This window comes from Nelumbo nucifera, chromosome 6 (genome assembly GCF_055504915.1).
Source record: "Nelumbo nucifera cultivar China Antique chromosome 6, China Antique-T2T, whole genome shotgun sequence".
Classification (NCBI taxonomy): Eukaryota; Viridiplantae; Streptophyta; class Magnoliopsida; order Proteales; family Nelumbonaceae; genus Nelumbo; species Nelumbo nucifera.
Genome location: NC_142654.1, coordinates 16097628 through 16169716, shown reverse-complemented (window position 1 = coordinate 16169716; position 72089 = coordinate 16097628). Strand labels below are relative to the sequence as shown.

Below are 72089 nucleotides of genomic sequence, written 5' to 3'. Positions count from 1 at the left end.
CCAAATGTCAGAGAACCCGGGGTGGCTAACCCGGCGAGGTCGCTCCGATGCTTAAGCCAGTGCTCTCATAGTAGACTGTGAGCTAAAAATCACAAAGTCTGAGAGCTAGAACTTGCTTACTTGCTTGCTTGCTCTCTTGCTCCCCCTATGCCATTGGGGTTGGTGCCTTGCCTTGCTCACGTACCACCCCCGAGATCTCCGGGAGGTCATGTCTAACTGGTTCAAGATTCCTGGAGGTAACCACCATGCATGTTGACCACCCTCCAGATCGTTCGGCAGGTGGGCCAACTTCCAAGGATCGTGGGAGTGTTTGGATATGCATGTCGAATTCCCCGACGGGTACGTTTCATAGGTCGCTAGGTCGGCGCATGCGCTAGGTCACCAGGTCGGTGCCTGTGCCAGGCCATGCCAGGCCGCACTTGTGCCGCCAGGTGGGACACCATCAACTTGGCTAAGGCAATTTGTTGCCAAAGTGGTTCCGGGTGTCACCTATTTGTTCTAAGGTGCCATGTGTCACAATATCATTGGAGGGAAAAATCCACCATCATCACGTAGATCGAAGCTAGCATTGAAACTTGTCACCAAATTCTCACTGATCCTGAATTGTCTTTTTGTAGATGGGAAAAGACTCGGATAATGATAAACTAATTACAGCTCGATTAGATTAAAGTTCGTCTTTGAGTATTGTGAGGAGTCTTCTTTTGTTTGGCTATTTGCAACTCCATGACCAATTGTAGAAGAAATGGGTTGTTAGGGCTGCAAGTCGGGCCGGGTTAGGTCTGGTTGAGGTCAACCTTAGTTCAATCTTAAGTTCTAAACCTCAATCTTAACCTTAACTCAATTCGACCAATTCAATCCTAAATAAATTCTTTCAACTTTAACCCAATTCGAAGTTAATTTCGGGTTGGGCCCAATCCAACCTTCTTCCCATTCCTTAAAACCTCATAAAATTTCTTGATTTTAGATCTTAACTCAACTTTCACTGCATATATTAATCTTATATTTTATTAGTATTTGTTTGTTGATGTTTTTTTTTTATTATTCTTTTGGTATAAAATTCAAAATAACAAGTGTTAGAAATGACTATAGTTTATTATAAGTTATGAAGAATAAAATTTTCAAAAAAACATAAGATAATGTTATTAAGGTTTTAGTCTTTCTGATTATGATTAAATGAAGTGATTATTTAAAAAAAAAATACATGATACTATGTGGTGGGGGTTATACAAATATCATGCATCTAAACAAATCAATGTATATTATATATTTCATATAACATATATTTATATATTACATGTACTACAGAGTCGGATTCAGGTTGGGTCGGATTGACTGAGGGGTTAACCCTAATCTAACCCAAAATAAAATCAGGTTTATAAATTTCAACTCTAACCCTAACCCGACCCAACCAAACCCAACCCAATTTTTTCGGATTGGATTAGGATTGGGTTCGGGCCAACCCGGCCCAAGTTGCAGCTTTATGGGCTGTGGTGGTCTAACTAACACCAACACTTTAGAAGAAGAATTGTTACACACTTACACCTGTGTGTATGTTGATTTTAAGTGATCATTTTATTTAGGGGTAATTTGAGTTCAGTTCGTCTCAAAATTCTCAATGCAATGAAATAATTCGGGTCAGTGTTAAGGGGAAAAGATTTCCAATTCAGGGGATGGTATTTATTGAGGGGTGGGCATACCAATATTTGCTGGGAAATCAATGGACTGAATTCTGAAAAGGTCTTTTATTTATTTATTTTTGATACGATCCCTACTGACCATGATGGTCCATTTTAATCAAAGCTTCATGGTGGTATCCTCTTTATATGGATTATAACCCTCATAAGATATTATACATCTGTCGGAGTGGTGATAATTAAGATGGTATTAGCCTCCGGACGACAGCCTCAGTATTCTACCTAAGGACCCCATATTGAGATAAGTGCAGCAGCTTAAACTTTTAAAAATTCTTTTGTTTTTAATTTTTCCAATTTTTTATCTTCATTTTATTTGTTATTATTTTTTATTTTTACTTTCTCTCTTTTTTTTATTTTTATCACTGTTTTTTTTGTTATTTTCTCATGAAACCCTATTTGTTTTGTGAAATTATTTTTGTTGTTATTATTATTATTATTATTTTATATGATTTTATTTTCTTTATTTTTCTTAATTCTTTTCTTCCTTTTTGTTTTTCATTTTTATTTACTTGCTTTTTTATTCATATTATCACCTCTTACAATCACCCGTGCTCCCCTTTACTCAATTTATTTGTAATTTTATTTTTGCTTTTGCTTTTTTTTATTTAATGATTGGGTTAAACTATCCTCCCCGTCAACTACTCTCCTCACTATGAATCTACAAGTGGTGAATCTGGTGATCGGCACTCTCCCATCTCCCTTATGACCCCTTCTCTTTTGTTGGTTTTTTTTTAATTTAATTTTATTTAAGTCTTGTTTACAATGAGGTGAACTTTTTTGTCTGAGATCTCAGTCACTGTTACCGAACAGCGAGTAAATTCCAATAGTCTCTATCTCGGTAGCCTGAACAACAACTATTCAACCCAAACCGCAGAATTGGAAGATAACCGGCTGTCTAGGCTAAGCAGATCAATGTACAAGAAATATACAAGAGAATTTCCTACTAAATTCAGTTTCTAACATGACAGATAGCAAACAAGGATTCAAAACATTCTCTGTCTCCTCATCTAAACTAAACACATATCAGCATTATTAGCAGCACTATCAGAAAAGAAATAAGGACACAAAATGAGACAGGTAATGATCCGTCATCTTCACAAGGATTCGGAATACATGTATCCTCTCAAATATCACAGAGAAACGTAGAGGAAGAGAAGAAAATCAAGGAACGGGGATGAGAACACAACAATGACGGACCACTATTAATAATTTTGTAATTTTGTAGAGGCCGGTTCGGCAAGAGCGTCATCACGACATCACCGGCTTTGATGACCTCCCTAGATCTCGCTAGACCTGTTCATGGGCCAGGTAGCCCGATGGGCTGGCCCGGCCCGGCCCATTAGGGCTGTTCATAACAAGACTCAAATTGACCAACTCGGTCTGATCCAACCCGAGTTGGTCGATTTTTCTTCAGCACCGGTTGGTTTTGGGTTACAAAAAAACATAAACCGATCGTTCGGTTCAGTTTCAATTTTCATGTAATGAAAACCGAAACCAAACCGACCCAAACCAACTTAGATATATTATATATATATATATATAATATTTCAGATATTATATATATATATATATGATATATTTCAGTTTTAATATATATTTGTAGAATATATATATATATATATATAATTTCCAGGCATCCAACCTTTGCTTTCTTAGACTTGAATCCTTTACCGTTCACACCGAGAGAATCATTCACAAAAACGACCCAAACCGATTCAAACCGACCAGGTCGATTTTATTTAGTATTGGGTCAGTTTCGGTTTCATTTCTAGGTAAACCGACCAAGTCGGGTCGGTTGGAAAAATGGCAGTAAACTGACCTAACCCGACTCGTGAACAGCCCTACGGCCCATTATTAAGTCGGGCTTAGTCATAGTTTTAGGCCCATGGGCTCGGGCGCAGGTTTTCTCAAAAAAGCCCAGTCCGAGCCTGAGCCCCACTTGATATTATATATTAAATAATAAAAAATATTTTTTATTTAATAAAAATATATATAATATTTTTCTTTGTTCTTCTCTTTCTTTCTAAGTAATAGTGAGATGTTTATTATTTTTGAGTTTTGAAGATTTTTAATATAAATAAAACACTTTTTTATTGAATAAAAAAAAGAAAAAAAATGTTTTCAAAATTCTGGTCGAGTTTCGGGCTTTATATGAGGATCGGGCTTGGGCTCAAGACTTAGGCCCGATGATCGGGCTGGGCTCAAGCTCGGGCCTAAGTGTATTTTGTTTATACATATACAAAGCCTGGCCCGGCCCATGAACAGGTCTGAATCTTGCCTATGCCATGACAAAACAGGGGAAAAATAAACAAAGAAATGAAAATGAGAAGACTAAAGCAATGGAGAGTAAGGTGGTGACGAGGATTACTTGAACTGGATTTAGCCTAAGCTGATCGATGCCATGGAGAATGAGAGCTTTGTTTTGGTTCGAAACCGTATTCCTTTAACAGGATAAGGAAATTAGGAATACCATGGATTCATAGTGTTCAAAATTAAGTGAAGGATGGACTTAGGTGACAGTTGCTACCATTGATTCGCTGAGACGGTACTTTTGTTTCTATCACAAGGTAGGGTCTTTGAACATTCTGAGTTGATTGGTAGGGTTTGATTGGCCCAACCAGGCCCAGATCAATCTGATCTAGAGGGGTAGTGGTTCAATCAATCTAGAGCTTCGAAATGGAATCTTGGTGTGATGAAGGGGCAAACAAAGGCAGTTTTGGGTGAAACTTCACAGGATAGGGTCTATGGGCAGTTTGAGATGATTGGTAAGGTTAGATTGGGCCAACTAGGCCTGGATCGGGTAGATTTAAAATCCAGTCAATTTGGGGCTTTGGAATGGAATCTAGGCATGATGGAGGGGAAAGCATAGGTATTTTGGGTTGAAATTTCACATGTGGGTATTTTAAAGTACCAGGGATCTGGTGGCAATGTCTGATAGATTAGGGGGGTCACGATTGTGGGACTCTGAGTTAATGAGATGATTTAAAACGGAATCTTGATTTGATGAAAGGGTAAATGGGAGAGTCTTGGGTCGAAACTTCATGGGCAATTGTTTTGGTATGTCTAGTGCTCAATCATATGGTTTGATTGGTTCATATGTGTTTGAATCAAGAGGATCTAGGATGTAAGTGTTTCAGGCTAACGAGAATGGTTGAAATGAAATCTTCACTTGATGAAGAGGTAAACGGAGGAATTTTGAGTTGAAATTTGTTAGATAGGTATTTTAGGATAATCAGGGTCTAATGGTAGTGTCTGATATGAGGGTCAAAGTGCAAATGGGGATTGATCGATGTCATTTTATTAGTATCGGGTAGATTTAATGGTGGATTTGAGGGCTTTGAGGCTGAAAATTGGGGTTTTATTGGTATTTGAGTGTTTTAGAGAGGATGGATGGATCTAATTGGCTGTTTGGGGTAAAGTAGAGGCTCAGACGACGAATCGAATAAAAATCGGATGCTAACAATTCTCATGCTGATGAAACTTGGGAAATACACCCACACCTACACTCTAATAGAGCTTCTGGTCTTTCGGTTCCAAATTATTAATCATTTATTTGCTAATGAGCTTGTAGTTGGGTTGGTTGCTCCGCATCAATGCTCTCCCTCAAATGATACAATGGAAATATACTTAGTCTTTGTCTTTGCCTCATGTACCATGCGAAAAATCCAAACCATTTATTTTCCTCTCTCCATTTAAATTCTTAATTAGTCCTCTATCAATTATCCAATTCTGTTTCTGTTTTGCATGTTGGTCCTAAAAGAACATAAAGTAGTTCTGAGGTGGCCTGAGTATTTCAGAGAAAATCGTGTATTAGAAATTGAAGGAATGGAATTATTGTACTGTTATTGTTGTTGAAAGATTCAATTTCCGACAGAATATCACCTTCTGTATGTGCTTCTTTGAGAAGTTCTAATAAAATTACCTTTTAGCAAGCATGTATGATTTTATAAAACTTTGGATTTATTCTTTCAGTAGAAGTGATTGCATTCATTTATTATACTATTTATGGTTTGGTTTTGCAATCATCTTTTAGTGATTATAGAATTTGGATCTACATATACTACAAACACAGCTTATGTATGTTGTTACCAATGGGGAAATACCTTTGAGACTGCAATTTTTGGCCCCCATAAAGAAAAAAAAAAAAAAAAAAAATCCTAACTCCACCCTGCCAAGCTCATAATTGTATTGTTTGTTTAATTGAATAATGTGTGAATTTAATTTCTAAGGCTGCATTTGTTTAGACTGCAAATACAAAAATGAACACAATTTCCAAACCGTTTTTCCAGCTCCAATTCATCCCATTTGGTTTTGATCGATACAAACACAGAGGAATATTTGTGGTCATTTGGAACTGCCCATCCTTACAAATGCAAAGGGCCATATTGCCGTGACTAAGATATGATGACGTATCAACCTTCTGTCGCCATACTACAAAAAACAGTAAGAACAGAGGCTCTATTTTCTCAATCCGGAAATATCACTGGTTAAGGAAAAAACAATGATTGGAAACAAATCATCTCCCAACCGGCTATAGATCGAACCTAAGTATTCGCATTTCTTGTTGTCACATTTCAAATCTTTAACTTTTATACAGATATGAGATTTTCACAACCTTCCACCGGTCAGAGTAGGTTCTCGGATCTGCTACCCACAAGTTATTCCCACACAAGATTACAGTTGCCCATTAGGAATATCTCTCATTTTCATTCATAAGGAGATATTCCCAATACACGGTAGTGGTGTTCCATGGTGTATAGATGTGGAAACATTTTGTGGGTAGCAGATCTGGAGTGTCAGAGTAGCGGCTAGTCAAAGATCTTTACAACCTAGTCAGGGATTTTCACAACCTTTTACATTGACTGGAAATCTCCCAACCAGCTATAGATTTTCACAACTTATTTTTTCCTTCGCTGGTTCACATATCTGTGGTATATTGTCATAGATATGATGGATGAGATCAGATCATATTGATTCCTACTGCAAGCAAGACAAAGCTGATACCTTAGGGCTGTCTTCCGATCAGATCTGAGTTGCCGGTTGGGGATCCCCACTCGTGGGAAAATGGAAGTTCCATTGTGAATTTGCGATATTACTTGCTGTGGAGACTGGAGAATCACTCCCTTTGCAGAGGTTTTAGAAAAGACTAAGGTCCCACCAGAAAGATTGCCGTTGGCCGAGAAAGAGGGAGGGTGACGGTTGATGGTGTGGGAAGTGGTTGCAAGTCGGTGGTGGATGAGAGCATTGACGTCTTCGGTTTACTTAGTTAGATCTTCAATCACAGCGACGTCTGGTTTGATTCTTTTGAAACCAAATTTTGTACTCTTCTTTGGGGTAAACATCATCACGTGTGCATATTTCCATCGATTTGTGTGTTTGCACTCCCAAACAAACGTAGACTAGATAAAAAGTAATGATTTGCTTATTAATACATTCTTGGATCTCCATGTGGTACTTGTTTTTGTTTTGAGAAACATAATCATGCATGCAAGTGAACACCCCCTACCCTAAATCTTGAGATGGTGCCATTCTAACATTTTGACATTTTTAAAGTCAGGTGATGTCCAAATTTGTTCTACCCTTGTACCCTGGCAGGAACAGTCCTAACCCAATTTACCTCTTTTTATGCTTTGGGATGAGGAGTGATCCTTGGGGTGTCGATCAAAAAGATCCAAAATTGTTGATTGAAGTAAGATTTAGAAAGAGAGATTAGCTTCTCTGATGCAATAAAGAGGAAGAAAGAACAATTGCAAGGGCACCAAATCAAAATGCCCTGATGAAAGACAACCAACCTTGTGAGCAAGGTCAGATGCTTACAAGTAGTCAGTAAACCATTCGAGATCCTCCAATTCTGTCAAAGGTGCTCTCTTACTCTCTTCCTTCCACACCAGCATATGCACACATGCTCTCTCTCTCTCTCTCTCTCTCTCTCTCCATACACACACACACACAGAGTGCAAGTTTAAGTACTACATTGTGTTATACATAAAAAATTTGAAAAAACTTGATTGGCCATCCTTCTTTGGAAGACAGCACTCCATGTTTACTTTATTGTTGATAAAGCACTCTAATGAATATGGGCAAAAATAAAAACAAAATTTGGATCAAAGGCATGGATGGAGAGTTGGATAAAGAGAGACAATAATTATCATGGGGATCATAAAGAACCCCCCAACCCCCTCTTCCAACTAACTAGGATGAACAGTTACCTAAATATACAGCATTACTACTATACACAGAATACTAATGACTGGTTGATTTAGTTACCAGCCATAAATAGGATTCTCTACCTGTGGTGGCAAAAGATGAAGGTCCTTACAGTGTTGCTTGTTGTAGTTTCTTGTGCCAGGTATAGCTCCTGTACACAGCCTCAAGATCTCATTCCCTGTGAGACAGTAGTGTGCAAATGCTAGACCCCCATCTACCATCTCCATCAAGCTAGGCACTGAAACTGCTTTAATATGTTTCCCATTGGCTTTGCTCGATTCTGCAACTCCCTTACTGTAACTTAAGACTTTGTCCAGATCAGAAGACTCTATAAATCTCTGAGTTGCGGCTTCCCAGGAGAGATTATATATCTGCTCTGGGGTAAGAGGCTGAGGCTCATTAGCCAATGCTTCTTTCACCCTTGCAACAAAGTCTTCTGATGTCTTATAAGTCAAACAGTTGGGAAATGATCTAAAGAATTCATTTGATGGAAGATCTGCACAAATTACAAATTTTCCCATTGCAAGAGCCTCTGCTGTCGCTGTACAAAGGACATCACTGACACTAGGATTTATGAAGACCTTGTAACTGTAACCATTAACAAAAAAGAACAAGTGTATTAATCAAGCATACTCTTCATTAGAAAGAAACAGAAGGAAATTGAATACAAAATAACAAGCGGCTAAATAAAACAGGTTTGTTAAATTAGTTCATACCCATGAAGTGAGTCATCTGCATGATCCCTCCCTTTAAGGAAGTTCACATTCAGGTCAAACTGCTTAGCAGCAGACTGAACTTCATGTGCATCTTCTCCATTCCCAAAGACATCCAACTTAAAACCCTCAAGGTCATTCTTATGCTTTGCTAGCAAATCTATCAATTCCCGGTACCCTTTTGCCCAGACCATCTTTCCCAAGAAATATGCTCCCTTAGAGAATGCCTGATGCCCAAGTTGTCTTTCTGCTGCTACTTTCTCTCCAACTTCTAGAAACCTTGGATTTACACCATGAACATTGCATATGACAGACTTTGGCATATCCTGAGTTGCAGCAGATAGACGAAGAACCTGTATAAAAAATCCACACCAGTTTATTTTAAAATATACAGCTTCTAATTCAACTCTAAATTAGTCAGTATAGTATTGTAAAGGACAAATACATTCAGTTTTTTTGCTACCCATATAAGCAGAGAGAAAACAACTACTAAAACAATTACTTAGGATGAAGGATGTATCTTTCAGGTACCACAGAAATTACCATAACAAACAATCACACATTCATACCTTGTGGCAGTATGCTCTGGCAACCCAATTATTAATGTGTTTGACAAGGAAAGCTTGGAAAGCTCCATACTTCTCCCTCTTGATGTATTCCAAATAATTGGTGTGAACAACACCAACCACATGATTGAATTTATCAGTCCAACGTTTACCATGATGGTACCAGTTCAAGTGTTCTGGTTCTTCCAGTATGGCAATGTCAGCTTCCTTGGAAGAAATAAACTGTGACGTATCCCCAGTGGGTATTATACTACGCCTTTCTTTTGAGAACTGAAAGTTAAGAAGTGCAAAAGTGTTGTATAAACAGCCTACTTTCATGTAATCAAGATGGTACAGCATACAACATAAAGTACATACCTTTCCTGGATAGAAGGAAATTTTGAATTCTGCCTTGAAGCCAACCCTTTCCTCCAGCCAGTTTCGTATGTAACTTTCCTGCTCCTCTGGTGAACTGAAAATAAGATTGTTGGGATAAACTAGCTCCTGGTCTGATTTGCAAATCCATGGTACTAGCAACGTTACATTTTGTTTTGCAGACTTGGCCAGATATGCTGCTCGGAACAGTGGATTTACAGCTGTCCCAGTCATCCAAGGAAGACTAGCAGTTGTTACAATGGCAACATGCCTTTTCCCATCTTCTGAGTCATTCTTTACCGAATCAGTCCAAAGGCCACCCTCGTAACGGTGTCCTGTACAGCGGAGAACACTGGCTATCCTTGAGTCCAGTTCATCATTAATGTTCTCATGTTCAACAAAGGAGGTATCCCCTGATGACAACGAATGCAGGAGAAACTGATTCTTGCGTTTGCTGCACAATGACTCCACTATCTTGTCACACATATCTGCAACAAAACATTAAACATAGCCAACAGCAGTATCACATACATTGAACCCATTATCTTAGGCTGCTATTGGATGCAGTATAAAAAAGGTTTTCAAGATTGAAATTCGTACAATCAACTCAAATACATTTGTGGTACCATCAGAAGGGAACGGTTTGTAAAAAGTGGGAAAGTTTCTGGACTATGTTGTACCATATTACTGTGCATCAAATGTATTCAATCATTGTAAAAAGCTTAGATATGGCCTTTTCTCAACATAGTCTGGCATCTTCTTGTCACGAGCTCGAGGGTTCTAGCCTCAACTGAGCAATCAAGAGTTCTAATCTAGAAATAGCAAAAAGAAAATATACCTTATCTAAGCTCGGAAGTGACTCCCTTCTTCTAACATCTAAGAGATCTGACACCATTGTTTTATCAAAAAAAAAGGGCTCTGATACCATTTAATAGTAAAACAGACTAAGGCTATCTCAAAAGTATTAACTAAGGTGATAAGGTCTAAGGATTCTGCCTATTTAACAAATAGGGGTTCTGCACAGGTATGAAAGTCCTTGCAATTAAAAGTATTAAACACCGCATCCCATTGACAACTATATTGACATACACTACAATTAGGCTACTAATGATACATTAATAGATCATCTCTACACACACACAAAATAAAAGTTTAAATATAGACCCATAACATCAGAAAGTTAATTCAACGAGAACAAGAGAAATTCCTTACCTCGTCTAAACCCAAGTTGATCAAGGAAAGGCCCTGATTGCTTCACCAAATATGCTAGAAGTTCAGGTACATCCAATGGCAGTACATCCTATCATCAAATGATAAAGAAAATAAGATTTAGCACAAAGTGACATAAGCACTCCTTTGCAAAATTTCCTACTTATCAATCTTGATTAAACTAGAAACTTGGTCCATTTCAGCCTGCTGTGTACTGGAATTGTGTTTATACCTACAGGCTTGCAGCCAGGGTCAACCTGATGTTAGGTCCATCAGGCAAGTTATGGGGCCCAAGCTTAGTACAACAATCCACATCTACCCCTATGACAAGGATACAAAGTTTAAACCAAGCCACCATCTGGCATCGTTGTCTGGACTGAGAATAGTGACAGACTTTTTTCTTCTTTCGATAAATAAGAAAGTGCAGACAATCACATGTATTACTCCAAAAAAAAATATTTTGCAAAAGAAGAGTTTGTACCAAAAGGTACACCATCAATTATACAGCACCAATGACAGGGCCATGGTAACACGTAAACAAGAAAGTGCATTTCCTCCTAATCCATTTAAAATAAAACTGATAAAACTGATAACATTGGGTGCAGAATACCATTAACATTCTCTGGATAAAGTATGAAACAAATAAAGTATTCATGATTGGCATATAGAATAGGATCCCTCCAGTCCTGACTCCCATGTGCGAGAAAAATGTTCTAAAATTAAAGCAAATTGGAGAAACAGTAAAAGCTTTCTTGGATGACAGACAATAACATGGCTATAGCTCTTGTTTCTATGCCAACGAACTCACTCCTTATAACTCCTTCCTCAATGAGGATGTTTGTCACAGAAATCAAAAAAGGGAGCGGAAAGAAGTTTGTAAAAACCTTAAAATAAATGACTTCCATGATTCATATATAAACTTTCAGTGACGATATAGTGAATGGTGGTATATGGCACTGAAGTTAAGCCAATGACAAAATATACACCTGATAAGGTGAAAACAAGCATATGCTAGATCATCAAATTTAAAGGAGATCCAATGTAATAAGAAATTGAATTTTTTTTTAAAAAAAAATTAAAGAGAGATGAAAATCAATAAGAAGCCAATATGATGTAGAAGTTATAACCCAAACCTTCGATTCTTGAGGCTCCTTGCAAATTGCTTTCTGCAAAAAAGAAAAGCCAATAATAAATAAATAATATTTGAAATGAAACCAAAAGGATGAACTAAATACAATTATACAGAAAATAATGAAAAGAAAATTCCAAAAGGCAGTATTTCTCATAAAGAAACAACATTGTTTCTTTGCATTAGGAACAAAGCAGCTCTACAAGCTTAATTTGATTAGAGAGATAATGCTTGGAGTTTGGAACATAGAACTTAGAAGGATTTGTTGCCAACTGAAAATATACACAGTTATAAAATCAATGTTGCAGCTTATTTGCACCCATTCCCCTGTCCCCTGTTATCAAAGAACCCTATAAATAAAAAATTAATAACATATTGCAGCATGTTGTGATGATCAAAATTTTCACAATTAAAGAATCTTGGGCAAAAATAAAAATGACATATTGCAGCAAGATACAGCCAATGTTTTAAAACACGGAAGCATGACGCAAGTCATTTCACTGCCTGAAGGTGTGAGGCATAGTTCGGAACATAAGAGGCATAAGCCTCCCAAGCACTAGGAGGTGAAAGCCTTCTTAAAAGGAAGAAGTGAGGAGGAAGGAGAGGAAAGAGGATCCTTTTTTTTGTTTCTTTTTTCATGAAAGATGTCTCATTGTCTTGTATTAAGAAGAATAAGATGCATGGCACTAGCTGAAAGGAAGGGTCTTGTCAAATGGAGGCAAGAAAGCAAATTGAGCAAGCCAGAGTGGAGCAAGATCCCCCTGGCACAAAAAACTAAATTGGGCTGCACTAAAAAGGTATTAGGGGGTATGGGGGACAAAGTCCCCAAACCAAGCCTTCTTTCCTTTCTCTTTCCTCCCCTTCCCTTTCCTTTTCTTTTCCTTCTCTTTTTTTCTTCTCTTTCTTTCTTTCTTTTCCTTCCCTCCCATTCCATTTCTTTCTTTCTTTCTGCCTTTTCTGTATGAGGCATGCATGAGGCGTATGAGGTGTGCAGCTCATGGACCTGAAGCGTATGCCTCAGAGGCATCAGCACTTCTAGCACACGCCTCAGGGCATTTGCTCACACCTTTTAAAACACTAGATATGACCAAACTTTATGATAGACAGCTTCTCTTCTCGTCAACCACTCATCCTTTCAATCAAAACTAAAAGTATTACAATATTTAATTTGATACAGGAGCAGAAAGTACCCAATAAAGATGTAGCTTTAACCAAAATGAACTTCAGATGTTTAATATGGATCATTAATCTTGCGAGTGTATTGCAAAACCATGCAACTTGGCACCCATAGATTGGAGCAGTTTTTAATAAGTTGGTTAACTACATATCACTTTGCTAAAGCCCCTCCCCAACGGCAGCACACCTGTAAGGTATATTAATACAAAAAAAAAAAAAAGAGCTAGAACTGACAAACAAACAAATAAAGTGTCTCTCATCAGCAGAGTCACTAGTAGACTACCATAGCCAGGTTATTATCATTAACAGCCTAAAAATAGCAAATCATGTCAATAAACATATACTAAATTAAGCACTCGGAAGATAGTCCTAAGCAACTCTCAACTTAACTGAAAATCAACTATGCCTTGTCCCAAATATATGGGGTCAGCTACATGAATCCCGTTCTAGCATCTACCATGTTTAATGACCCGTGTATACCTCTAAAAGATAACTAAAAATTAAATGAAAAACAACCAAAATAAAGGTGTTTGGAAGTTCAACGAAAAGCATCATAGCTGAGCAAGTGAAGATATCAAAACTCTGGAGAAATAAAGTAATTTAAGGACTTAAAATCATTTTTTAACATTTCAATGTCATGTGAAAATAAGTGAATGCTGTCACAGTCTTTGCAAAGGAAAGCGTTGTAAGGTATTTCATGTATTGTTATGCAGGAATGGCCATTTATATTGTTTTTCTCTTACCAAGCTTGTTTTTCTAGAGCCTCTTTTCCCTCTTTGTACTTGTTCTATGCATTTCCATTATTAAATGATGGTCATTTGTATATTTCTAGAGCCTTTCTGGATGTATGTTTTATTTGTCATGCAGCTGGTTTGTATGGATTTTTCTTAAGGGGTCGGGTTTGGTGTTTGGAGGTGAAGTTTGGTATCTTTTATTCTCTCAAGTGACTGTAGGTCACCTTCCTTTGTAATCTCTCTTTTTATTTTAAAAAAACTTTCTTTAAAAAAAAAAGTTGCAAGTCCCTCTCCAGATTAAAACAATTTTCCTAACTGATGAGTAGTTTCAATTCCTACCTCCATTAATATGCTTTTACACAATCTCCTAAAGAATATAATCATATATCTTCTAGCTGTATTGAATCTATTTACACTATAAATTAATTCTAGGTCATGAAAACAAAAATAGTTTGAACCTGTAAACTAATCTAAAATATGTCTAAAACTCTATTTTGGATCTTATACATGACTGTCAGAATATAAAGAAAACTATAAATAAAGTAAAAAACAAAATATATACTAGCCAGTTCTACTTGAATTGATTAGATCCCAAAATAACATACTCCACTCAGATATACAAAAATAACCGACAAAGAGGACAGAAGGAAATAACTTCAAACTTAGACCATGTAACAAGCCCCGTTTACCCTTCAAATCCAAAACTATGTCTTTAGCACAAGAAGAAAGTTAATCCAAGACAAAGACCATGAAAGCTAATGCTTTTCCCTTGCACTTTTCACAGAGGCGAGTAACATCTTCACATCTTAGATTTTTGTACTAAATCTTTATTTATTTACTTATTACTTCTGTCAAAATTTATAATCAGGCTTATAACTACATCTGTCGACCAAAAAAGGAGGAAATAAAGCCTATTACTATACTCACATGTATTTTAGGCAACATAACCATAGCCAGAGTCATCATACTAGGACAAAAGACACCAAGTTAGGGTAAAACTGCTCGAGTTCATAGTTTTGTCAAAAAACTCAAAACAAGATGCGCAACCATGAGGCCAATAATTCCAATCCCAACTTACACAACCAACAGAAATTAAATAATCCAATAAATTTACCTTCACAATCAAGGCATAATAAAGATCGTATTTCATATGTAATCGTCGGAAGCTATAAAACCTAGTAATCCATCCAATTAAACTTCCAAGTTCTAACAGAAGGGGAGAAAGAACGTACCAGACTCGATTTCACTTTCTCCACAAACTCGCTGTTCTTAAAATTGCTGAAGATCTCAGACGAAGAATTCTTATGCTCAAATTCCTTCAACCTCGTCTTCAACGCCTTAATCGGCTCCCATTCTTTCTGATTTTCCTCACCCTCTCCCTTCCACTCCCACCGAAACTCCTTAAACCTCACCTGTCTCCCACGCCGAATCCTCTCCCAATCACCAAATTCAACAATTCCGCCCTTATCCTCGACCTCAGACACAATAGCGTTCTTTATTGCAGACAAATCAATCCGAATCCTCGATCTAGGGCTCCATTTCTCCAAAACCTTCCGGCTAAAATCCGGAGACGAGTATGCTCGACGGAACTCAGAAAGTTTCGGCCGAAGTCTCTTGACAAATTCAATCTCAGTGGGTGGAGAAGATCGGATGGCAGGAACAGAGAAAGTAGAAGCCGAATGGATGAAGTTCTCGAGCTCCCTATCGAACGAGGTGGCGAGGTTCTTGAAGGAGTTCGCTCTAGCTCTCATCAACTGGAAATCCGCATCTGCAGAGTCTCTTACTTCTCTCCACCCTTTCGAGATGAACGAGAAAGCCTTCTCTGCTGTTACTGCAGAGGAGGAAGGACGAGTTTCTGCTCCCATATTCATCATGGACAAACTTAAATCAAATTGAAGAACCAACACTTCGAATTAGGGTTTGCAATTAAGTTTGCTGATTCTCTCTTTCAAGAAAGACCGGTAATATAGATAAATTTCCAGAGATAGAGAGAGAGGAAGAGTTGAGCAAGCGACAGGGAAAACCAGAGAAAGAGAAAGAGACGGAAAGAGAAGACAGGGGTGAGAATTTAACGGTCGGAGTTCCGTTGATTTCACACCATTTTTTTTTTTTTCTTTTTTCTGGCCACGTAAGACACGTGGCAATCTTGGTAGATGGGCAGATATGCCGACGTAAGGCGTTCTCACGTGGTTTGATGACGTGGCTGGAGATTATTGGGTGTATCGAATCTGTGATGCAATGGTGGTATTATGCGGAAGATTCTGGGGATTAGATTTTAGAATATTGGAATATGCTAGACGTGGGCAGAAGGCAGCAGCCCTCGTTTTCGGAGTCCTTGATCTTGACTGATGAGAGGTTGATGTGAAGGTATATGGGACCCATAGTTTGTAGTCTAGAGTACTTTTGATATCAGTTAATCAGGTTGTGGGTCGTCCACTAATTGACGGTTGTGAATGAATGTCAGTCTGCGTTGAATCAACGTGCGACACAGCACCACTTTATTTTACAGGTGATAATCATGGTTTATGATTTAATCAACCACGCAAATCACAGTTTCAGATGGGAGGACGGGGGTGAAGTGCGGCTGTGATCTAATCCGTCTACTGGGTAGACTCTCATTTTGATCATCGAGTTGAACCACATGATCAGATGATCAGGAATTTTGATGGCACGTGAGATCAGTTACAGCCTACAGCTACAGGGGAAGTAGGAAAAGGTGAGATATGGCGTACGCGTCGTAGGGCGGAGTAGGGGAAAGCTGGTTGCTTAAATCTAAGGATCCAAACCCAGAGCCCGTTTTACGTGAATATTGACTGGGAGACTAGTACAGGCAAATTCTGTTTTTGATACGTATCTCTATCTATAGGCAAATTTTGGTACATGCATGATGCAACAACACTCTCTCTTCGTCTCGTCTAAAACAGACACCACGCGGAAGTAGCCATTCAATTTATAAAGAAAAAGATATATTTTTGTCCAATAACCTTTAATAGAATGCAAATCATTTCACAATTATTTATTAGAAAAATAATATTTTGAGGAGGATTAAGGAAGTTCAGTAGTTATTATTGGGTGCTCCTTCTACTTGTTCTCTAATTAATCACAATTGTGCCTTTTCTAAACAATTAGATATTATTTTGGCTCGTGAAGAAGTGTTTTGGGATCAAAAATCTAAAATTAATTGATTAATAAAGCTAGGTGACAAGAACAATAAAAGAAATTGAAACGAGATGACTAGAATTAAGAACAAAAAGGTGAGTGGATCTACCAAGACAATGATATTCGAAGTCATTTTTGTTTCATTTTTTATAAGAGATTTAAAGTGGAGGGCACTTCTGGGAGAGATCATATCAACGCTCCATGCTTGTTCTAGCTTTCTGGGTTTTTCACCAAACATAGATTCTAGTCTTTTCATATAGGGCCCACCTTGTAAAGGCAAGCCAAAGTCACTACATGAAATCCCTCCCAAACAGGCACTAAAAGAAGCTTCAAACCTTCAACAAAAAGTCGTATTCTTGACTTTGATGACTATTTTAGGCTTTATGGAATTTCACAAAACATTGGTTATAAACTCTTCAGGGCGGGGGGCGATCTTGTAAAACCAGAAGCCACTATGTAAAGGCCTTCCCAAATATGTACTAAATCCCGAGGTTCAGTTTGGAAGGGAGTACAAATGCAAATTTGTAGAGTGCAAGACCTTATATTTTGTATTATTTTGTACATATTTGCATTTGTACTCCTTCCAAACTGAGCGGGCGCACTAGGAAAGCCCAAATCTATTGTCCTTTGGCTTAAAAAAAAAAAAGCTTTCAGTTGAAAACAACTTATAACCAAAGCTTCAAACCTTTTAAATAGGCTTTCTAAAGAGGCAAAATTTCAAGATCGGCTTCCATCAAGGCAAGCCCATGCCATACCATTCCAACTGCCTTTTGTAATTTTGCATTGACAATATCTCTCCATGAAATAAAGTACATGAACAGGGAGATATTCCCAATGCAAGGCTATAAAGGCTACTGATGAAGGGTAATTTGGTCCTCTGAATAACATCAAGACACATGGCTTTCAAGTGACACATCGGTGCTGAGTAACCAGGTCATCTCGGTAGGTCAGCTAGTAGCTCCTCACTAGGGCCGACCTAAAGGACCTCTGAACAATGAACGACCTACCTTAGAAACCGACCAAGATAAGACGGGTACTATTGACGACCTACAAGGCATACTCGCTGACTTGTCGCATAGATCCGTTGCCAAACCGAATCCTCTAGACTATTAATGAGTCAACCGTTGGGCCGGCCTACTCGCATCACGCGCATCATAGCTCACCAGACAGACCTTTGCCCTCTATGCAAATTACGTAACCGATATCATTACTCTCCCGGCTTAACGGAAATAGCTCTATGAGAGCTTGGGACCCATTATAAGAGGTCTCTGACCACTCACACCTATATAAAAGTTTCATTTCTACCTAAAGAGGTACGGGCGATTAAGCTCTCGCACTCTCTAATTTCCTAAGAACTCTTTGCTAAATTAAGCATCGGAGTGCCCTCCCCGAGTAAAAGCAACTCGAGCACTCTAACTTTCTCTCTTGTAGAATCACACAGCTCGTCTAGACTTAGCTCGGCCCAATTCAGCTCAGCCACCGATAGAGCAAACATCCGATTCAGCATCAGAGTCGGCCTCATGAAAGCCACCAGACCGTGCTCCATCAGCTGCTCTAATGGGTTTTGCCCTAACCGAAGCCAAACTCCAAAATTCCATACAAAGAGAGTGAAGTTTGCATCATCACCCAACAAGACATGCAAGTGGACACATGTCACACGGTTACAATACTGTATCCCTTGCATATGTAAAACTGATATTGATCAGCATGTCACTACCTAATAACAAAAAGATTTGCCTTAACAAAGAGCATGCTTTCCACAAAAATGTACAAATTAAACATTTAATGAAAGAGACTAAGGCCATTTTTGGAAGTGCTTATGTTAAAAGTAAGTGTTTATTGAATAAGTGTTTATTCAAATAAGCATTTATTTGCATTTGGCACACAGTTTTTTCAATTGTTTATTTTAAAAATAAACACTTATTTCATGTTGGGCATTTGTTGGTCTTTTTCTCCAATAAGCAATTGTGACTCTTTTGCCATCTATTTTCTTTCAATTTTTCAAAAGATCCAATTCAAAGTGAATGAATAAAAGTACTTTGATAGAAGTGCTTTCATAAAAGTACCTCCATAAAAATGCTTTTGTAAAAGTACTTTCATAAAAGTTTTATAAAAATGATTTCATAGAAGTACTTTCACAAAAGTACTCTTATAAAAGTACTTTTATAAAAGTGCTTTCATAAAAGTTCTTTTATAAAAGTGTTTTTCGTAAAAGTATTTTTATAAAAAGTGCTTTTATATAAAAATACTTTTATAAAAGTGCTTTCATAAAAATACTTTCCTAAAAAGTGCTTTGTGATTTCAGAAAAATACTTTTACATTCATAAAATTACTTTTGTAAAAGTGCCTTTGTAAAATTGCTTTTGTAAAGGGTATAATTGGTATTCTAAAAATTTACCGAGGACAATTCTGGGAGAAAATTTTGAACAAGTGCTTATTGTATGAGCACTTATTTCGGGCTTATTTCCCAAACACCAATAAATGCTTAATGGTGTCGTCCCCACCCAAATAAGCACTTATTTCGAATATGCACTTATTTTTAAGCATCTCAAACATGGCCTAAAAGACATTCTAAGGAAAAAAGACAAAAGGAGAAAGGGGACAAGAGAACATGAGACTCAAAAGAGCTAAGCTCAACAACTACAAAGGAAAGGCAAATGCTATAGCAAAGCCATTGCACCATAAACCCTATGAATTTAAGCCTTCCCCCCCTAAATTTGACAAGTTACCTACTTGTGGCATCACCTCTCTTGTTATATGAAATTAGATTTATAATGTAATGGTTTATCACTTGGCAAATAATGCCAATGTATAGAGTTTGAATCTACTCCCAACAAACTAACTGATGGTAGCTCAGGTTGTATGTTCTCTGGCTGGTTAAAAAAGACTTGGGATCAAACCCCTGCCACCAGGACTGGGGGTTATGGGTTGTATTTGTATAGCCCCATAAAGTCAAATAACAAGAACAATGACAATAATATAACAACCCATTGGTTGTATAGCCCCATATTATCATTGTTCTTGTTAATATGTGCCACTGTAGTGTCTTGTTCGATGCATTTGTTGGGAATGGATCTGATTCCCAACATATACCTCCTCTGATTCAGTGTCTTAATTGGATTCGAATATGATACCAAAAACAAATGATACTGGAAAAATTTACAGCCAACCAACAGATGTCATAAAAGAGGTCATGATACCACTCAGGGGGTATTCATCAAAATTCACGGGATGCTTTGATTGGTCAAAGCGATTTTGGTATAATGCCATTTTTGTTGTAGAGTATTCTTAGTATTCAATGTGGTAATTGCATTCTTTTTCCACATACCTTTTTATGTTTGGTTTAAAGGAAAATGTAGGAAAAGAAAATGAAAGATAAAGAAACCTATTCAAGATTTGTAAAGGTTTTCCGACCTTTCCTTACCTTTTCCTTCAAAGCAAACGTAGAAGAATAAAGACATTCATAAAAGCGATTTGCTAGTGGAAGTGTGTATTGGGGTTGTGAACAAAAGAGTTGCATGTGTATGCCTTAGGGCCTTGTAATTTTTCTATCCATCCAATATATCATGTATTAATACCTACTAATGAATGTGTCCCTAACTACAAAAATGGTATATGCCAAAATATAATTTGAACAAATGAGTTTTTTATATAAAACTTTATTTGAAAAGGATCAATACCTGATTTGTGTGTCCTATCTCTATAGCTTTTTGAACCTTTAATTAACCTATAAGCCCTTACTTCATTTTTTATAAAAAAAATAAATAAATAAATTGCCTCTACAAAACCCTGGGCCTGACCTATTCTATTAAGCATGTCATGTAAATAGTTAGAGATAGCCGTGGTTCAAACTTCAAAGCATTGAAAGTTGAGTATTGATCATGTGTGTAATCAATTTGACATTCATCTTTTTTTTTTTCTCAACTAGTAAACATGTACGTGCATTTGTATGTGATAGTATCTCTAAGACAAAACTATTTACAATTTATGGACTGTTTTTAAACAGTTATAAGTGGGCAGTTTCTTAACTATTATAAATGGACAGTTTTTGAACAGTTACAAGTGAACAGTTTCTTAAGTATTATAAGTGGGCAGTTTCTGGAGTGGGAGTAAAGGACATATATGCCCTTTTTTATGCCCATTGTATATTGCTTAGATAAGGGGTAAAAATGTCTAATGAAATGTCTAGAAAATGGGATTATTCGCTCTTTTATTAGTAGTATAGATTTTATAATTTGCAAATAAGTCTACTAGGTTGGTTGTTATATATTTAAATCTATACTACTAATATAAGAGCAACATACAACGGGCATAAAAAATGGCATATATGTCCTTTACTCTCACTTCAAAAACTGCCCACTTATAAATGTTCAAAAGCTGCCCATGAATTGTAAATGGTTTTGTCTTAGAGATACTGTCACGTGCAAATGCACATACATGTTTACTAGTCCTTTAAAATGCCTAAATTCACGTATCAATAACCCTTATACCAAAACACATTGATCATTGAAAATATAATAATAATAATAATAATAATAATAATAATAATAATAATAATAATAATAATAATGAGCTATGTTTTGAAATACCAGCGGTCAATATGGATGTACAAAATCTTTTCAAATATAATGAATGAATGATTTTGAGCTTTTTTTTTATTTGCTAAAAAACCCCCATAGAAAACCTTGTTGACTCCAATCGAAAGCTCTACCAGCGGGTGTAGCATGCATGCCAAAATATATTGGCTGTCTAAATTTGACAGCCTAGGATGTCAACAGGCCGGTTCTTCCTATAAGACACGTCAGCTCACCCAGTAATGTATTCAGTAAGGATCATCATTTGGTTTATTTATTTTAAATTTTAAAAAGGGAGAATGACCAGTCAGCACAGATCAGAATTTTATAGCCCCATAGTACATGGGGAATGCATCCTAATGTGAATTGATGCCAAATTCACGAGCAGGATGTGATTTATATGGGGGGAGAGGACTAGTAGTAGGGGGGATTGGAATTCAGAATTCTGCATGGGGTGTATCCATACTTCTCCGTTTTAAAAATCGAATTTGTAAAACTGAAAATCGAATCCAAACTAAAATTTCGGTTATTTCAGTTAAAAACAATACTTTAATATATATTTATATTATATTAATAAAAATTATATATAATAAAATATGGTTAATTTGGTTTTTTTGATTACTCGATTTTTTTAAACACTCAATATCAAAATTTTATAAAATCAAATTAATCAAACTATAAAAACCAAAAACTAAAAAAATCAAAACCAAAATTTTCGATTCAACATGGTTGGTCAGCATCTGATGTACGTAGCGGGTGTTGGACAATTGGTTTCATCTTTGAAAACAAAAACAGTGACCACATCAATAAAAATAAAACAATTTACTTATGTGGCAATTGTTCTTGTTTTCAAAAACAAAACCAGCAACACCGGTTTGGGTCTAATAGGAATTCAGTTTCGCGTCAGGGCAAAACCCATTACAGCCTTACATTAAGAATATCTCATACTTATATGTTTTACATGGGACAGTGTGGGCACGGGCTTACCCTTAGAGAAGCCGATCTCGTCTAATAGTGATAGAGTGATATATTTAGGTTTAGTACTTGAGGTTAGACCGTAGCAACGAAACTTTTGAGTTTTGATAGAACACCGATCCAATCCAAATGTACGACTCCAAGAAAATGAAGTTGTACTCGTTCATCTTTTCTCCCTGACTGCGACTGTTGCTGTCGTGTATTCAAACATCTCTTTCTAGTCTCTAGAAACTAGTATTTGATTAGTTGATTCTAAGAGAATCAAGACACTTCTGTTCGGCTCCCACAAGAAAAGAAGACAGCAGTTGTTAACACAAACCAATCAACAAGGTTTTTGATAGATAAGTAGAATCAGCAGATAACCAATCAACAAGATTGCTCTCTTCCCAAGAAGACCACTAAGTTCAATCAACTTAGCACATGAATTCGAATCAGCAATATGCTTTCAATTTTAAATTCGCCAACCAGAACCAGACAAATCAAATGGACGGTCAAGGTAAGCTAATGTTCCTACTCACTTCATTGGGTTGTCCCTTCTTAGCTCTACACTCAGTCCTCTCTCTGAGCACAGAAAGCTCCCATCCATCAAGTGGGGTTCTCTCTTTCTATTCCAAGCCACTAATAATTCAACTTATTTGTGGATACTGTTTCAATTACATGCTTCTTACATTCGTGGGAAGTTCATCAGAACCTCATATTTCCAACACCAATCCAAGTTCCCATTAAATTAATGAACAGAAAACCGTTGTTATGTAAGTTGTCCCCAATATGATGAAGCAATATCACCCTTGAATTGACATGAAAATCTCTACTGTCACATGATCATTGATATATGAAGCTGGAATTGGGTTTTGGACAGTAGCCTAGGGCACACGAAGACTCCTGATTGTTTGGTTTGTTCTAATATATCTTTAATTTATTTCAAAAAGTAAAATATCAAATTAACATTTAGGCCCTATTCGTTTACTGGTAAATAAAGGGGGAGATTAATGGGTATCTCTTTCCCATTGACCAACTTTACAGCATTCTTTTTGTATTAACTACTGGGCCCCCACGGTAAAGAGAATCTCACTTACCCATCTCCCATGTGAGTAAAATATAATTGGGAGAGTCTCACTTACTCTCCCACTTGAGGTAAAAATTATAAAACATAATTGGATAAATTTACCCATTTTGATATTAGTTTTTTATGGGTAAAAATATAATTATATTACTTGCTTAGGAATCAAAAGAACATGGGTAAGTGATCTTTACCCGGGTAAATGTTTCCTGGGGTAAGCTTACTTACACAGGTAAGTTACAAAATTGTAAAAGAACAAAGGCCTTAGTAATTGTTATTAGTAATTGACACTACCTATAGGAAGCAAAAATGGAAATAGTAGGGGTGCAACTTTTCTAGGTCAAAGTTAGAATTTTGTCAAATTTTCAATAGGCCCAACCCAAAACCTGAGCCCAAAATAGTGTAAATTGTTAACTCGGGCCAACCCGACTTGCACCCCTAAGAAATAGCATAGCATTAACACTCATGAGAATGTTTTGTACTTCAAACACTCTTGTAGTCTTGTTTGCATATAGAGTTTGTTTCTTAAGACCGGTTGTGGTGCAAATCTGAATCAGGTACAAATTTTGCACTTAGTTCAGTTTTGCATCTATTTGTTTGTAGCTGTGATTTGTATATCATAGAAAATTTGTACTTGTTTCATTTTAACTCATTGGCATTATAAATGCTGACACTATGTGTTTTAATGATAGCAAACTCATTGAGAATACTAACCCTTTAGGACATAAGTGTTCTGTTATATAAAAAATTCCCTTAAAAGGACTGAAGCCTATTCAAATAATGCAAATATACTCTTATTGCTAAAAAGAAAAAGAAGAAGCCAAAGTTCCAAAGTCTACAAAGTGTATTACTTTTATTAGGACTTGATGTAAATCAGATGACAAGATGCACTACATGGGCTAAACTTTTGGTTTGTGGGAAGATTTGGGTGGGATGGGATGAGAAAGTGTGAAGTTTTCATTTTCTATCATTTAGCTTGTGGGAAAATTATTGAGAGAAAATATGACATAAATCAGAGTTGCAAATAAAACTATTTAGCTCCAAAAATCAATTGTCCCTCTAAAAAGTTTCAAACTCTCTTTGAATCCATCATTTTTCACATAGCAACGAACCATTGCTATCCATGAAATGGCATTTGTGAGAAAGGCACTTTAACGCACATTGTCCTACAATACAATATCATGATTCATGAATTCTTTTTCTTCCTGTAGTGATTTCAAGTGCCCATAGGCTCCAAATTAGATGATAGGGTTCACAACTGGTAAGATGGGTTTGGATGAGACTGTTCCAAGCAAAGGTGTTTGACAGGGAATTTGGTTGAACATATGGTGGGTGATTGCAGTTTTTCAGATTTAGAGAAGATTTAAAGGTGGGCTTCAACACTACTGGCTAAACAATGTTGGGATTCGTTTAATGGTTTATGGGCTTTGAAACAACATTGTATCTGTTACAATTGAAGGGCATCCACTTGTTATATAGTTGGATAAATTCTAAAAATAATTAATTATCAAAATGAGTTGAGTGCATTTGGAAATAATTTCTGAAAATCACCATTCTAATCGAAGGAATGATAATGGTGTTTGGAAACATTTGATGGAAATCATTGTGTTAGAATAACAATAATATCCTTGTAGTATACGGGAGAGATAACACAGAATAAGAGATGGAGAGATAAAGAAAAGAAAAGAGCTATGTATTTTTGAGAAAAAACAGGTTATATCTATTAATCGAAGTAAAATGGTAGAAGGAAATCAAACGTTCGAGAGAGAGAGAGTATAGAGCATTGCTATTGGCGGAGGAATTAAAAATAGTCGAAAAGGTCACAAGGAGAACCATCTATTTGAAAAAGTCACCAAAGCTTGGGAATTGCTATTGGGCGAAGTGAAGAAGGCAGACAACAAACTCTTTTAATAGGCAAGCCCGATACTCTTTCCCTTTATTTTCTCAATGGGATCGCGTTGTTTTTGTGCGACTCCAAATCCCAGTTTTTGAGAAAGTGCATCCCCTATTTTTCCATCCCATTTCTGTGCATCTCACAAAACAAACATGGAAAAGTGGAACATTTTAAGAATATTCCATCTTTCTCACCTCTTTCTCGCAAATCAAACAAAGCCTTATAGACCAATGGTCATTGGTCAAGTTAGAAAAGTTTTTTAGGTTCTTCTTGAATTCATTATTAGACTTAACTATGAAAAATCTAAATATGGAAGCCTAAGGAGTCCACCCCAAACGCCTACTTAATGTTCTAAGGTTGGGACATGCTCAATAGTCGATTGACCATAAGGCTATAGTCGACTACCTATGACATTCAAACATGGTGTCACATTGGTTTTAACAAGTAAGATAGTCGAGATTAAGTGCATGTTTAGCAAGTCTTTTTCAAAAGATCTGTTACAAATTTGATAATTAAAAGACAGGATGAGCTTTTGCAAATAGATCTTGAAAACCAAAGACTGTTTGGTTGAAATATTTTTCATAGATCTCAAGAAAGATCATAAAAGTTAAAAGACTGTTTGCTAATGTGATGAAAATATGTGTGTTATGTACATATGAATGTCTTGTGTGTGGGCCAACAAACCTTTCATTTAACACGTGAGACTCACATACCATTGGTGGACATGTATGTGAGGTCTACATCCATTTTACAAGGTGGGCTCGAGATACTATTAGTGGGCATGTGTGGGGTCTATGTGTGGACATGTATGTGGGGCCCACATACATTTTACAAGGTGGGCCCGACATACTATTGTTGGGCATGCATGTGGGATCTATCTGTGGACATGTATGTGGGCCCACATACATTTTACAAGGTGGGACCCACATGCCATTGGTGGACATGCATGTGGGTCCATGTGTGGACATGTATGTGGGCCCCATATACCATTGGTAGGTCCCACTTACACGTTCAAATAGTTTTTTTTTTAAAGATAACCCATTTTCTCCCAAGCATGTGCATCGTGCCATACGTTTGAAGAAGACGAGGCACTAAAAGATTGTAAAAGCTTCATTTGAAGCTTCTTGAAAAAGCCCAAATTCAGGCTGATGGCATCTTTTATGAATTGGAGCTTTTTTCCAATAGATCTTTCCATTGCCAAATGGGAAAAGCCCAGAATTCAGGCTTCCAGGCTTCTAAACAACCCGAAGCCCACACGAAAGATTTGCCAAACGTGGCCTAAGTTACAAGTAGTAGTTAACTACGAGAGAAAAAAGATTATCTCCTACTAAGTAGTAGTTGACTACCTTCTTTTGAAAGGATGAAGCAGTTAACTATTTGGTCATGTTAATTGACTACTTCACAAAGAAAAATGTGTTTTTCGACATATTTGTCATATTTCTATAATTACAAGGTACTTCAAGTAATTGTTAGATAGTTCAGGGGTACTCTAAGTAATTAAATACTTCTTTTAAATGACACAACTTATCAGTTATAAACTAACTTGATTAAAATTAAATAAGGAAATTAAAATAAATAGTGAATATATACTATTATAAAGTGGATACTTGCTTGAATTATTATCTCTCTCTCTCTCTCTCTCTATATATATATATATATTAAAACTGGTCCTGCCATGTCACCTAAATAATCTCTTCTCCTAAAATTACTCCTAAACTACCTCCCCCACTATCCCCCACTTTCTCCAAAATTATCTCTAATTCCTATTTATCTTCTAAATTATCTCTAATTCCTATTTATCTCCAAAATTATATCTAATTTAGTAGAGAGTTGCTCTCTTAAATTATCTCTAATTCCTATTTATCCTCTCCCATACTTTTTATCTATATCTATCTAAAGAAAGTTTAGATTAAAAAATTTAAGAATTATTTAAATATTATAAAAAAATTATAAAATAACTTTAAAATATTTATTAAAAACTCAAAAAATAATTTTATATTTTTACAAAATATATCATAAAATTATGTACAACAATTTAAATTATGTTTTAATGGATTATCAATTTAAATGTTTTTCAATATTTAATAAAATGTAATAGCTTTAAATAAAAAAAATCCAAATAACAAAAAAAATTTAATTTATAGATTATTTAAATATTTAAATAGATAAATATTTATAATAACTAGATTTTAAATAGTTAAAATAACAAAATTATGTAATATATTTAAAAAACTTCTTCAAAGTATAAAAATAATTATAACATACTATTTAAATTAATAATAATGTAATATATTACAAATTTAATAATGAAATTATGTAATCATAGTAAAAATTATGATTTTATAGAAAATTAAATTCAATAAATAATTAATATTTTAAAATTTAAATATTTTACATATTATTTAAGTATTTAAATAACAAATTATTTAACATAACCAGATCTTAAATAGTTAAAATAAGTACATTATGTAATAAATTAAAAAAAAATAAAAAGTAGAAAAATAATTATAACATAATATTGAAATTAATAATAATTTAATATATTTACATAATATTGTAAATAATTAATTTCACTTATATCAAGTAATAATTAGAGAAAATAACTTTAAAAAAATAATATTTATTAATAATAATTTTAAACTCTTAATCTATATTTATTTTATAATTATATATACTAAAATTAATATTTATTGTCTTTCGTGATAAATGTATTTTCAATAAGCATGTATAAATTTATTTTCATAAGTTATTTAATAGAAAACTTTCAATAATTATTAGAGATTAAATTACTATTATTGAAAATTTTAAGTTTATTGTACTTATTGCATTTATTTTATAGATTATTTAAATATTTAAATAACTAAATATTTATCATAACTAGATTTTAAATAGTTAAAATAACGAAATTATGTAATATATTTCAAAAACTTCTTCAAAGTATAAAAATAATTATAACATAATATTTAAATTAATAATAATTTAATATATTACAAATTTAATACTGAAATTATGTAATCATAGTATAAATTACGATTTTATGGATAATTAAATTCAATAAATAACTAATATTTTAAAATTTAAATATTTTACATACTATTTAAGTATTTAAATATTTTAAATAAAAAAATATTTAACATAATTAGATTTTAAATAGTTAAAATAAATAAATTACGTAATAAATTTAAAAAAATTCTAAAAAGTAGAAAAATAATTATAACATAATATTGAAATTAATAATAATTTAATATTTTTAGATAATATTATAAATAATTAATTTCACTTATATCAAGTAATAATTCGACAATATAACTTTTAAAAAATAATATTTATTAATAATAATTTTAAACTCTTAATCTATATTTATTACATAATTATATATACTAAAATTAATATTTATTGTCTTTTGTGATAAATGTATTTTCAATAAATATGTATAAATTTATTTTCATAAGTTATTTAATAGAAAACTTTCAATAATTATTGGAGATTAAATTACTATTATTGAAATTTTTAAGTTTAGTTTATTGTACTTATTGTGTTTTTGTTATAAGTTATTTAATAATATTTAGTAGAGATTAAACTATTTATTGACTAGGTTAATATATTTTTAGTACTTATTATATTTTTGTAATTTCTGTAATTATTGTAGTTTTCATTATTAATATATTTTCAATAATTGTGTATTTTTGCTATAAAATTTTAATAATTATGGGAGATTAAACTATTGTTATTTATTAGAGATAAGACTATTAATTTAGCTGAAATTGTGAGCGTTCATTAGTTGGTTCGGTGCGGTCGTAGGCTATTTGGCCAACCGAATTGACTTGGTCAAGTTAGGGAGTTGGTTAGTTGAAACTGACTAACCTTTTGTGAAAACCGACACGCTCAAATTGTATTGGTTTGGGTTGATTTTTTGGTTTGGTCATTATGTTCAAAAGATTTAAATTTAAAAATTTTATTCAATTTTAAAAATTATAGTGTGATTACTAAATAATAAATTTAAAAATTAGATTTATGATATAAAACATTTTAGACTAAGGAATATGGAAAAAATCCACTTTTTCATATTAAAAATTATATTTAAAATATAAAATATATATATCTATGGTTAAGTCTTTTGATTTTGGTGAGTTTACAAATGGCCAAAGTGGAACTAATCCAACTTGGTCGAATTGAGAAATTTTTGAACCAAAGCCAACCTAAAATACTAGAAAATTGACCAACTCGGGTCGAGTTAATTGGGTTGGTTGGTTTCATTAGTTTGATAAATAAACCTAACTGAAATTAATTGTTGTTATTTTGTACTATAAAAATTTTATTAAAAGTAATATATAAAATATGAATAATTATTAATTATTTAAAAAGTTAAAAATATAAAACAATTGTATACTCTTATGTGTTTCTATTAGGGCCATTTGTTAATGTTAATTAGAACACACTTTTAGGGATGGCAATTTTCCCCATCCCCGATGGGAACCTAACTTCCGCAACCCAATGGGGTTGGGGATGGGGATTGTTTTGGCGGGGCGGGGGCAGGGGCGGGAACGAGGATTAATAGGAATCACTGGTCAAGGTCGGGGTCGGGGTGGGGATTGAGGTCCCTGCCCCGATATATATATATATATATATATATATTAAATGTTATTTATATTAAATATACTATTACATTATTTATATTATATATATATATCAAAATATATTTAAAACATTATTTATAATTTAAAATTTTTATTTATTTTAAATAAATTTATTTTAAAAATACTATTATCTCAAAACATTTTGGGGATTCGGGTCCCCACGGGGAACCCATCCCTGTCAAGGATCGAGGATGGGGGTTAATTTCATAATCGAGGTCAAGGCCTTAGGCCCACGATTTCATTAAAGAGTGTTTGTTTTGCCCTTAGGCCCATGATTTTTTTATTCAAAAAATACTCCTAACACTTTTTTTGCATAAAAAACAAAATTGAACAAATGTAGCCAATAGAGTGGTTGCCCATGTCTTATTAAGGGTAAAAATGGTATTTCTATTTTTATTTTCTTTTGATTAAATTTATTTAAATGGACATTAGGGTCAACAATGTCATTTTCCATTCACCTAATTGATTAAATCCATTGCAAATTATAAGTGGTGTTTTAGTAAAATGCTAGCTATATGGTAGATTTTAGTAAGTCCATGAAACTATAAGGGGTATTTTAGTGTATGACTCTTTTTATTATTTAGCTTTCTCTTAATAAATCCCATGCATTGTATGGGTCCCCGCTAGTTTACAAGTAAAACCGGATTTAATCTTTAATCAAATCTATTACTATATATTAAAACAAAACTAGCCACGTTAGATGGCCTCTCCTTTCTTCCCTTCCCCAACCTTGCATTTCTAGCATTTCTCCCTTATTCATTTCCTAAGTCTTTCAAGTTGCCAAATCAGCATGGCCCTCTCTCCCTTTCACACCCCCAAGTAAGTAGAATCACAATCAATCACGATTATAAATTGTGATATAGCTGGGAACCACCCAAAACACTTCCTAAAACTTCCTTCTATATCCCACCTCTCTTAGTCCGTAGCCTCTCTTCCTTCTCTCTTAGTTTTGGATCTCATGTCTCTCTCACTTTTGGACAACAAAACATGGGTGGATTGCATCTTTCTCTCAGTTTTGAATGACAATACAAGGGTGGAGCATGGTTTATTCTCATTGTCTCTCTCTCTCAATTTTGGACACCAAAACAAGGGTAGGGCAGGTAGAATTCTCTCTCAATTTTGGACCACAAAATAGGGGCTTCACCTTGGCTCCTAATAACCACCAAAAATCTGGTTGATATGACAAAACATTTTCTCAGTTTTTCTTTCATTCTAATTTCCAAGCATGCCAAAACATTTTCTCAGTTTTTCTTTCATTCTAATTTCCAAGCATGCCAAGCAGCTCAGGATGGAGTTAGGAATTTTTTATGAGGGGGCCAAAATTTAAGTGGATTGGGGGGAGGGGGGAGAATAAATATGCATGGCCATTGGGGGAGTGGGAGTAGGGGAAATATACATGAAAAGTGGGGATTTTTTGGGCCATAGAGGGGGGGGGGGGGGGGGGGGGGTGGCATGGCTCCCCTTGGTCCCCCTGGCTCCGCCCCTGAAGCAACTACTGATGTACAATGTGGATTGTATTGAGAGTGAGAATGGCCCGTTGCTATGTGAAACTTAAAGCATTAAATGGGGAGGAGAGGAGGTTGCAGCTCTTCAACTAATAGAAACTGATATTCCCATTTTGCTATTCCATTTGTTTTGCTTAGGAAATTCCCCTCTTCATTTGATTAATTCAAGTTGAAAAAGGGAGTGACTAGAGCAATAATGTATCAAAAAATTTATATAAATATATATTTTTTATTTTTTATTTTTTTGTATTTTATTATTAATCAGATGCAGATTGCAAAATCCAAATATAATTATATAAATACCTCATCCAAATATGTGATAATCAGATTGAGTTGCGAAGTTTCAAGTATCATTGATGGGCATACCTACTTGGCTAGATTCTTCTTTTTGTAATATTTTATCTTTTTGGTGTATCTTCTTTTTGTTCATTTATCAAAGAATTGTAAGATTTAAATAAAGGGAATTATAAATAGTAGTTCAATTTATAATTTGAACCTTACAATTAAATAGGGACTAAATTCAAAAATGAGTATTTTAATCAAAAGAAAGTTTTACAATCTTATTGATATTTTTAATAGTAATTTAAATACAGAATTATAGTTGTGTTCATTTTCTATAATTTTTTTGTACTTCTGTGTGTAAAAATAATTTTGATATGTGACACATTCTTTTTGTTTAATATGATAATTGTATGATATTATACATGTGCCTCAATGTGTTTTTGCTAAATTTATGTATTTTTATTTTATTATATTTTTATTATTTATTTATGACATTAAATATTATACATTTGACTCAAAAATTGAACTATTTATCTTTGCAAAATAATAAAAATAATTTCATTTTTGGTCAGTTCTAAATTATATATTCCATTTTCATTGTCAATAAAAATAATTATTGTTTATTGTACATATTTTTTAATTTGATTAATAAAAATGTCATAAATGTATTTAATTTTTTCTACATTTTTGTAATTTTCTATGCTTATTTCTATTTTAAAAATTTTATTACCTAACTATGACTTCATATGTTTATCAATTTGATTCAGATAATTGAATTTCTTAGCCACCACTTTGATAAAGAATGGTTTTATTTTTTAGTTAATTTTAAAATATATGGGTTTATATTGTTAAAAATATTGACATAGATCTAATTAGTAGTATTTATTAGTGAAAAATAACTTAAATATAGGATTTCATAAGAGAAAATTAGGTTTAATAACTTAAGTATAAGACTTAATGAGAGTGGATTAAATGAGGTGGAAAGTAATAATTGAAATTACATTTTCAATCCTTACAATTAGAAATGGACTAAATAGACAAATATGGTCATTTCATTAGCCATTAAGGCTGTCATTAAAGCTGTAATAAAATGACTTTTATACCCTTTCTCAAACAAAGAAATAAAGGGTAATTTTAGTAAAAAATACTTCCACTCTACATCCACACTTTTATATATAGTATAGATTTATGAAATTTATTGAAAATGTACTATGATTTTTAATTTATGTAATTTTAGTAAAAACTTAAATTTTTAGTAATTTAAATAATTACTAAAAATTATATAATTTTTAATTAGTGAAAACCATTAAAAATTAAGGAACCATTTGGTCTGCAATCAGAATTGGAATTGGACTCAAAACCCTTTGGAATCAGAATCAAAATGGTCTATTCTCATTGTCTGTTTGGTTTAAACAAAAATGAGAATGAAAATTAAAATCAGTAGGAATGAGATTCCCTCAAATGGGAGAATGCCATTCCAGTAGGAATGAAAAGGGATTCTGATTTCACCCAATCAAACAATTTGAATTAGAATAGCCCATTCCAGACCCTATTCCTACAAACCAAACGGGGCCTAATAATTACTAATCCATGTGGGTTAAATCGGCTTAAACTTAAGCTAGGCTCAACGCTAAGAATTGGGCCCAAAGCCTGAACCCCAAGTCAAACTTGATTTTTTTGACTCGGGTCCAACTAACACTTGAATTTGATATACTCTGGGCTTGGAGTTGGGCCGTTTCAAGCTGGGAAAATATCGGGCCAGGGCAATGCATACTGAGTGTCCAACTATCCAACTGTCCAACAAAGTAGCTCAGAATAATGACTGGTCATTCTCTGATTACTTCGAAGTAGACCTGTTCATGGGCCAGGCCGGGATTTTACTCTTCATAAACAAGATTTTGTTAGGCTCGAGCCCGAGCCTGACCCGACCAATGGGCCTATAACTTGGGCCCGAGCCTGACCCTAATAAAAAGCCCGAAGCCCGACCTAACAAAACGATAGATCGGTGCTTGTGTTTGTGTTCGTTGCCGGTGCCTGTGTCTGTGTCTGTGTTCGCCGCCGATCAAACAATAAGAGAGGAATAGAACAAAAGGGCAAAGAGAAAGGACTCGCTAGTCACCACTGGAGTTCATTGGATACTGAGTGTCCAACTATCCAACTGTCCAACAAAGTAGCTCAGAATAATGACTGGTCATTCTCTGATTACTTCGAAGTAGACCTGTTCATGGGCCAGGCCGGGATTTTACTCTTCATAAACAAGATTTTGTTAGGCTCGAGCCCGAGCCCGACCTGACCAATGGGCCTATAACTTGGGCCCGAGCCAGACCCTAATAAAAAGCCCGAAGCCCGACCTAACAAAACGGTAGATCGGTGCTTGTGTCTATGTTCGTTGCCGGTGCCTATGTCTGTGTTTGTGTTCGCCGCCGATCAAACAATAAGAGAGGAATAGAACAAAAGGGCAAAGAGAAAGGACTCGCCAGTCACCACTGGAGTTCATTGGTTACGCCGGTTTTGTCTTCCTGAGAATGTTTGGCTATGTGAGACTGTAACTAAGAAGGGAGTTTGTTCGACTAAGAAAAAGAGATGAGTGATAAGAGAGGGGTTGAGAAGAGATGAATTAATATTTAGGGTTAGGGTTTAACTTATACAAAAGTTGGGTCGGGCCGGGCTCGGATTGGGTTTTTTTAACAAATCCCAAACCTGGCCCATAAAATAGTCGGGCTCGGGCTTTTAGGCCCGAAGTCAAGCACGTGAGTTAAAATAGATGCTTAAGCTCGTCACGGCTACCCGGCGTATGAACAGGTCTACTTCGAAATTAAGGTACCTCACCGAGATCGGTTCGTTGTTACTTGTGCACCGCCCGCGAAAGTCGGATAGTACCACTCTCGCTGTGTATTGGACAGTAAAGGAGCCGCCCCACAACGCCCTACAGCACATTTTCGCGGTGTATCGGAAACATGTTCCGATGATATACCACTCTCAATGATCTCATCGTCGGCAGATGTTTTAAATACACGACGGGTATGTGCTGTAGGGCGGAGATGTGATCTCCAGCCCAAATCCTTTACTGTCCTACGTTATGCTGACATGGCGTTTCTTGATTGGCAGCAGCCGAACTGCCCATTTAGTGGGCCACTGTATAAGAATGGGTAACATGACATCTCCATTCCAAATTCCAACCACCTCCGGCTCCGGGTTGTAATGTAGACGATTCCAACTAATCTCTATTTGGCTTTGGGCGTGTAAGCGCGTTAGCGAGTTCGAATTATCGGGTGATGATGCGTGTATCGGAATCGGAATCTATACGCATCAAAAAACTTTAGTCAAGTTGCTTTTCGTTGCTACCTTGCTGGGCCCTGATTTCGCCGGACGAGCCCGACTAGCGAACCAGAGAAGGAGGAGAGAGAGAGAGAGAGAGAGGGAGGGAGAAGAAGAAGAAGACATGGGATTGCTCTCTAACAGGTAAGAGATCGACTTTTTGTTTTCATTTTGATGGAAATTATTCAATTTATTGATCTATTTGTATCTTATTCTTTTGAATATTTATCAATATACCGACAAATGAATCAGGATTAACAAAGAGAGCCTGAAACCAGGGGATCACATCTATTCATGGAGGACCGCTTATGTCTACGCCCATCACGGTTCTCCCTTTCGCTTTCTAAAGTTTGTTTTATATATATTGCTTTGTTTTTGTTCTTTTGAACTCGAGGCTTTTGTATTGTAATCATCTCATGGGGTTTGTGGTTTAATGGTTTCTATTTTCTGCAAAACGCGTTTTCTCATTTCTATTTGCTCCGATTTTTTCCCTTTTTGGTAGAGAGCTGGTTAAAAATGTGCAATTGCACCTCGACTCGAAAGAAGGATAGAAGAGATTAATAACGTGGAAATGATGTCTTATTTATTTAGAGAACATCTGATTAGTTCACAACTTCACAGTAGCCATTCAGAAAGTTTGATGGGAACTTAACATCTTAAGGTTCAAAAATGGTTTCCAGATGATTATTTCATGAATGAATTGATGTTGAGCTTGTGATACAGTTGTTTTCATTGTTACAACAATCTTGAACTTTTAAGTCTCCTGATGACTAATCTTCCCAAGATCTTTATTGGGGAGAAAACACCCGGACCCTTTGTGACTCCTGCAAAATAACTTCCTTCTTATTTGATCAAATCTCAACACTAGAGAAAATTCTCAGATCATCAGCATTGTTCGTGCTATTTTGGCCTTATTTGATGAATACTTCTGTAATTTTTTTCCTCTACCTGTGATGTTGCTCAAGTTAGGCTTACCTGTTTTTCGAATGTATTAGTTTTTTTTTTTTTTAAATAAATAGCCTTTGTGTAAATACAATTAACAAAAACATGAAATTATGAATTCAGAATAATGCCACGCACTGCATAACCATATGACCAGGCCATGCCTTTGCTTATATGTTTTGAATGTATGGTCATGTTGGCACAGATGGGCATGAATGAGGGGGCTGCATTTTGCATTTGATACTTTATATATCATGTTCATCACTAAGGTGGTTTTCTTAATTTTTTTTTGTTCTGACATGGGTGTCATGATTGAAACTTGATATCCGCCTTTGAACTTGAAGAATCTTCTGAATGGGCAAAAACCATGGAAATGGATCATGTACAACTTGATGTCTAGTCTGGTAATCTTGCCTATTCTATTTGACCCACAGAGAATCCCATGATTAGGTCAGCCACTCATTGCCTTTCCTATATGAGGAGAGAAAATGAGAGAGAGTTCTGTATACGGTCATGAAGTAGCTCTTCCAGAGGGTAGTTCACATGCTTTTGAATCCTAGTAAGCCCAGCACGCCAGGGGTTCTATGCCTATAGATAGAGGAAGAACCCATCTAAGCCATGAGAAGCCAAATTCCTGAGGCCCAGATCCTCTTTACTAATTGATACCATTTAGGCTTAATGCAGGTGTGTTCCACTGTTCCTGTGTTTAGATATAAGAATTTAAATGTAAAGAAGTTGCTGGAAGGAAATTTAAGGTTTGGATAAAAGAAATTAAGGTAAGGGTTGGAAGGAGAAGGGAATGCATGTGATTGCTCCTTAGATTAATAGAGATAGAAAGATACATGGGAAAAGTAGTGATGGAAGGTTTAAGCTGGCTGTATTCAGATCTGACATTTAAATTAAATGCTGAAGTAGTAAAATATACAGAGACAATTGATTGACTCAAGTTTCAGCCATAGTCCAGTAGCTGTTTCTTCATCTACAACTTCTCTCGTTACTTAATCAGACAGTAGTAACAAAATAGCACTTGTGCTCGTTCCAGCAAATCCTCCTCCTCCTCAGACATTGTTGTTGGTAAAGCATCCTTCCCTTTCAGTGTTTTGAGTAACCCCTATTTAATCAACATGACCTTCATCTTCATACATATTCCAGTAGCCGTTTCTTCATCTACAACTTCTCTCATTACTTCATTAGACAATAGTAACAGAATAGCACTATGTGCTCATTCCAGCTAATCCTCCTCCTCCTCAAGCATTGTTATCGATAAAGCATCCTTCCCTTTCAGTGCTTTGAGTAACCCCTGTTGAATCATTCCATCAAACTTCTCCACTTCATACTTAATTGGCAAACCCAATCTAGATGCCATTGAGCATTCCAATTACCTTCTTCAAACTCTAATACCAGTTTGTTGTGGGTACTAACAAACCCAAGAATGATAAAATGATTGGAAAGTAGAGAAAAATGGAAAGACAAATGCAAAACAGAGCACACAAAGCACACACAAAGATTTATGTGGTTGGCTTATAGCCTACATCCATGGGCATCAGAGGAGAATAAATCCACTACCAACAATGGAGATTTACAATTACAATGTTCTTGGCCTTTCACCAAAGCCCAAGCTCCCAATTAGACCTGTTCATGGGTCGGGCTTGGGCTTGGCTTTTGCCAAAATTCTAACGGGCCCAGCCTGAAGCCGAGCCAACACAGTGTAAAATTGAGCCTGAAGCTTGGTCCGTGAACAGGTCTACTCCCAATACACCCAAAGTTTAGCCTTCCTTATCTCTTACACTCTCTTGTATTCTTTCTTGGATTCCAAGACACAAGATAACTTTTCATGCAAGAATACAAGGCTATTTATAGAGAATAAGCCCTAATTGGAATGGTCCCTACAAGTTGTAACTAATTGATCCTGCTCCTCTTGTGAGATCACACAAGCGAGGTCAACGAGTCCCAGCTACGAGATCAGCTTGTGATATCGGGCTACAACGAGTCTGGAAGACTAGTGAGTTTGGAATCTCACGAGTTCCAGATGAGACGTGAGATCAGATATGCTGTGAGATCCACCTAATTGTGAGACTGGAAACTGGCGATCTCCACTTCTACTACAAGTCCATACCGCAGCACTCTGCCCCCACACCCTAGGGGATGGTCACTGGTGAGCTGCGGGTTTTTCTCAACTATGTTTGGGCCGGGTCAAGGACTGAGATCGCACATGGAATTCAAGGCACCAACACAACACTAACAATTTGAGGTTCTTTAGTCTGACTTACAGGTGTAACAAAGAGTTCCCCAAGTGTCTTGTTTTTGTCAATGTACATGTGTCTACCAGTGCCCAATCTGAAGCATCCATAAAGATGAAACATAGGTAGTAACCCACCTCTAATGGAGGCCAACCATATCAACAAGCACATATTTGTTATTCTCTTTCAACTTAGGAACATGGCCAACTTCAAAATGCTCTTCAAGATTCTTATTTTCTGATGACCATGGTAGATATTCGAGTGTTCAACATTAGAAACAGGGCCAATTTTCATCTATTGTGGCATATATAGAAACGGGCATTAGATAATGGGTATTCTTTAAAATCTTGTATGGGCCTATGCTTGTGGTATCTTAGTAATAGGGATTAATTTTTAGTAAGAGTACATTTGAAAAAATCGTATTCTATAAATGTTTTTCTCCCTACAATATATGTTTCTTTGAAGTTAGGTAGATCATTCAGAAGAGAATTTACTTTGGATTGTGTTAATGGTCAAGAGGCAAGAGTCTGTTGATTTGATTATTTTCCAATAAGAAGCTGAAATATTGTGCTCATAATTTGCAGTCATGTTTTAAATTATGGTATATGATTGCAGCTGGCAATGAGCATTACAAAGAAACAGCTACAGTTGGGAATGGAAAATAGAGTTACAACTGTAGTTGTAGGGATTTTTAATTTGAATTTTGAAATTGTTAAACTGAAAAGCTCCTTTTATCCAACTGTCTTCACGTCAAATGTAGGGTGAACTTGGCTTTGTGTTTCAGACTATCAAACTTTTTATTTTATAAGTTTCTGTTTTAACAAATTACAAATGTATTGCTTCTGGTGTTCTTGTTAGATTTTTGTATTTGAGATTTCCATTTAATAGTTATTTATCATACATTAACACTGTAGTTATCTGACTCTTGAGTTAGAAGCAGAAAGTAGCTTTCTTTTTTCTTTTTAATTTTTGATACAAGGAAAGTAGCTTTCTTAAATTCGATATACTCGTCCCAACACGTTTAAGTCAAATGGGTTCAGGTGGTTGAGGCGGTTTGTGCAATTCAGGGTCCATTTGGGAGGGCTGAGCTTAATATTCAGCTAAGCTGGTTCATCTGGTTGAAGCACTCTGGATAAGCTTTTCTTTTTCACCAAATATGGTGTATAGGTTGTTTGTTTGCGGACCCACCTTGGAAATCCAAAAGCCTGCACTTCAGCCCTCCCAAATGGGCACTTAAGCACTACTCAAAGCTGAATCCTGCTTTGGAGTTTCACAAGTCCTATGCTTCTAGCTTAGATGGGTCAAGATATTGTTTATTCTGGTTCCTGGTTCATAAAACATGTCAGTTTTATGTTCCCAGTGACACTTCTGGGTGGCTTTCAGTACTTTCAGTAACATCCCTTGGGAAGAGTCCTTCGTTTGTTTATTCCCAGGAAGTAGAAAAAGGTTTCTTTTATGTTTCCTAGAGAGAGAAACAGAAAAAACTTCTCTAGAAGCTGCCAAATTACCTCCCAACTGTTGAATTCTGTCCCCTATTATCGGATTTGTATTTTCACATTAAACAATATTATGTTCTTTACGCCATTAATTAAACAATATTATGCTCTTTTTTCTGTAGTACATGTTGGCTAGTCAACATTCTCATTTAGTTCTCCCTGACAAATACAGGCATCTACATTGGGGATGATAAGGTCATACATTTCACCCGAGGACGAGGTCAAGAAGTGGGAACTGGGACAGTGTTGGATCTCCTCCTAGTAAGCTCTGGACCATCCCAATCTCAAGTCCCCTGCACCACCTGTAACCAACAAGAACATGGAGTTGTATCCTCTTGCCTTAGTTGTTTCCTTGCTGGTGGAGTCCTATACCGGTTCGAGTATGATGTCCATCCTGCTCATTTTCTCGCAAAAGCTCGGGGCGGAACATGCACCCTTGCAGGATCAGACCCAAGTGACGTTGTGATCCATCGTGCAACTTACTTGCTTAATAATGGCTTTGGATGCTACAACGTTTTCAAGAACAATTGTGAGGACTTCACCATCTACTGCAAGACCGGTCTGCTTGCTGTTGATCAAGGAACAATTGGCCAGAGTGGCCAGGCTGTATCTATCATCGGTGGCCCTCTTGCAGCTGTCCTATCAACACCCTTGCGCCTCATTACTACAAATGTATATGGGATGACGGCAACTGCAGTTGTTGTCTATTGTGCCAGCCGATATGCTGCTGACATTGGCATGAGGAGGGATGTGGTGAAGATAGCCGTGGAGGATCTGACAACTAGGTTGCTCACAGGTAGGGTTCAGGTGATTGAGGCAGGTGGTGCAATTTCAGAACTCCCGGTTCAACAATGACTCAGGTTTTAGTTAAAAGAATGGTGCTTCACTATATATATATATATATGTATATAAACAGAATGTTGTTTCACTTGGTTAACAATTTGTTCTGATACTATCCCCCGCATGAATGCATCCATGCATTATATTGATGGATCTGTTATGGAGGACTGCACCTTGTCTTTTGGCTGTGTTTTGTGTTCTATATTACGGGTGGCATTGTCTCATGTATTTCTATACCCTAGTGTTTCTCTGTAGACTTGGTTTCGAGCCCTATATTGTGAAGTGATCTCTATGCAAAGTTTAGCATTTGTTGGGCAATGCTTTATCAGCTGGACATACTAGTCACATTGGTGGGAGTTCTTCCATTTTATTATTTGGTCTAGGGTTATTATCTAAAGCTCCCCTTCATTGTTGTACTTTGAGGTTAGTCTTACTTTACTATCCAAACTTCAAAATGTGCCACTGCAGTACTTGAATTCTCGAAAACTCTCAATTTACTGATTAACTTGGTCACCAAAACCACTATTTAATTGGGACCGAAAAGGCTATCAGTTCTCAATTTTCATTGTCCAACCGTTCAGTCTGGACAGAGTTTGCAAGCATTGCATTTGACCTAAAAGGTTGAATTATTGACTTGCCAACAAATAGAAAAGCAATTTCAATATTGGATTGTTTTTAGATTTTATATTTCATTTCCACCATTAATAAAAACATATCTTATTTATAGCATTTATTTTTCTTTGGTATGATTAATATAAAATAGTAGAGATGTGTTCAAATGTTTTTTCTATAAATTTTTTGTATTTTTTGTAATGTTTTATATTATCTTATTTTAATTTTTATTATTTAATTATGACATCAATTGCTAACAAATTTTCCCTAAAAAGGTTGAATTGTTTGCTTACTACCAAATAAAACAATTTCATTTTTGGGTCGGTTAATTTTTGTATTTCATTTCTATTGTCAATAAAAAACAAGTCTTGTACATCACAGTTATTTTTTTAATACAATTAATAGAAAATATTATGGATGTGCTTAATTTTTTCTAACTTTTGTATGTATTTTTATTTAAATTTTTTTGTTGTTTAATTATGACATAATAGGTTGATCCGCTTGACCTAGATGCTTTAGTTTTTTATAGACCGCCTAGGTGGAAGATTAATTGTATTCTTGGGTTAATTTAAAAAATGAAAAACATGATATTATAAAGTACTAAATTTAGAATAGATCAGTAAAATTTATTGGTAAGAAAAAAAACCTTAAATATATGATTTAATGAGAGAAAATGGGGGTTAATACTTTGAAAATAATATTTAATGAGAGGAAATTCAATGTGATAAAAAATGATTGTCCAAATGCCCTTAAAATTAGATAGGGGATAGGGATCGAATTTAAAGATAGGGGTATTTTAGTTAAAGAGAAAATCTCCACATCATTTGCACTTTTAAGTATGCAATTATACTAACTATTCCCTCATATGGACTAAAACCTATCCAATGAATGCAAGCTTAATCTATGGACAAGAAGAATAAGATATCAAGTTCTAGAAGTTTTCAAAAGTTATTACACTCATTAAGATTTGATGTAATCAATTTGCAAGAATCAGTATTATGGACTTAATTAAGATTTACCTTGATTACACCACAACGTTAATGATTAAGTTAGAAAAGGATTTAAGGCTTTTTTTTCAGATTTTATTCTAAACAAAATCATAAAAATTCTAAGTTTGGAACTCTAAGGTATCAATTCCCAAATAGTAAAAATCGATTACTTAAATGATCCAAGGTTGGACTGAATGTAACAATTGACTACTAAAGAGGTGGTAATTAATAGGGATGCAAATGGATCTGATTTTGAATCTGATCTAACATTGTTCATGTCGGACCTAATCCGATTTGATAGGACTTGATCTGAATTTGAATTTTATCGGATCTGATTTGATCTAACTTGTTTTCTTTTTTAATTATTTTCATTATATATATACATGTTTTTTATAAAAAATAAAAAATATAACAAATTTATAAAAATACAATATAAATAATATATTTATAAATAAATAAATAATATATATGTATTATATATATATATATTTATAAATATATAACACATCGGATTTGATAAGGGGTGTTCTAAATCCGATCTGATTTTTTATCAGATCGATGATTCGATCCAATTCGAAGATCCGACTGGGAGTGATCTGAGTTCGACCAAATAAGATTGGATCGGAATCCAATCTGCACCCCCAATAACTAACTTGTGATAGCCGAATTGGGTGTCACTTAACAATTGATTACCTATTATGGTATGTTTGGTTTGAGTGAAAAGGTAGGGAAAGGCAAGGAAAGATAGGAAACTTATACAAGGTTTCTAAACGTTTTCTTACCTTTCCCTTCCTTTCCCTACTTATTTTCCTTCAAACCAAACACAACCTAAGGGACAATAGTTGATTGGTTGTGATAATCTAGCCTAGTGTCACTTAATAATCAACTACTTGAAAGGTAATAGTCAACTGCCCAAGAAAAAAACAATTCTCTTTTATGCATATACATAATAAACAACTTCTTAGTTAAACTTTTTGATTTACTACTTTGCCATGCTAAGTTAAATTTTTTGATCATTTGAAGTCTCAATGATTTTTTTTTTCTTTTGGTAAGTCTTCAAATTTTATTGAAAACTAGTTATGAATATTTCCTAAAATAATTCCATCATCTCCCAACAACTCAATAATGGTCACAAGGCCTTTAATTTTGAACAATGATATTTACGAATAAATTTAAGTAAAAGATTATAAGGAAAGTGAGCTGATTAAAAAGATTCAAGTAAAAAATAGAGCAAAAGTAGGAGAGAAAAAAATTCTATGCTAAAAAAATTATTTTTGTGAGAAAAACTAAAAAAATCATTTGTGCTTGTTATTCCCGCAAAATTGATACCCCAAAGCGTTAAGATACAAAGGAGATGGAGATTCTCCACCAAAAGGATGTTTGAAGGCATGGTTTCAAAACTGACCCAGTGATCGAATTGGTCAGGGGTCCAGTTATTGGGTCGAATGGTTCGATTGTTGAATCAAATGTTTGGCCCGTTTTAACAAAAATATAAAAATAATAAAAAATGGTCAAAATCATTTGAACAGTTTGAATGGTTCGAATGATTAACCGCTCGATGCAATGGTTTGCTGACCAAAATCAATGTTTTTGATGAAAAATCTAATTTTTGAAGAAAATAGAACCGATCACTGGACTGATTTCCAGTTTTTCCGGTCCGTCCGGTTTTGAAAATCATGTTTGGAGGTATTGAAAAGCGAGGGTATGTTTAAAAGAAAAGTGACGGGGAGTTTAAACTTTTAAGTTTTAATTAATCCGTTATAAATAAAGAAATAAAATGAAGGTAGATTAGAGTTGAGATCTTCTTCCAACCCAACTTCATCTAATACCGTACATCTCACTATGAAATTGAGGCCCGCCATGTATGAGATGTGCGGTGTTGGTAGAGGGTTGGAAGACTGGAAGGTGATTCGGACTCGGTAAATTAGGAAAAACATAGAATGCAGGGGGACAAATTCGTAAAAGTGAGGGAAGGTGGGGACATTGGGCTTCGAGCTGCCAAACCCGTACAGATGGCGTACACGGTACACCCTCCACCTCCCTCCACAACCTTTCTTTCTTTAACTATTTCTTTACTACATTCAGTATACCAGTGGCATCCAGCGACACCAAATTGAGTAGCAGAGTGGGAGGGCGTGCTCTCTGTTCTATCCTCTACTCCATCTAAATATATCTCCTCTGTCCTCCCTTTTTTTTTTTTTCTAGTCTCTACTCCTCCAATCCAGAAAAAGGTAATCAAAAGATATAAACAGAAAAGGTAAGCGAAAATATTAACAATACCAACAAAATTTGATTTTTCTCCCCAAATATCTGATCTTTTTTTGTATTAGTACTTGTAGCGCTTTCAGGGTTGTATTTTGTTTTGATTTTGATTTGTTGGTATAAAATTTTTGTCTTTTTCTTTTTTTTTTGAAAAAAAATTGCTGGTTGTTACATTTTGGTTTTTGTTTCCGTTTCAATGACCGCGAACGGTGGATGTGCTTTATATCTCCTTTTCTAACCATTATCTCAGAAATCCGCAGTTGGGGTGGTTGATTCTCGCCGTTTTTTCTTCGGTTTTGGTTGATTTTAAGTTCCTTTTCGGAACTCATGAAGAAGAAGAGGAAGAAGAAGAGAGTGAACTTGTCTTGTTTTAGTGTTCTAGGGTCGTGTTGATGGTAGAAGAAAATCTAAAGCTCTTATGTTAAGTCTTCGTTTTTCATTTGTCGTTCTGCTCATTTCTTTAGAGCACTTTATTCCCGTAATTTTCTTTTTAGTTGTTGAGTTCATACGATCATATCGGCTATATTTGGAGTTTTCTTTACTTTACATGGTTTCTTTTATTGAAAACAGAGGTTTTTATTTTCTCTGGTTGTTTTAATTGGCTTCATTGTACTTGGTTTCAATTCACTTTGTCTGGTTTCATTTGTTTCTTCTGGAGATTCTTAGTTTTGTTTTTTCATTTATTAATTCTTACTTGTTAAGGAAAGGTTTTCTAGAAATGAGTTTCATTGAAATGCTGGCGGAAGCATCCGAGTAAGCTACTAATAGAACCTGCCGGATACTTCTATTACAGAAGAAGTAACAGGAAGCTTAACCATGGCTGACTTAAACAAGTAGTGATCTATACATTGTAATTTAGTGTACAATGTCAAGGCAGGCTCACCTCCCCCCTCGGTGCCCGCCTCAGAACAGGGCTAGTTCTTGCAGCACCCAAGGTACTGTCTCTCAAACTCTACAGGGAAATGGTGAACTGTACCTTCACCACCATCGGTTTCATTCCCAGAGCTCCATCTTGGAAGAACAACCCTCTTGGCTTGATGACCTGTTAGGTGATTCTGACACGAATTTGAAGGGGATCATTCATCGCCGGTCAGCCAGTGATTCGTTAACTCTTTTAGAGGCGCCTGCATCATTGAATCTAACTTCCAATGCTGACATTAAAAATACCATCTCTGATGAAACTGGTACTGGTATGGAGGCTGCATGTATATATGGTCCTAACTCTCCTCGGTGCAGGAGTAATCTAACCCATTCAAAAGACTCAATAGTTTCAGCACTATCAGAATATGTTCCTCAAACACCTTTGCAGCATTCATCTAAGAATCTCTGCATTCCTGAAACTGCTCAGTCTTATTTGGAGGGAGGTGCTTGTGGTTTGAACAATGAGCTTCATTCTGAGACAAAGGCAGCAAAACGGTTAGACACGTTAAACTCTATCCTTTCCTGTCAAAGCATTAAGTCTTTCAACAATTTTCATCCCAAATTTTCATGTGCATAACTTTTAAAACAATTTTATGCTGCATTGGCATCTAGTAACTCTGTAGTACGTGAATTGTTTTTAATTGTCTAACATGTGCTTTCTTGTATGCTGTAAATGCATCTATTATGTGCAGCCACGAGCTTTGATATCAATTATTGGAAAACCATTGGCTTCAACCTTGAATAGTCACACATGCACATGAGAAAACAAAGTTAGGTGTTGGCACACCATTTGGAAGGTCTAGATCAACCATACAATCGTGCAAATTATATGGGAGTTAGGTTTGCATTTAAGTGATCTTGATCAAAAGTTAGGTGTTTGTGTACTGCCAAAGGATCTACACTAAGAGTTGGGACGTATGAATGGCTAGATCTTGGCATGTCATCTAGACAGCCCAAATAAGGTCTTAGATATCAAAATGGCAAAACATTAATTAGATTTGTTGAGAACAGATTGGAAAAACAGGATTCATGTAGCCGGTCCCATACAATTAGGATAAGACATGGATGATGATGATAAAAAGGTTGAATTTTGGCATGGTAATTCAATGGGCAAGATCAACAATTGAATTTGGCATGCCGTTTGGACAATTTAGATTAGTTTCTAAATCTTTAGTTTGATTTTTTATAGGACATCTAGCCCGGTAAAAGGTAAAATAGCTGTCAAAATTGTTGTGGGGGTAGGATAGCACGGATCCATGCAGGCCCCACTAGATCATGCAATGTGGATTGCCTGCTTTTCTGTGGGTTTGAACTTGTGCCTCTTAGAAGGAAGGGGTGCCAACTAGCCAGCTAACTACGTCATTGGGGCTTATTGCTCATCGTACTGATATTCTTCTTTGTTTTGATGGACTCTAGAATATAAATTTGGAAACTACAATTTTAACATGACCTTCTTTCTATTTAATACCTACTTTGATGCCTGTACTTAACATTTTGGAACTCAAGATTGATAGCCGACCATGTCAGTTGGCTGGATAGGTATGCCTGCTTGGGTAAGAGGTCTGACCTGAGTGGCTGAGCCTTTCATGTAGTTCAGTCAGCTGGCACAACAATGTAGTTGTGCTTTAAATCTCATATGGGGCTGGGACCAGGCTGAAAATTTCAGGTCTTGTTTCAACCATGGCCCAATAGTTATCTGCAGTTCTAAAACATTGTTATCTACGTCAATGCTATAAAGACTTTTGACAAAATCAAGATTGTATTTAGCAGTTGTTGAAGTTATTGACCTTTTTTGCAGGCACTCAGGACAGCGATCAAGGGTTCGAAAGCTTCAGTATATTGCTGAACTTGAAAGGACTGTTAATCTTCTTCAGGTTAGCCATTACAAGATAGACTAGTCTTATGGAATTATACTGATGAAATATTGGCTTGTACTTGTAGCCTTATAGGTCAACAGGGAAAAAAGGCTTGCACTTGATAAGCACTTGAGTGGAGATCTTTCCAATGATGTGTCATAAAAGATATCTTCTCACTTAAACGATCTAGAGGTGGAGGTGGAGGTGGAACCAACATGACTGGGGGTTCAATATTTGAATGATTTGACCATCTAAGCTTTTTTTGGTAACAGACTATCCAAGATGTGAACATGAAAAATGGAAAAAAAGAACATTGAAAAAAGTATAAATAGAAATAAAAATGCTGAGTGTGGAAGAAATGCATATGCTAACTGCTAAGATGGATGAGTGGAAAAACTAGAAAGGATAGGACCAGAAATGAAATCATTTGAAGGGACCTAGGAGTAGCTCCAAGCTTCCAATAGGTGATAAAATGAGAGAAGGTCGATTAAGATGGTTTGGTCATGTGCGTAGAAGACCATCAACAGCACCTGTAAGAAGAATTGATCTGTTGCAAGTTGAAGGGGCTAGATAGGGGTGGACCAAAAAGGACATGGGTGAAGTAGTAAGAAAATGATTTAAGTACACATAATTTAACAATGGATATGGCATTAAATAGAACAGAATGGCAAAACAGGATTCATGTAGCTGACCTCATATTAGTTGGGATAAGGCTTGGATGATGATGATGACCCAATAAAAATGCTATTTATAAACATTTAAAAGCAGTTACATTTATGTACCAAGAGTTTCTTGACTGCTTGGAATCCGAGCCGTTGCAACTTTATTATTTTTTTTTGAGAAATGAAGAAATGAAATCTTAATATTGGAATTGTTTTTTTTTTTTGGTTAAATAGCGGTTGCAAGTTTATGTTCCATTCTATATTTCACAACATTTCCTGTTACCTAAAATAGCCAGATAAGATGATTAACCATTAGATTTTTTTTTCCCATTATGTGTTTGGACATTAAAAGAGTGTGGCTGTTCCAAATTCTCTTACATGCATTTACAGGAGTTTGAGTATAGGTGTTGGATGTGGGTATGTATATTGGACTTGGATCTGTCTGACCTCAAAAAAGTAATCTGCCGGTCAATATACAAACACGTCATACACTGGATGATAAAACTTTTCCAATTGTGTAATTAAGCTATATTTAGTTTAGACATATTCTGTTTTTCATATCCAAAAAGTGAAGTATCAATAACAAAACAAAGCAAATAAATGAACTTGTAACATGATAATCAAAACCCTGGAAAATGGCAAATATACAGAGCATCCACATTCCACATACTAAGCAGTTTAATCCTTTAATTGCAACGTCTATTTTAAGAAAATCGGTTAATAGTTTATGTTAGGTATGTGGCCTATTAAGTGGATACATTCACAACCGATTCAAACTAGGCACTGGAAAGACACAGATTCGGCAGATCCAACACATATCCCATACCCATGTCTATTTTGTGTCTGAGACTGGTACTTGGGAATGAAAGTCTGGTATCAACTCTATTAGAAATTATTTTACTAGGTTGGTAGTTGTGTTATGACCCTAAGGGCTTTTGGATACAATCTTGATTCTTTTCATAAATATGTTGCATCAAGAATGTGGTTCATTTTACCTATAGAAAAAGAATGTGATGCATTTAAGTTGGTTTCTATAGATAGAAATCTATAATCAAAGTTTTTAATTTCCTGATTCTAGAATTCACTTACAACCAGATTCTGGGATTTCAACAGAATGATCAGAAACCTTATGTGCCAAATTAAGCTGTGTGTGAATTAGGGCAGAGATGGAAAAGTGGGATGCTAAACTACTATGAAATCCACTTATTTCTCTGCTCTTCTGTTTGCCTCCAAAAAAGTGAGTCATAGGGAGAAAATGTACTTTGTGATGTGCTGTAACTCTTATTGGTAGAGAAGGGGCTAGTCTTTCTGGTATCCATTCAATCATAAACTCCATTCTCCCAAATTGAAAAACAGCCTTATGGATTTTACAGGGTTGGAGTTTAATCAGTTCTAAAATATTTTATGATCCTAATCAGGTAGTCTATTATCCTTATTCTCAAATTTTGGGTCCATCTTTACTCCAACTCTAAGTGTAGGGGTGCCTATCTTAAATCTTATAAATTTAAATGAAAAGCTAGATGGAGATTCAGCTCTCTGTTGCATCAATTCATTGAAAAAATACATTCAATAAACAAAATGAGAACCTAGATGGGGGAGGCAGGCATCTTACCTCTGAAGAAACTAGTTACAAGAGTAAGGCCACATTTGGGTGTGCTTTTTGGTCTGAAAGGGCTTCTGAAAAATCCACTTTCTGAAAAAGTGCTTTTTTAGTGTTTGGCTGGTCACCATTTTTTTTCCAAAATAGCTTCTTGCAAACGTATACTAGCTAAATGGAGTTTTTTACTGTCCTTTTTCAGATGGGCTTTTTCACCAAGCGATCTTTTGACTGGCTTTTGGCTTCTCCAACTTGAAAAGCACAAAAAGCCTGTTGAAGAAGCACTCACAAATGCAACCTAATAAATAAGTCAGAATCACACAGCCGAATTCTTTCCCAAAACAAAGTAACAAATGAACATTAGCCAAATGCATACTGGCCAGAAAGATGACATTTTGAACCTTTCTAGGAAGAGTTGTGGTCAGTGAGCACCTGTGTTAATCTAGAATCACAAGCCGGATTGGAAAAGTCTGCTAGCTGATTACTTTCCCAATTACCCTCCAAGTGTGTAGTGCATCTAGGTCAGAGTAGCATACCCATCCTGAAGTTCTTGTAACAAATATCAAAGAAACCATTGTGGATCATGTGCTCCATTCACATTATGATAATTGGGCTTGCAATGTCATGATGGAGCTGCATTATGTGAACTAATTGAACTAAATGTTCAAGTTGACATGTTTAATTTTTAGCCTTAAGCAATGTGCTTTGATAACTGGACTGGGCATCAGTTCTGAAAGTGTTCAATTGCCTGTCTAACCAGCAATTCATCTTAAAAGTCCTGGTTTTTCCCAGTTTTAATCAAACTAAAAAATGGTCCAATTTTGGTGGACCTGGTTCATCTGGGTGGTCTTGTCCAAAATCCGGATTTCAAAAAGTTGGTCTCAATGTTGTATTTCTTCATTTCCTAGAGTATTATTATTATTTTTTCATTCTTTTAATTCATTTTCTTCTACAAGCTCTCAAAGAAATTTTAAATTGAGATTCATGTTTTTGCAGTGTTTGGAGTCTGATTTGGCTGCTCGAGTTGGTTCTCTACTTCAGAGGCATGCTATTTTATCCATGGAAAACACCACACTTGAGCAGAAAATAGCCATCCTTCAGAAGGAAAAGTTGATCATGGATGGTATGTCTTTTATCATTTTTACCAAAATTTGTGGTTCCTGAGAATCTTTCTATTTGAAGATTGAGGCTCATTAAGGTTGGACAGTGAAGGACAAAGGAAGTAGCTTACATTCTTATAAAAAAAATCAAAGGCTCTGGCATGTTATTGAGCAGAGCAAAGAATTTTAATGATATGCTATCTTCAAAATGATAAGACAGACAGGAATATGTGATCCATACTGCTCTACATTTGGAATGTGTTTAAGGGAGTTGGACAGAACCAGTCATTATACATCATTCATGATTTGGCATTTCTGGTAGAAATTATCTTCTCATGGTTAAGCCATTAAGGTAGTCTGACCAGAACCATAGAAGTTATTTACATAACTCAAAGAATGTCCCAATCTTGTTTCAATGGGTGCGAAGTCTATAGCAGGTGGGGTGGGGAGGAAGCAGTAGTGTTATTTTTCCAACCTGCTGAAATTAAATGTGAAAGATTAATTAGGAATTAAGGATATATTAGCAAACCTGTGTTATTTTTTATTGGTAAAGGTACTTTGATTATAGAAAAGAATGAGTAACAGTTACATAGATGCCAAGCATCCCCAAAATAGGCCAACCTATGCCACCTAACCTCATTTCTTTATATCCTTGGTATTAACATTTTAAGTAACATTTCTTTTCCCAGCTGAGCCCAAAATAAATTTTCTCTATCTACCCTTGTTTGCCAATGCATCAGTCAATTCATTAGCTGATCTGTCATCTGTATATCCAACTATAACTGATTATTAGGCCCCTTTCCAGTGTTCTCACCTCTCTCATGGTGCCATAATCAGTCCATTATTTTGTGAGCTTAAATTACAACATTAGAATCCCCTTCCACTGCCAAATTTCATAAATTAAGAGACCTCGCCAATTCTCAACTTTTGTGGAATTTGCATGGCCAATTGGGATGAGAATAAAACAAGGATACTCCCATTAATAATTTCTAAAACATTCTCTATTCCCATCAGAGCCTGGAATTCCTTTACTGCAGCTATCAAAATTAAGCTTAACCGCAATTCATAAAAAAAAGCTTAGTTGCATTTGATGTGGGTGTGTACCATCTAGAAATTATCCTATCTCTCATTGAGGATTAAGCAATCCATGGCCATCCTCTTAAAATATCTTCAAATGCAATGATCTGTCTTGACCCATTGTATCACTTTTTTGATGGTTTCAATGAGCGAGTGAGCTTCTCAATCTTTCTTTGTCATGCTTCCCATAGCACTTCTCCACATAATCTTATTTTTGAAGAGCAACAGGATAGGATGAGTTGGAGATGCTGCTCAAATCTGAAGGGGGCACACCCACTGGTATTCAAGAAGGCCTAAGAAGCAAATCTGGAATGCCTGCAGCAAAAGAATAGGAGATTTGCAAGTGGTAAGGGTCTACCCGCTTGCTTTGCAGAAGAGACAAAATGTGTGGGGATATACACCATCCAAATCTTTTCCTTTTCAACATCTCACAAGTGCTAATTTTTGGTGAAAGACTGCCCAACAAAAGGCCCTCACTTATGGTGGAATGGCCTATTCCAAATTTCTCTAACTGTAAAGTTTGTAGGATTTTAGAAGTGAAAAAGGGTATTATGATCTCCTATGCATGCACTTTCTTTTGGCCTTTGCAGGTGAGACTCATTCTTTGGTGGGTCCTGATCTGTATAACATGCGACACACTGGAAGTTATAGGCATTATACATCTTCAGTTGGGACCACTTAGGGTGTGTTGGGTTTGTGGTTTGCTTGTGTTCCAGCTGGTTCCAGAATGAGAAATCTTGTTTTCTTGCATTTGGCTATATTGTTGGTGGTTCTGGAAGCAGCAACTCATGATTTCAAAACCAGTAAAATCCCCTTCCTAAACTCTTCAATTTATTGCATTCTTAACCCAGAATACATGGTTTGCTGATATAAACATGACATAACACATGGTGTGTCACACGCCAAGAATGCTCCAATCTCAATAAGAGCTGAAACTATCTCTGGACATGAATAATGCAATCAATACTCACATGTTATAGTTCAAGAAATGAACCATGAGTAGTAAAGCCTCTATTGTCTGGTTCAAAAAATGCCTCGTCATTTTATTACCACCTTTTAGAACCACAAATTGAATACCACGTTAGTGTGCCAGCTCATTATTTGAAATTGCGGCCATTTTGGTAATGGTGAAAACTTCAGCATATATATTTTTTTATCTTATTTAGTAGCTGTTCGAAGTCGTTTCTACTTTATCTCTTTCACCTTTAGTGAATTAGTGGTAGAACAAATAAAATGAAGTTAACTTTTTCCTATCATGTTCAATGTTTTTCCTTATTGCAGGTCAATATCAAACTCTGAGGAAGGAAGTTGAGAGATTGAAAGTATGCTACATAAATCATCTGAAGAGCAAGACTACTGTGTGTCGTCGCACAGGATCTGCCATTGATGCAATAATCTCAGACAGTAGTTGGCAGATGTTAGACATTGGAAAACTTAGTCTTGGTGAAAACTAGTTGCACTGAAGCATGGTTTCAGATGGTAATTTGGCTTTGAAGATATCGGACCTCGATCAATTTCTCCCTCGTCTGAGGAATTAAGCAGAAGTTTTACTAATTTTCAGGTAGCTAGCTATCTATGTTATCATGCAACTATTGCCTGTAAATAATCTCCTACTTGGTATTCCACGAACTAGGAATCAATGCTTGGACCTCTGCATTGTACAAGAATGCAAGTAAGCAAGTATTTTTCCTTGCTAAAAGCCTGGTTAATTATATACGTACATATGCTTATGAAACAGACAATGAGATGCTCGTCACAAGCATGCATGCACCTACAGTGATGTTAATACAGTTTTGAGTTAATTAGCTATTCTTCTTTTTCTGATAGACCAATTGAACTGTTGAGGGGGTGTTAAGTTGGTAACAATCAATTTCTCAACTTGTCAGTGATATAATCTTGTCTTATGGGCGGGCGGCGGAGTCAGGGAGTGCTTATTTGAAAAATAAGTGTTTATTCTAATAATCACTCATGAGTGTTTGGTGAAAAAGCACAGGGGACAGGTATTTTCAAAATGACATGGCGGGTCAAGACATGCCAGAAAAGAAACAAGTACTTAAAAATATGTTTCTCGAATAAGTATTCGGGCTTATTTTCCAAATGCATATAAGCACTTATTGGTGTGGTCCTGGCGACCTGGCCAAAAACTAAGAGACCAGTTGGGATGGTATTTACAAAAAGCATCACCTGCATGGGGTGGTAAACTAATGCCGCTTCCTGAGAGGCATTTTCTCAGAAAATGGTGCTGCATAGGCATGTGCTATTTGCTGCTATATAGGCTTTAATATCAGGCATTTTTCAAAAAAAATGTTTTTTTAGATGCGAGTTTGGCTTTCATTAGGGCAATACCCATTCAAACATTCTTTACTGTCTTGCATTGGGAATAGTTTCACACTCATGTTTTATTTCATGGGGAGATATTCCCGTCGCAAGGGTGCAAGAGGCTGTTGGGATGGTGTGAGCATGGGCTTGCTCTGATGGAAGCTGATCTCTTTAGATGTGTTACTTTTCAGTATTGATTCCAAACACCAGGAGGTTGTAAATTGTGATCAAGGTTCAAATTATCGATATGGTTGATATGTTGGTAGAGGCGTATCGGCCTATATCGAGGCTCATTTCACTTTTTTTTTTTTTTTAAATCTGGTTCAAAGGGGTCAGTTTAAGGCCTGTTTACCCCCTGAACCAGGTTAAACCCCAAAACACCCATTGTAGGGGCATATATTGGGAAGTCCCTGATACTATCGATTGATACATATTAAAATTTTGAACCTTGATTGTGATATGAAGAGAGAGTGCATAGAGGTGTAAAGCGGACCGTGTTGGGCCTGCTTGCAGCCTACGCAAAGTGCGGGCCATGCCACCCTCCCCAGGGATAATTTGGGGGTTGGCCTGACATGGCCCACGACCCAAGCCAGTGCGGGCCCGTGTCATGCCATGTCGTGGGCCTAGGTGGGGCAGGTTGCAGGTCGTGCCATGGGCTTGGGCCATGTCGGGCTAGGCCATAGGCAGGGCCTTGGGCATGGGCTAAATCAGGCCATTCTGTTTTTTTTTTTTTTACATTTTGATTTTTTTTTTATTTCTTTGCTAAGTAAAACTAAAATATTTAAATATTTAACTTTCCTTTGGGAACTATTTGAATAAAAATAAGAAATTTAACAAAGAAATGAAAAAAAAAAACTTAATCAAATAAGAAGTCAATGAGGCAAAGACTCAAAGTGAATAACAAATTGGAAGAAAAATAGAAATTTTATTTCATTTAAATTTGAATGATACAAATCATACAATGGTTGGATGAATGAAATATGAAAATTGGAAAATGAAATAAATTAAGAAAATATAAAAATACAATATAGTTACAAATTGAAGATAAAAAATTATGTTATTAAAAAAATTAATTAAAATTAAAACAAAATTTACAATAATTTGAAAAATGTTATATAGCTATTGAGCATACAAAAAATATTGATTTCATCATTTTTTCCTATTGTTCTTGACTTTGATCATCTGATTCTAGTGAAACATAAGGTGTAGTGCCATGCCCTCCTTTGTTTTATAATCTATCTTTAGCATTCAATCAATCTTTAAAGTAGATGCACATCTGTAGACTTTCATCATTCATATAGATTCTCTTGTCGTCTAACAACCTAGTACCTAACTAAAACAAGACTCTAATGAAACTATAGACACTGAAGGGGTTAGTAGATCACAAGCCGTGGCGACGAGAACTGGATAATATTTTGCATCTTCACTCTACTAAGCTAAAATATCAAAATTATTTGTTCCCTCCAAGGTGAAGGAAGAATCACCTAAAGTAGAAAAATTTGCTTGTAAATAAAAATTAAGTTTAGTAAATGAGATTGTTGTCGAGGTAGTGGATTTCTTCCTCTTACTTATTAAATAAAAATGTTTTTCTCTTCCACTATTGGACTTAAGCTCAAAAGTAGAAGATGTAGCTGTATAAATTGTAAATTTTTTATTATTCCCTATTACTTCAAATTCATATAAACTATACATTTCAAGTAATAAATTATTAATTTCTTCTTTTTTATTTCCAATTTCAATATTTATATTTTCACAATATGTTTCAAGTAAAATATCTAAACCATCTTTCCTAATCCTAGGATCTAATATTATAGCTATGCAATAAAGAAGAGAAATGTTCTCCCAATATTTTTTAAATTTATTTTTCATTACTTCAACAATACTTTTAAATTGTGGATTCTTTCTATATTTTGCAAAACAATCACTAATCATCATTAATTGATAAGCTAAATTACAACTAGTTGGATAATAAATACCTAATAATTCATTAGTTGCATCATAAAAATGTTTTAAAAAATCTTTTATACAAATTGCCATATCCCAGTCTTCCTCAAATATAATATCAATAGACATTTTTCAATTATAAAAATCACTAAGAATTTGTTTGTGAGAAATACAACCTTCTAACATAGCAGTAGAATTTTATCTATGTTTAACATCTAATATACAATGTTTATATTTCAAACCATAATTTTGACATAAATATTTAAATTCTTGTTTTCTAGCTCCAGAACTTTTAATATATATAACACAATTTCTAATATTAAAAATATGAGTAGAAATAGTATTTAAAGCATCCTAAATATATAAATTTAAGATGTGACATGCACATCTGATATGAAATTTTACTATTTAAACATGGTTTTAATTGAGATTTTAAAATATTTATTGCTGAACCATTATTACTAGCACTGTCAAAACTAATAGAAAATAATTTATTGTAAATTCCATAAGCATGTAAAGTATTTAAATACTTGTAGCAATAACTAGGCTAGTATGTAGCCATTCAAGCCTAGTAAAACTTAAAATTCTTTTATTTAAATGTCAGTTTTCATCAATAAAATGACTAGTAACACAAATATAACTTATGTTAAATTTAGAAATACAAATATCAGAAGTAATTGCAACTTTAGAATTAAAGTTTGATAACATATAAATTAAATTTTGTTTATATGAATAAAAAAATTTTAAAGCATCTAATCTAATAGTATTCCTAGAAACTTTTTTAAATTGTGGATTTACAGAATTATGTAACCAATTTTCAGTTTAGTATCTTCAGCTAACAAAAATGGTTATTCAGCATGTACAATGTATTTTGCTAATTCTTGTCTCATTTTTTTGAGAATATTTAAAAGTACCAAACCCCACCCAATTTGTGTTTGTGTTGTTTCTCTCCCTTCTTCTTCTTCTTCTTCTTCTTCTTCTTCTTCTTCTTCTTTCTCATGGGTGAGCAAATGTCTGCCCAAATGGCCAGTACCACCCTTGATACAATAGCTAAACTCTTTCCTACATCTTTGGCAAACAACTCTTTTTCCCTTCTCCTGAACCTCCTCTATTTTAAATATTTTCTAAATTGGGCTAATCAACTTAGTGGCCTTCTTTTTCTTTCCCCTAGTATCAGTACTAGAGGTGGAAGTTCCGTCAATATCAATAGCATCCATATCGGTGCTAAAACTACTATGCTGCAACTGGATATTGTTGACATTGAACATGTTGGGGAATTGGTTTTGGGAGGAGTCAACCATTTTTTTAAATTCTAAAAAAATAAAAATTAATTTAATTGCACTTACTCAGATTGCTGGTTTGGAATCTCAACTTGATTTTAATGGTTGAAACCTTTCAACTCCAAGAGTCCAAGCATCCCAAATTGCTAACTTGAGAGTTGAGATACTTGAATTGTTGAACAAGCCTTCTTCTTGTTGAAACTTCAATAAAGTTGAGAATTGGAGAATCAGAGAATGTATGAGAGACTGATACTTGAGAGAGTATGGGAACTAGAGAATATTTTAAGAAAATTGTTGAATTGGAGCAATGAGAATGGTGGAGGATAAGACTATTTATAGAAATTGAAAATAATTCAATTGCCTAAAATACCTTAAAAACTAGCTGTTTTTTAGTTTTTGGGAAGGGCTATTTTGGTCATTGTAAAGTCATTTATCACTTTACCCAAAATACTCATTCAAACTAGCTGTTATATTACCTAATGAGGGGCATTTGTGTCATTCTTTCTCCCTCCAAAATCAAAATACATAAATACCCCACCTATACAACTATTTATAGATATTGGGGGGTATTTCTGTAAAAAAAAAACCTCAAAAAGCTAAAACTAGCCATTGGAAACCCCCCAAGGACTAGTTCATCATGCTAGCCTGTGAAACCCTAGGCCCAACACGGCTTAGTCCATCGTGCCAGGCTTGGCACGGTCCGCGTGCCGTGCCATGGCAGGCCGACCTAAATTCAGGTTAGGCCATGCCAGAGAGTACCTTAACCTGACTGACTGGCCCATCCGTAACCACTTCATTGGTGTTAAGGTGAGATTCATGGCTTCGTGCCATGGCAAAGTGGGGCACGGATTTTAAATGGGTGGAATCCATTTCAAGTTCAACAAACTGATTAGTCATGCGTGGAGGTGCTTTCTAATCATCTTTTTGCTGCGTTATCTCCCCGTCATGCCGTCAATGTCATGGATGGTGATGAAGGAAGATTTGGCCCGACCTCGCAATCACGCCACGTGGCAAAAAACAAGTAGCTCGGCACTTAAAGCAGCATACCCAAGGTGCAAACACCAAAGGGAAGAGACCAGTAGACCGAACTCCCCTCGAGGAGACCAACTCCCTAAGGGGAGCCCGAACTCCCTACAAGGGGCCCAAACTCCCTAAAAGGAGCCTGACCTCCCTACTAAGAGCTCGAACTCCCTACTAAGAGCCCGAACTCCCTATGGGGAGCCCGAACTCTTCCTTTGGCCCCGAGACACACAAAGCAGTGACCCAAACTGGCCCGTCTCATGGCAGTTCGGGACACCCCCCCTATCTGAACTCAAGACTTCGCCTCGCACACCGCTCCAAGCACTTTGCCTCCAGAGCATTGAACTGGACAAATCACACCGTACCTGACACCGAAGGAGTCCGTATCCAGGGGCGGCGCACCTGACTGACTTGGGATCTGACGCTTGACGGCCGCACTTTAACGGCCACCTACCACCGTCACCTGCCACCGCCATCTCCAGTTACAGAGATGGCTCCGACAAAAAGAGTAGTGACGGTTCTGCCCCAGCAGAGGCAATGACGCCCGAACTGGCAGAAGCACGGAAGTAATCATTCCCGACCTGACAGAAGTCTAGGAGTGAGTGCGCGAGGTGGTTATAAAAGGCTCTCCACCCCCCCCCCCCCCAAAGAGGAGGTAAGCAAACTTTGCGCTATCTAGTTTTATCTTGCCTTTGAAGGATTCTAACTTGAGCTTCGGAGTCTTTACACCGGGTTCCCCTCGCATCTCCTCCCTTTCAGGTTCCCTGCTACTAAGTTCAGAGGCAAGGCCGCTGACAGCTAAGACCGGCCGGATTGCGCATCATCAATTGGCGCCGTCTGTGGGAAAATGCTTCAAAAAGCCTCCCCCCAAACTCTCATAACCTCTTTTCTTCAAAAAATCCAACACTCATGGCTTCTTCCAGCAACGCCGGACGTGGCACAGAGACAAACACCACCGGGGAACAACTTCAAGTCCCCGTGGTGTGCGTTGGATAGTTCACCATCCCCCTTTCGGTGGATGGGATTCACAGCTTGAATGCGCCACAAGCAGTGGCGCCCGTAAACCTTCCTGCCACGAGCATCCCCTTTCCTCCCCCAATTGAGACCACCTTTACTGAACCAACTGTCATCCCCCTGGCAGCCAGCCAAAACCGGTTGGACAACTTGATGCAGTGCATAAGGGCAATGCAAGCCCAAATGCAATAGTTCCAGCAACACCAGCTTCATCAGCACCAAGTACTGCACAACATCTCCCAGTATCACTATCAACAGCAGTTCCCCCAACTACCGCAGAACCAACCACTACTTCCACCTCGGCACCCTGCTCCGAGGCCGGTTAAGGCCTCCCAGCAGGATGGACGCCCCTACAAAGGAAAGGCCTCCCGGCCCCAGAACCCCCCTAACAGCCAGGCCTCGTCCCCAGGCCGAAGGGAGAGAAAAATCAACCCCGCCTCACAGCTCGCAGGCGGGTCGGGAACCTCGCCCGCAAGATCGGCACCTCGGCGCTCCAAGCTCGAGTTCCCGCTCACGGAAAACCGATTCGGCGCCCTGGCAGCAGACTACCAGCATTCCCGGCCCGACGAGCTCGGCAACACGGAGGCCAGCAGCGCCAGTATCAGGCCCACTCAACAACGAAGGCGCCGGCGAAGTCACCGAACTGCCACCCGTGTCTTGTCAGAGCTCAGAGGCAAAGAGAGGAGTAACGCACAAAGAGTTCAAGTGGCACATGGTAGCTAACCAGCCCGCAACCGTGGTTGAATTCCTCAAGCTCGCGGACAAGTTCATGAGGACAGAGGAAGAAATCAACCAACGAACCGAAAGCGGGAAAGAGAAAAGAAAGAAGGAAGGCGAGCCCTCCAACCCAGTCGACAGAAAAAACCCGGCCCGAGAGTCAAAGCCAAACCAATCATTCCGAGCTCCCCTAGCAGTTCGGACGGATTACACGCCGTTAAACGCAAGGCGGACCGAGATCTTAATGACAATCAAGGATGCCCCATATGTTAAGTGGCCACCTCGCCTAAAGGGAATTCCGAACGAGAGAAATAAGAATTTGTATTGTAGTTTCCATAGAGACCACAGTCATAGTACCGAACAGTGTAATAATCTCCGGGACAAGATAGAGGGACTAATCCGTCGCGGATACTTAAGAAATTTTGTACAGCATAACAATAATAACAATAAGGCAGGTCGGCAAGGGGAGCTCGAAAAGGATGCCCCCGAGTCTAGCTGCAGACCTGCTGAACCGTTGTAGCGACAGCCTCCGGAAGAGAGGCCAGTTCGGGGAACCATCCATGTAATTGTGGGAGGTTCGGTGGTAGCAGGGTGTACCTCGGCAGCAGCCCGGACTTCAGTTCACGAAGCGGCCCTCGAGAAACGGAACCCCCCAAAAAGACCAAAGACCGAAGAACCAATCTTCTTCACGGAAGACGACACGTGAGGGGTCCACTACCCCCACGATGACGCGCTTGTCATTAAATTAAGGATCAGCGACTTCGAGGTCAGACGCGTACTCGTAGATTCGGGCAGCTCAGCGGACATCCTCTTCAAATCAGCATTTGACCAGCTACAGTTACAGAGGAGCGAGCTGAAGCCCGCGAACACTCCTCTGGTGGGTTTCAGCGGAGAGGAAGTCAAGCCCCTCGGAAAAATAACAGTACCTGTGGAAGTTGGCACATGGCCTTGTGCGGTCAGACTCAACCATGATTTCCTGGTGGTCGTAACCCCCTCCCCATACAATGCCATAATAGGGCGGCCAATCACGCATATCCTACAGGCGGTGGTCTCCACCTACTATTTGGCCATGAAGTTCCCTACGGACTTCGGTGTGGGGGTAGCGCGGGGCGACCAGCTCTGGTCCCGCAAGTGTTATGTTGCCACCCTGAAGCGAAAAACCAAGGTGGCCGACGACCTTGAACTGGAGCGGCCTGCGGAGCAAGGCGAGGAATGAGCTTCGCCCACAGAGGAAACGGTCGCAGTCCGACTTCGGCTACGGACCCAGCTCGCACACTATAGATCGATGCTTCCGTCGAGGAACCCCTACGAACCGAACTGGTGAGCTTTTTACTTCAAAATTTAGATATTTTTGTCTGGTCCGCGGCCAACATGCCCGATATTAGCCCCGACCTGATAACTCACAAACTTAATACTAACCATATAGTCAGACCCGTTAGATAAAAGAAACGCAACTTAGCCCTAGAGCGCTGGAGGGCGGTCGACGAGGAGGTCGAGAAGCTCCTCGCAGCAGAATTCATAAGGAAAGTCCATTACCCAAGCTGGGTGGCCAACCCAGTGCTGGTAAAAAAGGCGAACGGCAGGTGGCGCATGTGTGTCGACTACACAGACTTGAACCGAGCTTGCCCGAAAGATTGCTTCTCCCTCCCCAGAATTGACCGCCTAGTGGACGCGACCTCGGGACATGAGTTGCTAAGCTTCCTGGACGCCTACTCGGGCTACAACCAAATCAGGATGGACCAGTCCGATGAGGAAAAAACCAGCTTCATAACCGAATTCGGCATGTACTGCTACAAGGTCATGCCCTTCGGATTAAAAAATGCCGGGGCGACCTTCTAGGCGCGCGCCGCCACATATGTCAGCGTTTAGGCAGGCCAGCGCGCTTCCCGTCTAATAGACGCTCGAAGAAACCCAAGGAACCCTGACAACGCACCTCGCGCCGTCAGAACCAAGATTCAAAGTGCAGGGCAAATCTACTTGACACCTTGCGAACTCCCCGCGCCAGGGCAAGACCCTTAGCACAAGAAGTGGGGGGCAATTGATGAAGGAAGATTTTGCCCGACCTCGTGGCAAAAAACAAGTAGCTCGGCACTTAAAGCAGCATACCCAGGGTGCAAACACCAAAGGGAAGAGACCAGTAGACCGAACTCCCCTCGAGGAGACCAACTCCCTAAGGGGAGCCCGAACTCCCTACAAGGGGCCCGAACTCCCTAAAAGGAGCCCGACCTCCCTACTAAGAGCTCGAACTCCCTACTAAGAGCCCGAACTCCCTACGAGGAGCCCGAACTCTTCCTTTGGCCTCGAGCCACACAAAGTAGTGACCCGAACTGGCCCGTCTCATGGCAGTTCGGGACACCCCCCCTATCCGAACTCAAGACTTCGCCTCGCACACCGCTCCAAGCACTTCATCTCCAGAGCATTGAACTGGACAAATCACATCGTACCTGACACCGAAGGAGTCCGTATCAAGGGGCGGCGCACCTGACTGACTCGGGATCTGACGCTTGATGGACGCACTTCAACGGCCACCTGCCACCGTCACCTGCCACCGCCATCTCCAGTTACAGAGACGTCTCCGACAAAAAGAGCAGTGACGGTTCTACCCCAGTAGAGGCAATGACGCCCGAACTGGCAGAAGCACGGAAGTAGTCATTCCCGACCTGACAAAAGTCTAGGAGTGAGTGTGCGAGGTGGTTATAAAAGGCTCTCCACCCCCCCAAAGAGGAGGTATGCAAACTTTGCGCTATCTGGTTTTATCTTGCCTTTGAAGGATTCTAACTTGAGCTTTGGAGCCTTTACACCGGGTTCCCCCCGGAGCTTCCTCATCTCCTCCATTTCAGGTTCCCTGCTACTCAGTTCAGAGGCAAGGTTGCTGACAGCTAAGACCGGCCGGATTGCACATCATCAGATGGCACCTACTCCACTGATTCTCAATATCCGGATAAAATATGTTGTTCTTGTCTGTCTATCTTGTGTTTGTATGTATGCGCAAGGGGTGGGTGGGGTCTTTTGAGATTTTCCCTTGTCCCCTAACTTAACTTCCTCTTGGTTGGGGTCTTTATTCGGGTGAGATTGTCATTCTTCTATGTATTTAAAGGGAACTGATAACTATCTGGATGTCAGTGAGGGATAGTTAGAAGGGAACTCCACAGATGATACAGCCTGATGAAGGAAGATTTGGACCGACCTCGCAATCATGCCACGTGGCAAAAAACAAGTAGCTCGGCACTTAAAGCAGCATACCCAGGGTGCAAACACCAAAGGGAAGAGACCAGTAGTCCGAACTCCCCTCGAGGAGACCAACTCCCTAAGAGGAGTCCGGACTCCCTACAAGGGGCCCGAACTCCCTAAAAGGAGCCTGACCTCCCTACTAAGAGCTTGAACTCCCTACGAGGAGTCTGAACTCTCCCTTTGGCCCCAAGCCACACAGAGTAGTAACCCGAACTGGCCTGTCTCATGGCAGTTCGGGACACCCCCCTATTTGAACTCAAGACTTCGCCTCGCACACCGCTCCAAGCACTTCGCCTCCAGAGCATTGAACTGGACGAACCACACCGTACCTAACACCGAAGGAGTCCGTATCCAGGGGCGGCGCACCTGACTGACTTGGCATCTGACGCGTGACAGCCGCACTTCAACGGCCACCTGCTACCGTCACCTACCACCGCCATCTCCAGTTATAGAGACGGCTCCGACAAAAAGAGCAGTGACGGTTTTGCCCCAATAGAGGCAATGACACCCGAACTGGCAGAAGCACGGAAGTAATCATTCCCGACCTGACATAAGTCTAGGAGTGAGTGCGCGAGGTGGTTATAAAAGGCTCTCCACCCCCCCCCCCCCCAAAGAGGAGGTATGCAAAACTTTGCGCTATCTGGTTTTATCTTGCCTTTGAAGGATTCTAACTTGAGCTTCGGAGCCTTTACACCGGGTTCCCCCCGGAGCTTCCTCATCTTCTCCGTTTCAAGTTCCCTGCTTCTCAGTTCAGAGGCAAGGTCGTTGACAGCTAAGACCGGCTGGATTGTGCACCATCAATTGGCGCCGTCTGTGGGAAAGCTTCAAAAAGCCTCCCTCCAAACTCTCATAACCTCTTCTTTTCAAAAAACCCAACACTCATGGCTTCTTCCAGCAACGCCGGATGTGGCACGCAGACAAACACCACCGGGGAACAACTTCAAGTCCCCATGGTGTGCGTTGGACAGTTCACCATCCCCCTTTCGGTGGATGGGATCCCCGACTTGAATGCGCCACAAGCAGTGGCGCCCGTAAACCTTTCTGCCACGAGCATCCCCTTTCCTCCCCCTATTGAGACAACCTTTACTGAACCAACTGCCGTTCCCCTGGCAGCCAGCCAAAACCGGTTGGACGACCTGATGCAGTGCATGCGGGCAATGCAAGCCCAAATGCAACAGTTCCAGCAACACCAACTTCATCAGCACCAAGTACTGCACATCTCCCAGTATCACTATCAACAACAGTTCCCCCAACTGCCGCTGAACCAACCTCTACTCCCACCTCGGCATCCTGCTCCGAGGCTGGTTAAGGCCTCCCCGCAGGATGGACGCCCCCACCAAGGAAAGGCCTCCCGGCCCCAGAACCCCCCTAATAGCCAGGCCTCATCCCCAGGCCGAAGAGAGATAAAGATCATCCCCGCCTCGCAGCTCGCAGGCGGGTCGGGAACCTCGCCCGCAAGATCGGCACCTCGGCGCTCAATGCCCGAGTTCCCACTCATGGAAAACCGATTCGACGCCTTGGTAGCGGACTACCAGCATTCCGGGCCCATTGAGCTCGGCAACACGGAGGCCAGCAGCGCCAGTATCAGGCCCACTCAACAACGAATGCGTCGGTGAAGTCGCTGAACTGCCACCCGTGTCTTGTGAAAGCTCAGAGGCAAAGAAGAGATGAGCTTGGACGAGGTAGGAGCAGCCCCGATTCTCTTAGTTCCTTCCCCCCTCGCATCAGAACTCCTGGCGGTCCCCTTGCCCAGAGATTTCAAGCTCCCACCTTTGGACAAGTATGACGGGTCCTTCGACCCCAACGACCACGTTGACGCTTTCCAGTCCCAAATGCACCTCGCCAGGGCCATCGAATCGTGCATGTGCGTTGCCTTCACCACAACCTTCAGGGGGTAGCCCGTACTTGGTACATGAACCTGGCCCCCAGGTCGATAAAGTGCTGGGCCCAGTTCGTGCAGGTCTTCACCGCACACTTTGTAACCAGCAAACGGTGCCCCAGAACAGAGGAAAGCATCTTCGGAGTAGTCCAGAGGGAAGGAGAATCCATCCGGGGCTACATCAAAAGATTCAATGAAGCATGTTTGCAGATACCGCGGTTAGACCCTGCGGTGCAGCTCACAGCGACCAAAAGAGGAGTAACGCACAAAGAGTTCAAATGGCACATGGTAGCTAACCAGCCTGCAACCGTGGCCGAATTCCTCAAGCTCGCGGACAAGTTCATGAGGATAGAGGAAGAAATCAACCATCGAACCGAAGGCGGGAACGAGAAAAGAAAGAGGGAAGGCGAGCCCTCCAACCCAGTCGACAGGAAAAACCCGGCCCGGGAGCCAAAGCCGAACCAGTCGTTCCGAGCTCCGTTAGCAGTTCGGACGGATTACACGCCGTTAAACACGAGGCGGACCGAGATCTTAATGACGATCAAGGATGCCCCATACGTAAAGTGGCCACCTCGCCTAAAGGGAAATCCGAACGAGAGAAATAAGAATTTATATTGTAGTTTCCATAGAGACCACGGTCATAGTACCGAGCAGTGTAATAATCTCCGGGACGAGATAGAGGGACTCATCCGTCGCGGATACTTAAGAAATTTTGTACAGCATAACAATAACAATAAGGCAGGTCGGCAAGGGGAGCACGAAAAGGATGCCCCCGAATCTAGCAGCAGACCTGCCGAACCGTTGCAGTGACAACCTCTAGAAGAGAGGCCAGTTCGGGGAACCATCCATGTAATTGTGGGAGGTTCGGTGGTAGCAGGGTGTACCTCGGCAATAGCCCGGACTTCAGTTCGCGAAGCGGCCCTCGAGGAACAGAACCCCCCAAAAAGACCAAAGACCGAAGAACCAATCTTCTTCACGGAAGACGACGCGCGAGGGGTCCACTACCCCCACGATGATGCGCTTGTCATTAAACTAAAGATCAGCGACTTCGAGGTCAGACGCGTACTCGTAGATTCGGGCAGCTCAGCGGACATCCTCTTCAAATCAGCATTTGACCAGCTACAGTTACAGAGGAGCGAGCCGAAGCCCGTGAACACTCCTCTGGTAGGTTTCAACGGACAGGAATTCAGGCCCCTCGGAAAAATAACAGTACCTGCGGAGGTCGGCACATGGCCTTGTGCGGTCAGACTCAACCATGATTTCTTGGTGGTTGCGACCCCCTCCCCATACAATGCCATAATAGGGCGACCAATCACGCATATCCTACGAGCAGTGGTCTCCACCTACTATTTGGCCATGAAGTTCCCTACGGACTTCGGTGTGGGGGTAGCGCGGGGCGACCAGCTCGAGTCCCGCAAGTGTTATGTTGCCGCCCTGAAGTGAAAAACCAAGGTGGCCGACGACCTTGAACTGGAGCAGCCTGCGGAGCAAGGCGAGGAACGAGCTTCGCCCACAGAGGAAACGGTCGCAGTTCCGACTTTGGCTACGGACCCAGCTCGCACACTACAGATCGGTGCTTCCGTCGAGGAACCCCTACGAACCGAACTGGTGAGTTTTTTACTTCAAAATTTCGATATTTTTGCCTGGTCCGTGGCCAAAATGCCCGGTATTAGCCCCGACCTGATAACTCACAAACTTAATACTGACCCTGTAGTCAGACCCGTTAGACAGAAGAAACGCAACTTAGCTCCAGAGTGCTGGAGGGCGGTCGACGAGGAGTTTGAGAAGCTCCTCGCAGCAGACTTCATAAGGGAAGTCCATTACCCGAGTTGGGTGGCCAACCCAGTGCTGGTAAAAAAGGCGAACGGCAAGTGGCACATGTGCGTCGACTACACCGACCTGAACCGAGCTTGCCCGAAAGATTGCTTCCCCCTCCCTAGAATTGACCGCCTAGTGGACGCGACCTCGGGACATGAGTTGCTAAGCTTCCTGGACGCCTACTCGGGCTACAACCAAATCAGGATGGACCAGTCCGATGAGGAAAAAACCAGCTTCATAACCGAGTTCGGCCTGTACTGCTACAAGGTCATGCCCTTCGAATTAAAAAATGCCGAGGCGACCTTCCAAAGACTTGTAAATAGGCTATTTCGGCCCTTGATTGGCACGAAAATAGATTGTTATGTAGACGACATGGTCGTCAAGACACAGTTTTCACAGGAATTAATACAAGATTTAGATTCTGTCTTCCAAATCCTACGTCAATTTAGCATGAAATTGAACCCTACAAATGTGTCTTCGGCGTCACCTCGGGCAAGTTCCTAGGGTACATTGTCAACCGGCGCGGTATTGACAATGCAGCCAAGAGGGTACATAGAGGACTTACCTCGGCCCAGCATTCTCGATGGGGCAGAAGTGGTCGCTCCCATCCTTGAAGCAGAGCCGAACTGGATCGACCCACTCGCGAGCTTCCTGCTAGATGGAGCCCTCCTTGTGGACCGCAATGCAGCCAAGAGGGTGTAGCGCCAGGCAGCCAAATACGTCATAATAGATGAACGGTTGTACCGACGATCCTACACGCTCCCCTACCTGCGTTGCTTGCGACCTGCCGAAGCCGAGCTCGTACTCCGCGACACTCATGATGGCTTGTGCGGCGGACACCTGGGGGGCAGAGCCCTCGCTCAAAAGGCACTTCGACAAGGATACTACTGGCCAATGATGAAGGTAGAGGCCGTCAAGCTCGTCAGAAAATGTGACAAGTGTCAGAAGCATGCCAATATCCACCATCAGCCTGCTGCCGACCTCAAGTACCTCTCTAGTCCATGGCCCTTTGCACAATGGGGCATCGACCTTCTGGGGCCATTCCCGCCAACAACAGGTGGGAGAAAGTTCCTAGTGGTGGTAGTAGAATACTTCCCAAAGTAGATAGAAGCTGAACCTCTGGCAACAGTTACAGCCCGAAACATATAGAACTTCTTTTGGAAGAACATTGTATGTCGCTTCGGGTTACCTCGGGTACTGATCTCCGACAACGGCAAACAGTTCGAGGATATCAAGTTCAAAGAATGGTACCAAAATATGGGAATTCATCAGAACTTCACGTCGGTCGCACACCCTCAGGCAAATGGTCAGACAGAAGTAATGAACAGAGCCATCCTCCACGGACTGAAATCACGACTAGACCGAGCTAAAGGGTTGTGGGCGGACGAGCTACCAAGTGTCTTGTGGGCTCACCGAACCACGGAAAAAAACGCTACGGGAGAGACCCCCTTTAACCTCACCTACGGCACCGAAGCGGTAATCCCGACGGAAATAAAAGTACCTACACTGCGACTAGAAGCATATGATGAGCAGACAAACGGAGATGAGTTACGCACCAACCTCGACCTACTGGACGAGGTAAGAGACCTCGCGCACATCCGAACTGCGACCTACCAGCAAAAGGTAGCTCGGTACTATAACGCCAGAGTAAAGAAGAGGAGCTTCCGCGTCGGCGACCTGGTTCTCCGTAAGATCATGGTACCTGAACCCGGCATGGGAAAACTCGGACCAAATTGGGAAGGACCCTACAGAGTAAAGAAAGCACTCAGGGGGGCATACGAGCTCGAAACCTTAGAGGGTAAGCAAGTACCCCAAGCATGGAACATCGTCAACCTAAGGCGATACTACCTATAGACCACCAAGCAAAGTGGATAAAATCACCACCAAAACAGGCCGCGCGAGTGCGGTAGCCCGGACAGGAAACAGATCGGACGTATGATTAGTTCGGCAAATATGCTCAGTTTGGGAGAAAGAACAACCAACACTTAACCAAAAGTCATTCCATTTCAAAAGTAAGGTAGTACATTCAAAAAAAAAAATTTACAAGCCCAGAGCTATTTCTTCATTATTAGAAGGCACTTCAACAATACCCGAAGGCCCTGCCTCGCCCTCGGAGTCTGGCTCACCGTTAGCAGCATTGGCCATCTCCTGAGTTATGCACGAAGTGGATATGGCGCTAATATCGAGCTCGGGGTACGTATTCCGAATCATCCACCGGCTTAGTTTAAAACCCCTCTGGTATGAATCCACCATCAGATCATCAAAGCCCGGCGAAGCAATGTACTCATCGACAACCTTCTTCTTGGCATCTTCGATACCTTGAGAAAAGATCTGCGTCCTCTCCCTGATGTCCTCCTGAAGGTACTCGACCTGATGCTGTAGATCCAGCCTCAAGTCCGCCATGTGCTTCACCACCACTCCTATGGCCTCGGCATCTCTCTGAGACCTCGCCTGCCTGATCCGTGAAAAACGAGCAGCCTCTTCGGCAGCGCGACGAGCCTCTTTGGCAGCTCGCGCCTACCTCGAGCTCCTCTCCACCTGAGCCGCCAAGGCGTGAATAGAAGAATTCACCTACCAAAAGGAACCGAGTGATCAAAAGAACCAACAAAATGAAAGCCAAAGAACTCCAAAAAAGAGAGCACTTACCACAATGGCATGGGTAACGGCACGACAGGCCACTTGATGCAGAGAGAGATCAGTCCACACCGTGACCTCCTCGGGGAAAATAGCCTCCTTACTCTTTTGAAGAGCATGGGTCGGCGACAGCACACTCCTGAAATCCTCTGGGGCCCCCGAGCCCGAGGGTCCAGCTCGCGTATGAGCAGACCCGGAATAAGTAGGAGCACCGGAGTATGTGGGAGCCCCTGTGTAAGTAGTTTCAGAATAAGGGCCCCCTGCCGGCTCCTGCATTGGAGGAACCATCTCGGGCTCCCTAGGCAGATCTTCTGGCGGATAGTCTGGCACCTTGGGCTCCGCATCCCGGGGCATCTCAGCGCGAGTTCGCTTGGCAACCCGCTTTCTCCTCCTCATGCCTTGGAACAAGTGCCCACCCCGGGTCCCTCGAGAATCCATCACACCTATGAAAAGAAGTTCGCCATCAGTAAAAAGCAGGAAAGACAGCAAGACAGAATCTCTAAGTGAAGAACCTATCCAAGCTCAGGCCGGCTGCAATGAGCTTGGCCTCTGTCAGATACTGTTGACACTTCAGCCCAAGCCGTGCCCATTGCCAGAGGCCCTTCGCCGTATCTTTGTCAAGCGTGACCCTGGAGTCAGGAGCGGCCATCCCCCACCCGGTCTGAAACGACCACCCTAGAACACTTCGCACCCCGAAATAGTCCCGCTTCCATGTTGGGACCTTGTTGGGGAGTTCATGTAAGAGCTTAAAACCCGGGCGAGGAGACAGGTAGTATGCCCGCCTACGCCCGGGGAGGGGACCCACTTGCTTCTTAAGCATCAAGATTGAAGAAAAAATCTCCAAGTCCAGTGGAAAGCTCTCTTCGCAAAATAAGGAGATTGTCCCCACCAAATTTCGAATGGAGTTCGAGTGAAGCTGGCCGACCGTCACACCAAAGTGCTTCAAGACTTCGACAAGGAGGGGATGGAAAGGCAATCGCAGCCCCGCGGCAAGCTGCTCCCGAAATATCACGATCTCATCAGGACCATGTTCCCAAGGAAAGCTACCCGAAGGTATGAAATAAGCGTACTCCCTGGGCAAGTTATAGTAGGTAATGAGGGATTGGAGCCCCTCGGGCATCATGGTCGAAGGACCAAACTTGTCTAACATCTGACCTCGACGAGAGGTGGACGCCAAACTACCCGAAGCGCCTCGGCCTACGAGTTCAAACTCTTCCTCAAGCTCTACCTCCGGCTCGCTAGGGCTATCGGGGGATGCAACTCGGTTCGTAGAACCTGCATCAGACCCGCTGAAAGAACTATCTGAGCCATCCAAGCTAGACATCGGGGAGTGAGATGGGATCCAGAAAAGTACTCACCCGGAAAAAGGCTGTAGACCACAGGAGCTCAGACGAACGGAAGACCTTGAACGCAAACTGAAAAAACCTGGACGCGAACTGGATAAGAGCTGAAACTCGGATGCGAGCTCGAGAGAAATACAGAAGTGACAACAACTAGGGTCCCCCCTGCTATTTATACTCACAGTGACCGAAAAGCGACGGCTTAGATCAAAGCCAATCCGACGGCCTACAACCGCACTGACCGCACGTCCCCCGAGACTGAGATGTGATTGGCGCACGTCTTTCTGAAACTGACAGAGCGCCGGCGCACATCTTTTCGAAACTGACGGAACGCCAGCGCACGTCTCCTCAGTAAAAGCGGCAGCAGCACGTCTTTTTCAAGTTTGAAAAGACACCCTCTATCGCGCCTCCCAAGTGGCGCGCTTTTTTGAAAATTCGAAATAAAGCGCGCGCCGCCACATCTATCAGCGTTTAGGCAAGCCGGCACGCTTCCCGCCTAATGGACGCTCGAAGAAACCCAAGGAATCCTGACAACGCACCTCGTGCCGTCAGAACCAAGATTCAAAGTGCAGGGCAAATCTACCTGACATCTTGCGAACTCCCCGCGCCAGGGCAAGACCCTTAGCATGAGGAGTGGGGGGCAATTGATGAAGAAAGATTTGGCCCAACCTCGCAATCACGCCATGTGGCAAAAAACAAGTAGCTCGGCACTTAAAGCAGCATACCCAGGGTGCTAACACCTAAGGGAAGAGACCAGTAGTCCGAACTCCCCTCAAGGAGACCAACTCCCTAAGAGGAGCCCGAACTCCCTACAAAGGGCCCGAACTCCCTAAAAGGAGCCCGACCTCAGTACTAAGAGCTCGAACTCCCTACGAGGAGCCCGAACTCTCCCTTTGGCCCCGAGCCACACAAAGCAGTGACCCGAACTGGCCCGTCTCATGGCAGTTCGGGACACCCCCCTATCCGAACTCAAGACTTCGCCCCGCACACCGCTCCAGGCACTTCGCCTCCAGAGCATTGAACTAGATGAACCACATCGTACCTGACACCGAAGGAGTCCGTATCCAGGGGCGGCGCACCTGACTGACTTGGGATCTGACGCGTGACGGCCGT

At 39.0% G+C, this 72089-nt stretch overlaps 3 protein-coding genes across 11 annotated transcripts; 2 read left to right on the top strand and 1 right to left on the bottom strand.

The window, feature by feature from the left end:
- Nucleotides 1–7649: 7649 nt before the first annotated feature.
- On the bottom strand, nt 7650–15870 carry DGD1 (UDP-Glycosyltransferase superfamily protein). Its single transcript, XM_010248821.3, has 7 exons — nt 15015–15870; nt 11877–11909; nt 10747–10834; nt 9538–10022; nt 9184–9450; nt 8618–8967; nt 7650–8489 (listed from the first exon to the last, which is right to left on the bottom strand). Exons 1-7 carry the CDS (start codon nt 15654–15656, stop codon nt 7958–7960), a joined length of 2397 nt encoding a protein of 798 aa, XP_010247123.1. The 5' UTR covers nt 15657–15870; the 3' UTR covers nt 7650–7957.
- A 19170-nt stretch (nt 15871–35040) lies between these two features.
- LOC104590234 (protein LEAD-SENSITIVE 1-like) lies at nt 35041–41022 on the top strand. Its single transcript, XM_010248808.3, has 3 exons — nt 35041–35330; nt 35439–35512; nt 40037–41022. Exons 1-3 carry the CDS (start codon nt 35311–35313, stop codon nt 40717–40719), a joined length of 777 nt encoding a protein of 258 aa, XP_010247110.2. The 5' UTR covers nt 35041–35310; the 3' UTR covers nt 40720–41022.
- Nucleotides 41023–44372: 3350 nt separating this feature from the next.
- LOC104590188 (bZIP protein) lies at nt 44373–53479 on the top strand. 9 transcript variants are annotated; one of them, XR_016077788.1, is made up of 6 exons: nt 44373–45983; nt 47287–47362; nt 50600–50726; nt 52009–52126; nt 52371–52583; nt 53062–53203. XR_016077788.1 is itself a non-coding variant. In XM_088890587.1 (5 exons), exons 1-5 carry the CDS (start codon nt 45433–45435, stop codon nt 53232–53234), a joined length of 813 nt encoding a protein of 270 aa, XP_088746713.1. In that variant the 5' UTR covers nt 44373–45432; the 3' UTR covers nt 53235–53479. The 9 variants fall into 9 exon arrangements, 8 of the variants coding, with proteins under 8 accessions (XP_088746713.1, XP_088746711.1, XP_010247076.2 ...); XM_088890587.1 differs by lacking the exons at nt 52009–52126; nt 52371–52583 and having other exon boundaries at nt 44373–45502; nt 45617–45983; nt 53062–53479; XM_010248774.3 differs by lacking the exons at nt 52009–52126; nt 52371–52583 and having other exon boundaries at nt 44382–44562; nt 45361–45983; nt 53062–53479.
- Nucleotides 53480–72089: the final 18610 nt, after the last annotated feature.

What these genes read in the sequence shown, in the direction of transcription:
- DGD1 (XM_010248821.3), bottom strand. Translation starts at nt 15,656, where the DNA reads ATGATGAATATGGGAGCAGAAACTCGTCCTTCCTCCTCTGCAGTAACA. An exon ending in AGAAAGTGAAATCGAGTCTG is followed by an intron (nt 11,910 to 15,014) that starts GTACGTTCTTTC and finishes TCTTTTTTGCAG; the next exon opens with AAAGCAATTTGCAAGGAGCC. An exon ending in AGGAGCCTCAAGAATCGAAG is followed by an intron (nt 10,835 to 11,876) that starts GTTTGGGTTATA and finishes ATTTGATGATAG; the next exon opens with GATGTACTGCCATTGGATGT.
- LOC104590234 (XM_010248808.3), top strand. Translation starts at nt 35,311, where the DNA reads ATGGGATTGCTCTCTAACAG. An exon ending in ATGGGATTGCTCTCTAACAG is followed by an intron (nt 35,331 to 35,438) that starts GTAAGAGATCGA and finishes CAAATGAATCAG; the next exon opens with GATTAACAAAGAGAGCCTGA. An exon ending in TTATGTCTACGCCCATCACG is followed by an intron (nt 35,513 to 40,036) that starts GTTCTCCCTTTC and finishes TGACAAATACAG; the next exon opens with GCATCTACATTGGGGATGAT.
- LOC104590188 (XM_088890585.1), top strand. Translation starts at nt 45,433, where the DNA reads ATGTCAAGGCAGGCTCACCTCCCCCCTCGGTGCCCGCCTCAGAACAGG. An exon ending in GAGACAAAGGCAGCAAAACG is followed by an intron (nt 45,984 to 47,286) that starts GTTAGACACGTT and finishes CCTTTTTTGCAG; the next exon opens with GCACTCAGGACAGCGATCAA. An exon ending in GGACTGTTAATCTTCTTCAG is followed by an intron (nt 47,363 to 50,599) that starts GTTAGCCATTAC and finishes ATGTTTTTGCAG; the next exon opens with TGTTTGGAGTCTGATTTGGC.